Here is a 72,089-nt window from a genome sequence, read left to right as displayed (position 1 = left end):
AATAGCTAATATTTATTCAGCCATTACTTTCTCACAGCATTTCAATGCGGTACATACAATTATAATCCCTGTTTTACAAATAGAGATACTGTGTCACAGAAAGATTGAGTACCTAGTAAGTGGTAGAGCTGGGATTCAAACACATGGAGTCTGGCGCAAGATCCCAAGTCCTCAACTGCTCTGCTACAGGGCAATACAGAGTCCAATATATCAAGATCTGATATATTGAGTCTTGGGATGGGCAGTACCTGTATTGAGAACACATTTCTTTCTCTCTACTTTTCTATGTTTCAGTGGCTGGCTACTGTCTCTTTGACTAAGATATTATTTTTTTAGACATGATAATGGATTTAATCAAGTTTCAGTAAAGTTTGTCAGGTAGTTTTAATCTCCTTAAACCATTATTATGGATCTCCTCAATCCATTATTGTTCATTTATAGGGTGATCTCAATCTGGAACACTGTGGGTGGTGTCTGCATTCAGAAATATTATATTTGGCTTTAGCATCTTAAAAAATTTAATTTATTATGTGTTTAATATGGCAAGATTTCACATTAAAAAAAATCAAAATTTCATGGATTCTCTTGAAAAAAAATCATAAAATTTAGAATTAATGGACCCACGTTTCACATAGTTCCAATCTGCTAGAGCAGTCCAGGCCACTGTATTCATTAGCATCACCTGTTAACAACTTCAGGCATTTTCCTTAGCAATCTTTAATATGTAGGTTAACTTGAAGGAAAATAATTTCTGATATCATTTCATCAAATTGTATATAGCTCTAACATTACTTTTAATAGAGTTGTCTATAAATGGAGTGATTATATTTCTTCTTTGTTTAAATTTAATTTTTATTTTATACTGGAGTATAGTTGATTTACAATGTTGTGTTAGTTTCAGGTGTATAGCAAAGTGATTCAGTTATACATATATCCATTCTTTTTCCCACAGAGGTTATTACATAACTTTTTTTTATAAATTTATTTTATTTTTATTTATTTTTGGCTGCGTTGGGTCTTTGTTGCTGCACACAGGCTTTCTCTAGTTGCGGGGAGTCGGGTCTACTCTTCGTTGTAGTGCACGGGCTGCTCACTGTGGTGGCTTCTCTTGTTGCGGAGCACGGGCTCTAGCTGTGTGGGCTTCAGTAGTTGTGGTGTGCGGGCTCAGTAGTTATGGCTCGCGGGTTCTAGAGCACAGATTCCGTAGTTGTGGCACACGGGCTTAGTTGCTCGCGGCATGGGGAATCTTCCCAGACTAGGGCTCAAACCCTTGTCCCCTGCACTGGAAGGCAGATTCTTAACCACTGCACCACCAAGGAAGCCCTATTACAGAATATTAAGTAGAGTTATCTGTGCTATACAGTAAGTCCTTGTTGATTATCTATCTTATATATAGTAGTGTCTATATGTCAATCCCAAACTCCTAATTTATTTAATTATTCTCTTATTAAAATGTATCCAAAAGATTTCTTTTTATGAGAGACAGTCTACTGTAATTGATAAGAGCACAGCTTTGAATCTCTCCTCTGCTGCTTAGTAGCTTTGTGACCTCAAGGAATTTATTTCACTTCTGCACATTCCAGTTTCCCTTATTGGTAAAACAATGATTAAAAAATGAGCTTATCTCACAGACTCTTAAAAGGAGTAAGGAAAGTGCTAACATATCATAAGTGATTGTTACACAATTTATTTTTCACTATTACACACATGATATGAAAGTGCACCCTTTTGGACGTTTACAACTACTCCTTCAGGTTAGATTTTTAGAAGCAGAACCACTGAATCAAAGATACGTGCGCTTTAAATTTTCATAGATAGTACATTGGAAAATTATTCCCCAAACAGAGCATTTTGATTAAATACCCATAAAAAGTGTATGCCCTGGAAAATACTGGGAATTATTATTTTAAAAATTTGGCCAGTCTAATGTTTAAGAAGGTACTTGACTTTGTTGTTTTATTCAGCATTTCTCTGGTATCTAGTAAGTCTGATTATAATAATTGTTTAACTCTGTGTAATAGTGTGAGTTATAATAAGAAATATATATTTGGCCTTTGTCCCCATTTCTGGCTCAGAGGTCCTAAAACCCTTGAATTTACTAAATGAGAATGGTAAAGATGTCTGTCTTTTTTTTTTTTTTTTTTTTGTGCGGTACGCGGGCCTCTCACTGTTGTGGCTTCTCCAGTTGCGGAGCACAGGCTCCGGACACGCAGGCTCAGCGGCCATGGCTCACGGACCCAGCCGCTCGGTAGCATGTGGGATCTTCCCGGACCGGGGCACGAACCCGTGTCCCCTGCATCGGCAGGTGGACTCTCAACCACTGTACCACCAGGGAAGCCCGATGTCTGTCCTTTTTAACATAAACGAGGTGAATTTTGGACCCCACTGAAGGATGGGGGGCTGGTTGCCAGGATAACCAACCATTTGTTTTAAGGGTTGGACCTTTCAGTCTCCTGGCCTCCACCACCTCCAGGGAGGGAAGAGGGGCTGGAGATTGAGTTCAATCACCATGAATCATTCATGCCTATGTAAGAAAGCCTCCAGAAAAGCTTTAAAGGATGAGGTTCAGAGAGCATCTGCATTGGTGGACACTTGGCAATGTGGGGAGGGTTGGCAACTCTGAGAGCACATGGAAACTGCGCCCTTTCCCCATACTTTTCCCTACACTCTCTTCTACCTGGCTGATCCTGAGTTACATCCTTTTATAGTAAAATTTAGTAAGTAAAATTGTTTCTCTGAGCACTCTAAAAAATTAATCAAACCCAAGAAGGGGGCTGTGGGAACCTCTGAGTTACAGGCTGTTCATCAAAAGGATAGGTGACTGGCTTCCTTGGTGGCATAGTGGTTGAGAGTACGCCTGCCGATGCAGGGGACACGGGTTCGTGCCCCAGTCCGGGAAGATCCCACATGCCACGGAGCGGCTGGGCCCTTGAGCCATGGCCGCTGGGCCTGCATGTCCGGAGCCTGTGCTCCACGATGGGAGAGGCCTCAACAATGAGAGGCCCGCGTACCGCTAAAAAAAAAAAAAAAAAAAAAAGGATAGGTTTCACCTTGGGTTTGTATCTGGAGGCTGAAGTGAGGGGTCAGTGGAGTCTCATAGGACTAAACCCTTAACCTGTGGAATCCAATGCTACCTCTGGGTAGATGTGTCAGAACTGAGTTAAAATGTTAGGACACCCAGCCGGCATCTGCCTGGAGCATTGCTTGGTGGTGTGTGGGCAACTTCCCCTCCCCCATATGTTGGAACTGTGATCAGTAGACACGTACTCTGTTTAAGAATTTACCCCAAAACTTAGCAGCTAAAAACCTTTATTAACTCGGACAGTTTTAAGAGTCAAGAATCTGAAAGCAGCTTTGCTGGGTGGTTGTGTCTCAAGATCTCTCATAAGATTTCAGTCAAGCTATTGGCCAGGACTGTAATCTCTGAAGGGGGTGGGTGTCATCTGCTTCTGAGCTCACCCATGTGGCCACTAGCTGAAGCCTTCAATTTATCATCATGTGGGCCTCTCTAGAGGGCTGCTCACAACATGACTTACCCCAGAGCAAGACAGAAGATACAGCCTTTTTATAACCTAATGTTGCAAATGACATGCCATCACTTCTGCCATTATTTGTTAGAAGGAAGTCACTAAGTTGAACCTACTGCTCTTCGTTAAAAGAGTGTCATCAGACCTGTCTACACACAAGGGGGAAGTGGGACTAAGCTTTCACCTATTGAAAGGAGGAGCATCAAAGAATCTGTGGACGTATTTTTAACACTTCAACACTGAGCTTCTTTAATCTTTCTGTGAATTGCCTGTTTATAAGAATGACAATTTTTTTTGAATTGTATTCTTAAGGCTCTGTTACATGTGAAAAATCTACAAGCTCTAAGCCACTAGATCGGAGTAGCAATAGAGTCACATTTTTAAATATATTTCTCCCATCCATCACTTGAGTCAATGCCTGTATTTACCAGGAAATCTAATACCACCTCTCCCTCTTTCCTTTCCTTCCTTCCTTCTTTGTAAAAACAAAGCAGTCCTGCTTACAGAGAATACTGGGAAGGAAATTTTGCAAATGTGAACAGCTTACTTGCAGTTCTGGTTTTTTAGCTACCCTTGTTTTACTGCTCTCACAAGGTTCCAATCTCAAAAACTGGAACCAGGGCTTCCCTGGTGGCGCAGTGGTTGGGAGTCCGCCTGCCGATGCAGGGGACACGGGTTCGTGCCCCGGTCCGGGAAGATCCCACATGCCACAGAGCGGCTGAGTCCGTGAGCCATGGCCGCTGAGCCTGCGCGTCTGGAGCCTGTGCTCTGCAACGGGAGAGGCCACAACAGTGAGAGGCCCACGTACTGAAAAAAAAAAACAACAAAAAAAACTGGAACCACAAAGTCGGATCTGTGCCCACTGCCCTAACAAGCAAGTGCAGAAAAGGCGACTTGAAGGTCACACATTTCTTCCTAACCTACGCTAACAAACATAGCTAGAATTTGAAAATCTATGGTGGCCGTGTTTTGAAAGTTTTCCAGAATAAGTCCTCCTTCACAGGCTACAGGTTTTTCTGTAGAACCCTAGTGAGAAACATGCAACCTGCAAACTTCCTCCCAGTGGGACTCGAATCACCTTTGGCAACCCTGGTATCCTTTCAGTCCAAGAGGGCACTTTTATTCACTGAGAAATTCTATAACATTAAATCTCAAGGGGAAGATGTGCACTGAGACCCCTGAGCTTCCCAGGAGGTTCCCAGATCCAGGTGCAAACTCACCCACCTCTACTACCAGAACACAGTGGATATTAAAGGAGGTGGCTTTTTTCCAAGCGAAAAAAGGTACTGGTTTGTTCTTCCCCAAGGAAAATTAGTCCAAGTTCATCTGCTTCGTATTATGGGTGTCTGAGTCTACTTGGACTGTCATAACAAAATACCGTAGACTGGGCCACTTAAGCAACAGAAATTCATTTTCTCAGAGTCCTGGAAGCTAGAAGTTCAAAATCAAAGTGTTGGTAAATTCTGTTTCTGGTGAGGACACTCATCCTGACTCGTAAACAGCTACCTTCTCTCTGTGTCCTGATGACCTTTCCTCTCTGTGCCTGCAGAGTGAGAGAGCGCTGGTGTCTCTTCCTCTTCTTATAAGGACACCAGCCCTATGGGATTAGGGCCCTACTCTTATTACCTAATTTAACCTCATTTGTATGATTCCCTAAATGCCCTGTTTGAATACAGTCACATTGGGGGTTAGAGCTTCAATTTATTAATTTGGGGAAGACACCATTCAGTCCATAACAATTGGTACTGGTGCTTTGATACATATGAGGCTAATACGTTCTCCACATCATAAAGAAAGATGGCTGATAGTGGTGAATTAAAATTACATTCGCAAAGTCTTTACTAAGTTTAAAAAGGAAACATTCCCAAATCTACTTAATAAAATATCTATTAAGTATCAATTAAGGAAAATTTTTCCAAAGATTATGTAAGTGATTGTATTATAATTCTAAGCCATTATTGTTGCTAACATTCATAAAATGGCAATAATAATACCTAGTTCTCAGAGTTATTATGATTTTCCTCAGCTTGCCTTAATAGATTTTTTTTTTTTTTTTTGGTACGCGGGCCTCTCACTGTTGTGGCCTCTCCCGTTGTGGAGCACAGGCTCCGGAAGCACAGGCTCAGCGGCCATGGCTCACGGGTCTAGCCACTCCACAGCATGTGGCATCTTCCCGGACCGGGGCACGAACCCGCGTCCCCTGCATGGGCAGGCAGACTCTCAACCACTGCGCCACCAGGGAAGCCCTAAAGTCATCTTTGATTCCAGTTTGTTCTTTGTTTTGAGTAGGAGTTAAATCATCACATGGCTCTACACCTCAGTTTTCTTATTCATAAAGCTAAAATAATATTTTCTCTTCTGCTGACCATAGGGGAATCAGATGAGATATCAGACATGAAAATGCTTTGCATAAAGCACCAAAACACATTATAACTCTATTAGTTCATATAGCAGGTGAATGTGTATTTGAGGGTGTTTATATATTCATATGCACACATTTTATTTTATTAAAGTATCTGTGTTTCACAACACTTTCTTTGAAGTTGAGCAATTTTTTTTTTAATTTTTAATTTTTGGCTGCTTTGGGTCCTCATTGCTGATCATGGGCTTTCTTTGTTGCAGTGTGCGGGCTTCTCATTGCGGTGGCTTCTCTTGTTGCAGAGCACGAGCTCTAGGCACACAGGCTCAGTAGTTGCAGCATGTGGGCTCAGTAGTTGTGGTGCACAGGCTTAGTTGCTCTGTGGCTTGTGGGATCTTCCCGGACCAGGGATCGAACTCATGTCCCCTGCATTGGCAGGCAGATTCTTAACCACTGTGCCACCAGGGAAGTCCCATGAAGTTGAGCAATTACTAGTAGCAGCCTTCCTTATATGGATTTGTCACTTTATTTCATTTAGAGTTAATAATAGCTATGGCTACCAAGTGAAGAAATTTGGCCTTTTATTTAGGACACAGGTATCTGGCCAACACCCAACCAGCCAGCTATTCAAATACTGTTTAATTAATTAAAAGCTTGGAGCCACCTATTAGCTGGATGACTAATTAGACATGATTACGTAAATTCTACAAAAGCTAAGACAGCCATTCTAAACTTTTTTTTGGAGAATCAAAAGAGTACTGCCAGTAATAGAATCCTAGAGCTGAAATGGGATCTCTGCTCCTGAGCTTTTCCTAAACCATTCAAAATTGTTATCTCTTCCTTGCTCAAAACTTTTAGAGAGGTTATTTCATAACCCATGACACCTACATTCATTATTTAAAAGATCCTGTGAGAAAAAAATACATCTGTTCCACTCTTTAGACACGTTTTCTATTTCCATGAGCAACCTTAAGATAGGAAAGAACTTTAGAAGATAGACACTCATTGGAATAATGATAATAGCTCTGGAATTCAGTTTAACCGTATTCTCCAACTTTTTTGAGATTTTCTACCTTTTGCTATAAACAGCTGTGTTCTACATGGTGCCCTTTTGCCACATCTTGATTGTCCAAAGATTCTCATTCTAGTTTGGATTCCACTCTTCTGGCCAGTTTTAATTATTTCTGAGTTATTTGTTGTCCAAACAAAACAGGTTCTCTCTTACTCTTTTCCTTTTAATTGAAAATGGGGTTTTCAGTAAATCAGATAAACTGATTGATTATAACAAGCTGTGTAGTATGTTATTTCCTCACAGATTACCATATGAGTGGTGATAAACTGGCTCAGAGTCAAGTACCTGTGTGTAATCCAAGATCTAGAACCTCAGCTCTGCTATTTTTTTCATGCAGGCCCTGGGGAAAACTGGCTCTTACCAGCACAGACGTGTATGATAATTACACCAGTAAGACAATTTAATCATTAAAGTGTGAAAAGTAGGGCTTCCCTGGTGGCGCAGTGGTTGGGAGACCGCCTGCCGATGCAGGGGACACGGGTTCATGCCCCAGTCCAGGAAGATCCCACATGCCACGGAGCGGCTGGGCCCGTGAGCCATGGCCGCTGAGCCTGCGCGTCCGGAGCCTGTGCTCCGCAACGGGAGAGGCCACAACAATGAGAGGCTCACGTACTACACACACACACACACACACAAATGTGAAGAGTAAATTTCTAGTAATAAGAATACAACACATCTGTACAAGACAGTATTTTTTTAAAAAGTTAAAATTCTCCTAAACTTATGTCTAATGAAAAATGAGAATGCATTATTATTATCAGAAATCTGAGGCTCAGACACATTAAGTAATTTATCCAAGATCTTTACTAGGAAGTGGCTAGGATCTTTACTATGACGTAGATCTCCGTGGCTACAAAACTCATGCTCTTAACCCCTATACTTATATCTGCTACCCTTTTAGTGAAGTCATATGTGCTAAAGCTAAAAGTCAGAAAAGTTCATATAATAAAATGTCTTGAGCGTGGTCACTAGAAGTCAGGATGGGGTTGGGGGGAGGGGGAATTGGAGGTAGGCGGTACAAACTTCCAGTTACAAGATAAATAAGTACTAGGGACGTAATGAACAGCATGATGACTATAGTTAACACAGGTATATAATGTATATTAACGTTAAGAGAGTAAATCCTGACTTCTCATCACAGGAAAAAAATTTATTTTTTCTTTTTTGCTTTCTCTTTTTATTGTGTCTATGAGATGATGGATGCTGGCTAAACCTATTGCAACAATCATTTCCCAATACATGTAAGTCATTATGCTGTACACCTTAAACTTATACAGTGATGTATGTCAATTATATCTCAATAACACTGGAAAAATTCGATTTAAAAAAGATTTCCTAGGGAATTCCCTGGCGGTCCAGTGGTTAGGACTCCATGTGCTTCCACTGCAGGGAGTATGGGTTTGATATCTGGTCGGGGAAATAAAATCCCACATGCTGCGTGGTGCAGAAAAAAAAAAACAAACCACAACTTCCTAATATGAAGAGAGGCTATGAATGAACTACACAAAAAATTGATACATTTGTCTCTTATACCTCCTTCAAAAACAGGGCTTTCTATCAGAATACATGTTTTAACACTGTTTAGCTTCTGATAACACCTCAACCACAGATTAAATAATGTTCATTTGATTGAGGAGAATATTCATTCTTTTATTATCAAGTATAATGTACCATCTTCCCTGTTGATTTTTCATGTTAATTTAAATATGTAAGGAAATATACTTTTTCTATTTATTTTGGCTGAGCTGTATACTTAGAGATGATTGAAAGAACATTCTATTTTCTGCCATCAAAACACATTTTACACATAGGGAAGGATAGGGATTGTATAGATAAGTAACCATCTTTCTTCTATGAAGATTTCTTATTGGTTCAGAAAAGGACAGATGCATGCTCAGAGTTTTTCAAAGTATAATTTTCAAAACACTGCAGTTATGAATCTCATACAAATATAAGGTGGGCAAGTGTCAAAGACTGACTTATTAATGAGGAATTCAGCAGAATTGTAAAACTGGCCCAAAAGAGGATAGGGAAGACTGCTATATATAGTTAGTGAATTAAAGACAGAAGGCTGAAATAAAACTAAGTTAGATGTAAAATTGGTTGATGTCCTATAGTGCAATAAAACTATAACCTTTTGAGTTATCTTTCTACTTGCATCTTTCCTTTCTTTTAAAACACAACTTAAACCTTAATTTCACAGAGTCTGGGCCTAATCAGTAGTAAATAGTAAGTTTAAAAAATTGCATTCTGCCAGGGGACTGGATTATCTTTGGGAAGAACTATTAGACAAGGCTCCATTATATCACTGAAAGGACATGCAGCCATTAGTTTGCCTTATGTTCACTTTGAGATAATTTTTTATCTACTTTCTACCCTGTAAAGAAAAATAGCCAGTTCCTTGTCTAATACTATGTGTCAACACTACTCTGACCATCATACTGACAGAGCTGAGAATCATCATTTTAAAAATCAGGGAATTTGGTAGATGCAAAATAAAATCTCATTTCAATTTACCTATGCAGTATCTGGTTACTTGTTTGTTTTAAAACATGGTTTTGTTATTTTCTTTTCAAATTGTTATTTGCTTACTTTTCTATTTAGATATTAGTGCCCATGTTTTTGATTCCTTTCAGCTTTTAATATCTGAGAGATATTTAATTTGCACACATCAAAGAGCTTGTCATAAATAGTATTAATAGAATATTTTATGTGAGGAATAATAACATCCTAAATGAGGTTCATTTGTGCTAACCTGAAACTCAGCATAAGATTATGCTAGTAAAGAAGTAATGTTGTTTCCCCTTGTTCCATTAAACTCCTCTATTAAAAATTGTTTTATATGAAAACTACATATACAAATAATGTTAATAAGGGTGGAGAACCCAAACTACAGGAAATGCAGGGATATTTGTAAATGCAACATTCTTTGCAAATTGGCTGCAGCCATCATATTGATAAGCAAGCAGTGTAGCTTTAGGGGATTCTATTTTGAACAACTTAGAATAACTGGGCAAGTTTCCATGATAGTTTAAATCACTTTTTGTGATGTGCTTGTAAAATAAAGTCAAGAACTGAAACTGAAGTACACCCAATATGGTTTTATTTACGCTGCATGTAAAGTGTGTATGTGTATATGTGAGATATATATATATATATATATATATATACACACACACATACATGTATATATGTATATATATATATATAAACATATAAAACAAAATATGTCATTACTACTTACGACTTTCAGTATTTTAAAGGTTTTCTCTGGTACCACTACCACAGATCCATTTAAAAGATGACTGTATTTTAAAAAAAAATTATCCTATCTTCCAGGAGTAGAAAAAAGGTAACTGAATTAAAGCACTGGCTATTGTAATAAATTGGCTAATTTATAACAGGGATATATATATATATATATATATATATATATATATATATATGGCTTATATATAACATTTATGTACAATTACAAACAATAAACAACAAATTTTAGATAATAATGTTATATAAAATACATATATGTGTATACAGTATAGAGGACTAGAGAAGAATTATGCTAGTAAATTTTGGAAAAATGATTTTTTTGAGCTCTGTATAATTCTGCATAAATCAGGACATATAAAAAGTATAGAAACCTTTGAGATCACTTTTTTTGCTTGCTTTTGTTGAGGGTGGGGGGTGTGCTCCCAAAGAAAGTCTGAGCCTTTCGTGTTTCTAGTGGTCCAGAGATCCCCTAGCCTGAAGTAGTATTCAGAGTGAAGCCACAGTTTCTCTTCCCTCCCTCCCTCTGCTACGGAAGCCCAAGATTAGAAGCGCAGCAGGGCCTGGGGAGGGCAGGAGTTGGGGCGAGCGGGCGGGGGCAGACGAGAGGGGAGTCGGAGGAGGGGGGCGGAAACGGAATCCTAGAAAAAATGTCTTGGGAAGTTTCTGCAGGGCCTCGCCCCTGGACGGCGCTTTCCCACGGCGTCGCGGGGCAGGGGAGCTCCTCCCGCGCTGCTCGCTGCCGCTCGCACCCGCGTGCGCTCGCCCAGCTCTACCGGGGCTGCCGTGGGCCAGGGTTCGAGATCACGTGAGACTAGGTGATGTCAGCCAGCCCCTCGGCCTGCACCGCACACTTCAGTTCCCTGAAGTCCTCGCGGCGCGTCCTTTCTCAATTTACTACTCGAGGGGCGAGAGCCAACAGTTGGCTCTTCGTTCAAACTCTCGTGGTCTAAAAGGGCCAGTAAGTGCCTAAGATGGGGCGGGGTCGGGACCCCAAACCCTGGCTGGTTCCTGTGCCAGTGCTGTGATCATTCAGCCCTGGAGCCCTTTGGTCCTTCAGGTCCTCCAGCTTTTGGAAGATGACCTTGAAGAGTAGAGGGACGGAGCTGGGGGAAACTCGGGGGCTCAGATTCCTCAGGAGTCTGGGAGTCCCCCTCGACCCAGCCTCCAGCTTCTCTCCTCGATGTATGTTACAGCACTGACACCCCGGGCGGGGGATTTTTGTGTCGAATCGCTGGGCAAAGACTTCTTGGCCCTCACTCCTGCTTGCCTCCGTCAGATTACTTTTCACAGACTGGAGCTGGATGGGAGGTGGAGGTATTTACTTTTAAATCTTTCATGTGTGTTCACTTCACCCTCTGTGGTTGGGCGTGGAGAGCGGAAGAGGGGGGTTTCCAAAGCGAGTGAAATTCCCATTCCGTGGGTATTACCATGCCTGTGGGGTGGCAGCTCTTTTAGCAAGTCTGCAAATAACTATAGAACACAATAGAGTCCTCCTCCCTTCCTCTCGTTCTCTCTCTTTTTTTTTTTCTTTTCCTTTTCCTGCCTCCAAACGCCTCCTTCGAGGCTGAAGCTGGGCAGGTCTCCAAAGGTGCAGCAGCCACAGCAATCCCGCAGTTCAAAGTTAAGCAACAATTGCACACAAATTCCAGCAGCTCCCTTTCAGGCGGATACTGATGAGCTGAAAGCCAGGGGCATCTGAGGAGGTGAAGAGGAAGCTCCCAGGTCTCTTCCCTTCACCCTAGAAATCCAGATATTCCCCCCCCCATCCCCAGAGAACTTTGAGATACTGTCCTTGCTGTTCGCTGGCCTGGCGGACCATGGCTCCCTTTGGAAGGAACTTGCTAAAGACTCGGCATAAAAACAGGTAAAGTCCAGCGTCTGTGTATTCGGGAGCTTCTGTTGTGAAAGTATGTGTTTTGTTGCAGTTAGATTCTGATGAAAATTGCTCCTGGGGAACAAAGCTCTAGGGAGTTAGGGCCAGTATGTACACTCAACTGGTGAGGATATTGTTCCAGTAACATTGATTGCAGTGACCAGTTCAAGGATCTCTGAAAATAAAGGATGATTATTTTGACTCCTTTTTTCTCCCTTTGGCCACTTCTGGTTTCCACCACTACCATCACCCTCTTCTTGTTTGTTGCCTTGCCTATTTGAGAGTAGTGGGATGGCAAGTTTTATTTTGCTTTAGACAGAATTTTAGTATATTATAGGAAGAGTTAACATTTTGTTGAAGATATAACTAGAATTTATTAGCCACTAATTAGAACAGAAAAACAGAGCTGCTGATACAATTCGGAAACAATGCTTTGGCTCCCTTTTTGAGTGGGGCATTCCTAAAACCTGGAAAGTTCCCAAAGTGAAATACTCTGTAGAGAAACTTTTTGTGAACTAATTCTTTCAAAAATCTTTGAGAAATTTAGGTGATTTTAGGCACTAAAAAAAGGATTCAAACAGCTGTCCTTCTTAATCCTTATTATTACTATTTTACTTTGATTTGATTTGCTGTTTTCAAGCCGGCAATGCCCATTGTGTAAATAAACATATTTCACACACACACACAGATTTTTCTTGAGTCAGTATGTGTGTATCAGTCCTATTAAATATTTTATTAACTCAAGTGCTACATTTTTATGCTTAAAAAATGTGAGGATAATTGTAGACACAGGCTTTACTTTTTAAACATATTTATTTTGGCATAAGGGCTTTTCCACAACTCTTATCTCAGTCACACCTGTTTGTACTTGTCATAATTTACTTAGTGTCAATTTAAAAGCATACAATTACATGGTAGGAAATGATACAATTATTTTAGAGGGTCTGCATGACAATATAGTGGTACAACTTTAAAGTAAATCTCCAGACTTTATTTTGGGCGTAAATGTCTACTTGAAAAATTCTGTTATTACCTCATTCCAATGTCTTTATGATTTAGTTGACTAGCTTAAGAAACGAAAGCAGCAATAATCAATACTTTCAAACTTTCTGAACCTGTTTTATTTGCTAATAATCTGATATGTCACAAATACGGTATTTATGATAATTAATGAAACTGTGTATGCTAAAATAAAGAAAGATGTCTGGGTAGTATTAAAAAATATGGTAGTAATAGTTATCAAAAATAGGCTTGTATTTTCGTAGTGTCGATGCATTAAAAAATATTTCAAACAACTTCCCTTACCAAAAGAAAATCCTTCCTACTTTTTAAAGGATTTTTCAGTAGCATCATTTTTGAAGTGTGTTTGTTTAAATGCTGTAAAAATATATAAAAAATTACTTCAGGAAAGTTCATGGTATTACAAAACAAGTTATGTTTTTGGCATAGTGATCTTTCTGAATACTATCCCTGTAGTTCAGAGTTGTTGTGTATTTGTGTGTGTGTGTGTGTGTGTGTGTGTGTTAACTAATTCAAGAATTCTGTCATTGGTACGCCAAATAGCAGTGCAATAAAACTGCATGCACCCCTGTGAGTTTCCCTCACATGGCCATTTTTGTTGCCTTAATTTGCCACTGCAAAATCCACTCTACCCATAAAATTAGCTTTCGTTCAGGGAGGTGAGTATACAAACACTTTAAAAATATTTCTTCTATGCAAAGTTATGAAAAAGTGGAAGGAGACAATAAAAGATGGGGAACTTAATAGTATTTTAAGTTGCTCTGACAAAATGGAATGGTGCTTCCTGAAGGTGATGCTTTTTTATGAACATGTGTTTTGGCAAAAGTGGTAATAGTGAGGCTGTGCATGAGTTGCTGTAATAACTGAGTGCTTCCCTTTAAAGATTTGTATTTTTCCAATCCTTAAGGTTGCTTAAACCACAGGGGTAGCTAGGGACATAAAAATATGGGTATTTCAAATGAAGCAGTAAATAAGCCACATGGTGTGTTGAAATAGAAGTAATGTATATTTGTTTTTTTCAAGGTTTAGTTTTGATATAGATGAGATTTTTTTTGTCTGTTTTGTTTTTTCACCTTCACAAAGGTGAAACTACAGATGAAACTTAGTTACATGATTAAGTTTATCAGTTTCATTTCCTGGGCTCCATAATGATTTAAATAATTCCACTCCAAAATATAGAAACCAAATAACTTTCCTTAAATGACAAGTGGTTCATCGTTTGATAGATTCATTCTTCGATTGATGATAAAACAGTTATCTGATAACAGCCAACGCATTCTTCAAATATATAGTATAAAATTCCTTGTAGAATGTAAAGGAAAAATTTGAGCAATATATTTGTATACATTGTGATATAACATTTATACAGTTAAAGGAACAACTTGAACATAATTGTATCTTTGTCAGCAGGAAAAAATAAGGATTTTTCGAGGGAATATTAGGATTTTGAGATCATAAAATTTTGAGAAAGTTTATTAAACTTTTCTGCATCCTGTTCTGTCTTTTCAGTTTTGTTCACTCTTAGAATATTTATCACCCAAGACTGAACCTCCTAAGGTAGCTCTGTAAATAGTCTCATAATACATGGATATTTGAGAGTTTTAGAGACAGATGGAAAACAAATGAAACTTCAAAGTATGAGGCATAAAAAACTTTTAGAAAACACACACTGTAAAGGTTAAGGAGGGCAGGGCCATATCTGTCTAGTCCCCATTGTGTTCTAATTCCCAGGACAGTGCCTGGTATGTGATGGACGTATATAATACAGTTGTCTATATAATTTTATAAACAAAAATTATAATTTGTATTCAAATCAAAAACACAGTAATCATTTTATTCTCTAGCATCATCTGAGATCAGCTGGTATTATATAAGAGTGAATACTTTATAAAGGATTGGTTGATATTTGGTAAAATCCAAAAACCAGGGAGATGGACAAATAATTATATGGATTTGGACACCAAGCTAATCCTACCCTACCAGAAAATATTTTCTAAATGTTAAGAATCATTCAATTTAAAAATCTGGAAAACAGTCTTCAGGAAATCTGAAAATAATACTTGGTCACAAAATGATTTTATTTGGACACACAAACATTTTATGCTTTTCATTTCTTTATTATTATTATTATTATTGGGTATAGTTGTTTTAGAATGTTGTGTTAGTTTCTACTGTACGGCGAAGTGGAGTTCCCTGTGCTATACAGCAGGTTCTTATTAGTTATCTGTTTTATACATATTAGTGTATATATGTCAATCCCAATCTCCCAATTCATCCCACCCACCCCCACCCTGATGCTTTTTGTTTCTAACTTTCATGCAAATAAAAGAAATGGAGCCAATCTAAAATCTTTATGCTTACAATCAGAATTATTTTTTTTAAGTTTTCTAATTGTCATAACATTTAATAGGAAGAGTACAATTTTCAGAAGACCTTTTGGTCTCAGGAGATGGATTGTTTACTTTGGTTCCATAATAATAAAATGTTCTGTGACTGAATCCCGAAGATTGATAACTACCTTCTTAAGCAACTTTCTGTTCACATGAAGAATAAAAACGTCGGAGAGTCTAGCTATTTTCTTTTCAATAAGTTATTCAAGTTTCTGAAAATATTTTCTAAAAGTCACTGGGTGGCTTTTGTTTCTCATAGAAAACCCAAAGAAGGAAATAATGAAGCATGAATTTACTTGACATTCATATGGTCATTCAACAATTGAATTTAGATTATTAACATATTCAAGCATTCACATACGTTCCAGCTGTAGGTTCTATTTTCAAAACAATGATTGCTTTAAAAGCTAATGCTCCTAAATGGCAATCAGCAACATTTTTTTTTATAAGTTCATGAAAGTGGAATGTCACTTTAAAGATTTGGGAGATACTTGGTTGTGAGTTATGATACCTGGGTGGTTTTTTTGTTTGTTTGTTTGTTTTTGCGGTACGCGGGCCTCTCACTGTTGTGGCCTCTCCCGTTGCGGAGCACAGGCTCCGGACGCGCAGGCTCAGCGGCCATGGCTCACGGGGCCAGCCGCTCCGCGGAATGTGGGATCTTCCCGAACTGGGGCACAAACCCGTGTCCCCTGCATCAGCAGGAGGACTCTCAACCACTGCGCCACCAGGTAAGCCCTCTTTGGTGTTTTAATTAATAAAGTTTGAGGGCAGAAAATTGGTTGGACTTTTTTACCAAACCTTGCTAGGGGCAAAAAATTGCCAGACTAAAGCATTATTTCATGTTTGTTGGGTATATAAAATCAGAATTGTTCTTTCAGGTGATTCATTGATAATAACAATGAATACGAAAGGATCTAATTTAGTGAATAAGGCCTTATAATTATTGTTAGGTACCATTCAGTCAGCTCTTGGCTTTCTTTTGGCTTTTCCTATACCTGTATCACAGGTGATAACAAGCATTGTCCTAATATCAACTTGAAATCAAAAGTCTCCAAAAAATATATTTGTAATAAAATTATTAGAAGTAAATAACACAGCTCTATTGTTGTATAACTGACACATAAAATCTGCATTAAAATTTGCTTTTGAATGAATTAGAACATATCTAACCAAGTTTTTTAAAACCAGGTGCCTCATATTGCTCTCTTAAGCACCTCATGCCGCAGTTACTTCATCAGAAGGAAGAACTGAGTTTTGCGGTCATGGTAGAAGTTGCCGGCAAGCTGGATGTTTTCTCTTTGTAATTAGAAGTATGGTAATTTATGAATTCTGCAGAACAGGAAATTATCTTGTACTGTTTTGTCTAACCTGCAATAAATATTTGAAAGGGCCCTGAAATTGGCTTGAGAAATGCTGGATATTTGAGTACAGACATCTTTTTAGTTCCCAGGTGTTCCTGAAAGAGATTTCCCCTGATAATACCTGGTAACTTAAGTAGTTATTACTTGACAGCAGACAGCGCATTAGGAACAATGATTGGAATGCTCTATCCCTGGCAAAAATATCCTGAGAGCAGTGGCAGCGGTGAAATTGAGCTCTAGGTTAGATCTTGAATTGTTACTCAAAAAAACTATAACCCAACTGAAAATCCACTACATAAGATGTTTTATTATGTACCGTATCAATTCGTGAAGCATGTCAAGGTGAAAATCTTAAGGATTTTTAAAAAGTTTTTAAAAGTTTGTAGCTGGTTAACAATTTTATTTACATAGCCTCTTTATTAGCTGGACTGTATAACTTAGAAAGTTTTGATGTTATTTGATTGGTATGTAGTTTGGGAGATCTGATAATGGCTCTAGGTAATGCACAGAAGTATGGCTCTCTTCTTTTGATTTTAGTTCTAAAAATGAAAGAAAGTTGAAGTAGGAGTATGAGTTTACCTCTTCCAGGTGAATGTGTATTCCAGTCCTTGACAAGAAATCTCTTTGTCCCTAGCATATTGGCTTTCTAAAATAAGGCAACATGCCATCTGCACCAAGTACATGTGAAAGTAAAAAGTTCAGCATGCTTCTGTGTGCTAATGTTCTTTCATGTATACTTGCTTAGGAGTTTTAAAAGGCATCCCTTTGGCAAAACACACATAACACATACAACACTGATTTCTTAAGAGTCAATTATTTGGTTTTTTAAAATAGATTGTGATTCAATTATTGTGGAGCCTGTTGTAAGGCTACACCTTCTAGAGAAAATTTGCATATCTGTTGATAGTAATTTAAAGCGATTAGTAATGTGAATGGTCACCCAACGGCAAAGTAATTACTTATATGAATGGAATAGAACCTTGGGGAGACATTTAGCATTGGCAGTGATAAGAAAAATATTTCAAGAATAAAAATGAGCAATGGGTATTAAATATGCTGACAAACAAGGCAAATTATTCTCAAAGGTTTATATCTGCAGGCTAGAATGCCCTCTGTTTTTATAAGTAAAGTGACTTAAGATATCTATAAAAAAATTGAGTATACACTCAGTGAGATCAGGGACCTCATCTATCTTGTTTCTTTCTAGATAAACAGTGAGTAGGTGCTCAATAAATATTTGTTGATTGAACAAATGAATTCAACATATACTCTCCAAATACAGCTGGTCCCCATAAAGCATTTGTGTAAGAGTAGTAAATCAGTACATTTGTAGTGAATGGATTCATGGGTAAGTTAAAGAATGAATCCATAAATTCAAGGTTGATCTCTCATCATCCCTGCTTCTAGGCTTAACTCCTTGCTTTCAAATGGTTAAGGGTCATAGTTGAGAAATAGATGCTGTAAGAGAGTTTACTGGACTTCTGGTAGAGAACAAACCAAGGTGCAGGGTAACTCATTCTTCTCTAGGGATGCTCTCACTTCTTTCATGCTCCTTGAATGCAACCATGTATGTATGTGAGTGAGGTTTCGGTGGATGATGGTAGTTGGATACTATAGACCCCACTCACTGTTGAATGTGGAACATTTCCTCCTTCTTTGGAGGTAAGAGGGAAATACAGTTGGGGAAATACGTATTTTCTCACATGAAAGGAGGATTTGTGCTCTTTCTATAAGATAATTACAGTTATAAGACAAAGGGAAAATGCTAGAAACAGGCAGAAAATTATCTTAGTTAAGAACTCCAGCTCTTTAGTCACCTAGACTTTCGGTCATATCTCACATTTGCCATTACTAGTTGTATGCACTGGGGCAAATATTTCATCTTTCTAATACGACGATAACAATAATAACAACAAGCAAAGCAAATTTAAGTTTGACAATTGAAGGGGTTGCTCTTTTTTTTTTGCGGTACGCGGGCCTCATCACTGTTGTGGCCTCTCCCGTTGCGGAGCACAGGCTCCGGACGCGCAGGCTCAGCGGCCATGGCTCACGGGCCCAGCCGCTCCGCGGCATGTGGGATCTTCCCGGACCGGGGACCGGGGCACGAACTCGTGTTCCCTGAATCGGCAGGTGGACTCTCAACCACTGCGCCACCAGGGAAGCCCCGAAGCCCCGAAGGTGTTGCTCTTTAAGTTGCTCTTTAAAGTTCTGATTAATAATATCACTAAGGTCGTTATGGGGCCTCGGAATGTGACTGTGCAAATGAGGAAGCCCTTATGCTTAAACTTCATTAGCTTCAGGGTAAATCCACCTCTGCTAATACTTCTTATAACACCTACTATGTGCACTGGTCTAAGTAATTTACACAATACTTAAAATTACACTGTGAAGAAGGTACGACTATTTCCCCTATTTCACATGTAAGCCCATTAAGACCCAGAGCAGTGCAACAGTTAATAAGTGCCAGAGACAGAATTCGAATCCATGCTCTTAACCATTACTCTGTATGGTCTATTTAGTATTTAGTTTTCTAATCTCTAAAATAGAGTTAATCCTAAACCATCAAGAATTTGGATTAAATCTGATTATATATAAAAATTTAGCATGGTGCTAGGACATAATAAAAGCTCAGTAAATATTCACTCCTTGTTCAGGCCTCTTGGATTAAATATGTTTTGAAGTATATCTAAGTTTTTAACACCCAAACATGATATTTATGGCTTCAAAATCTCAACCTTGACTCACTAGAACTTCTGTTCTGTTTTCCTGATCATCACTGGTCTCTTTTCTTCCCTAGATACAAAGAGATACATTATAAATTACTGAATATAATTAGAAATGAGTCTATAAATGTGCAATACTATCCTTGGATCTTGATGAAATATTTCAATTCTGACAGCTTTTATGTTTAATCCTCACACCGCATCTGAGCAAAATTATGAGACTATTAATGATTTTGCAATGCATAGCATAGTTTAAGAGACAGTTCCTTATGTGTCTTTGTGGACTTTTGATAAGAACAAAGGATACATAATTTGAATATTTTAGTGTTATCTTTGTCTAAAAATATGAGAGACTGAACTGGATACTTAAGGTCCCTTTCATCTCTAAGCTTCTGTGGTTTTAAAATTCCCTCTGCAGAGCAGAATTTAATTCTCTTGTCCTGCTTTTTTTCAAGAAAACTTTAAAAAATAGAATTGAAAGAAGGATTTTTTTGGTAATTTTATTTTACCTAAACATGATGCATTGCCACATAACCTCCACCAGGAAAGGTACCATTACGGTAAAAGACAAATGTGTTTATTTCCAATTGTAAAGAGATACAATTAGTTTATAAATTATAATATCTAAGAATTATTGAGTATTTGCTAAGCACAATTTTAAGTTTAGTAATACAAATATAAGAATGTTAGGAGTAGCTATCTTTTTATTTTATTTCTTTAGGACTGGTAAACTCTGTGTTTTGTATTATACCAAACATGCAAAGACACCACCTCATTCTTAAGGGATTAAACTCCTAATTGAGAAAAGAGCACTATAGTTTAGTATTTCATGCATGAACTTTATAAAAAAATCACTCTTCCATGGGAGACTATCATTGACAGGGTAAATAAAGTTATATTTATAATACAATTTATAAAATGAAAGTATAATCTCTTAGGAAGGCTGTTCCTCTGTAGAGTAGGTGCTCACTAAATGTTTTTGATTGACTCTAAGTAGAAGTATATAATAGAGTGAATGGAGATAAAGAAAAATAAATGGAGCATCATCACATTAGATAGTGTTTATGAAAATTCCACAGTTAGTTGACAGGCTTGGACAAGAGAAGGAACACAACAAGGTGTACAGAAAGATGTAGGAGGGGCTGAAGCACACAAAGCTAGGAATGATTCATGACAATCAAAAGAAGAGAATTCAGGAAGCAGGCAGTAATATGGTCAGTTTGGTGAGAATCCAGAACCTTGCTTGGTTGGTGAAAACAGTATTTTACAATTGAAAAAAATGTTAAGGATGTGTTTATATAACAGTAATAGATGTACAGTCAACTGTAATTGACTGCTATTTGTTCTAATAATCATATTAAACTAGTCAGTGTATCAGCTTATAGAATTAAGTTATTCTACTGTTTTGTGGATCTTTTAAATGGTAATTCCACTAATGCAGATAGTGGTCCAATTTCAACAAATTTTTATTCTTACTAATGATGGTATATAATCGGTAAGAATTTTGTGTCTGGGGTTTATTGATGTACTGCACAGTGTATGCTTGTTCTCAACCAATGACTAAGACATTTTACAGCCATCTCCAATATCTTTGGTTAATCTAATGCTCCTCATTTACTCTGACATTTGTCAATCCTTCAGGAATTCTCTGCAGTTATGGTTAACTGAGAGTACTTTAAGATCTAGCAGCAGCACATCAGTTTGGGGGAGACTCACAGTCCTCAATAGTAGAAACTGAATATACCTATTTTTAGCTCTGCATATAATTACATTTGTGTGGAACCTATGAGAAGTGCTTTTGAAAAACCATGGATGTCTTCATGGAGTAGACATATAATAACTACAGTCTCATATGAAGAAAAGAATTGTGCGCAATTAGAAAAAGCACTTATGAAGCTATACTGGACCTTTGAGATTTCATATTTTTTAAGAGCACAGGAAGTTAGGTACTTTACAGCAGTGGACCACAAAGTATTAGCTTTAATTTCTTGACTGCTTGTTCTTTTACTTTAGTAGTGAAAGTCAAAGAACATTTTCCTAGAATTATTAATAATCGGTATGAAACTTAGACTAAGTTATTTTTTTTTAATGATCATTTTTAGTGGTTCTACTTTTCGTTAAGAGACCTTGCTGTAATCACAGTTTAGAGAATTAAGTAAAGTGGCAGCTTGTGCTAATATAATGCTTTACATAGTCTGAGCATATTATAGTATTGCTTTCTTATCTACCTTAGTATCTAAAAACAAAACATTCTAAACTATCCCACTGTATCAGGTTGGGCATCTACTTGTATATATTTCCCTTTTGGGGACTCAAGATAATGGTTATTTGATGATTTTTAAAAATTCAGAAATATCAAATGAACCTCATACTTTGAAGGCATTATTAAGATTAAATGTGAATCAGATATGGACCATACTCTAAGGAACTTGTTGATTAGTAGACACGCAGATATATATAAATAATTAAAATACAAGGCAGGCATTTTAAAGTATCATAATAAAGTCCATGTATTCAACCAAAAATATTTGTTTAACTTATAATGTGTGCTACATGTTATTCTAGGTGCTGGGGATACAACAATGAGAAAGGCAGTCAAGGTCTCTATTCTCATTGAGCTTATAGTACAGTGGTGGACAGGCAGACAGTAAGCAAACAATAAATGAACAAGAAATTTCAGATAGAGATTACGGTTATAAGAGTCACCATAGAGGCGGAATTTATAGGAATTCAAAACTGAGTGTATGGGGACGATAGAAAATATCAGGATGGAAAAAAAGATTCAGTGATAACTACAATTTGGGGTCTGAGTAAATAGGAATATAGTTGCATTATCATAGAGAACAGAAAAAATGGCAAGGGTAACTCGGGGGAGGGAAGAACATCAGGGTGAAGAGTTAAAAAAATTCAAGGTGTCACTTGAATGTTTCTAAATATTCCACCTCCAAACACCTGGTGTTTGAACACACCGTGCTGTGAAAGCAGCCTTTCATCCAACCTACTGCCATCCATCCTGACATCCATATGGGACTGATTAATATGGAACACACTGCACCTGGAATGGGACTTTAAAGGCAAAACACACTGGTTTTCCAGCCAAGGCCTTCACGCTGACTAATCCTATGTTAAACCCACTCATTCTCCATGAAGCATTTCACAGCCATCCTCTTAGTGAGCCTTCAGTCATTGCCTTTGGTTGAAATTACTTCCAAACAAGGCCGTGACTTCCATGAGATCATACATTCTTCTGTTTAAAGACCACATTATTTTTACTTTCTTGTCCGCTAGAGAATAATACACAAAACTATTATATAGACATTGGAGTTCAAATAACATTTTAGTATTTAAATAAACAAAATCTAGATTTTTTTGTGCAGGTAAATCATCGAGGTCAGGAGTTGGCAAACTTTTTGTGTAAAAGGCCTCATAATAAATATTTAGGTTATTCCCGCCATAATGTCATTGTCTCAACCACTCAACTTTGTCAGTGTGGTGTGAAAACAGACACAGGCAGTACATAATTAAATGAGCATGACTTTACTTAAACAAAATTTTACTTACAAAAATTTATGGTGGGATAGTTGTAACCACCAGGCCCTAGTTGACTGAAAAATTCCCTTTATATACCTCCCCCCAACCCCCTTCCTCCTCTCATGCTCCAAAAAATAAAAGAACATTTAACATTTATTGTCTTAGGCTCTTAGGCTTCAAAGATGAAAGAGTCAGTCCAGGACCTGCCGGGCAAACTAGCAAAACACTAAGGTAGAAAATGCTACCACTCAATGTACAATGGGTTCTGTAGAAGCATCAAGAATGGGCATCCATTTCCATCTGGAGTGGTGGGAATGGGGTTATTCAGAGATGATAAGGGAATTTTCCTAGAGGAAGCAACATTTGAAACAGAGTAAGAGTTAGATGAAGAAAGTGGAAAAAAGGTGTTTCAAGCCAAGGAAATAGGTTATGGAAAAGCCCAGAGTGAAAAATAAAAGCATGGCAGATACAGTGCAATACAGTCTAGCAATTCATAGGGTGATAGATGTTACAGTGACAGCCAGTTGCCCTCACATTAGATCTGTCAGAGATCAGCAAGATGTTAGGAATAGCTAGCTCAAGGTGTCTATTACAGAGTGCTTGGCTATCAGTTGGAGGAATCAGATCATGGAAGGAATTCTAGGAACAGGCAGGAGAGAAACAGAGAACAGAAGAGAGAGTAAGAGAGAGACAGACAGAGAGGGGAGGGGTGACGAGGGAGAGGATGAAAGGTAAACAAATTGAAAATGCAGGACTTGGAAACCATTTAAAGATTTTAAACAAGGAAGGTACACAGCTAGATTTGCAGTTTAAAAAGGGAAGCCTGACAGTATTATGGAGCACAAATGTGAAGTGGGCAGGAGTTTATCATAATATAATATGTCCTAACTTACTACAGTAACTTATTGTAAAACTGGAAGTTGTCCGAATCGTAGTAGTGGTGATAGATAGGAGGGCGCATATTTGAGACATTTGGGAGGAAGAGTAAAACAGACATGGGTGGGGCTTCCCTGGTGGCACAGTGGTTGAGAATCTGCATGCCAATGCAGGGAACACGGGTTCGAGCCCTGGTCTGGGAGGATCCTACATGCCGCGGAGCAACTGGGCCCGTGAGCCACAACTACTGAGCCCGCGCGTCTGGAGCCTGTGCTCCACAATGGGAGAGGCCACAACAGTGAGAGGCCTGCGCACTGCGATGAAGAGTGGCCCTTGCTCGCCACAACTGGAGAAAGCCCTCGCACAGAAACAAGACCCAACACAGCCAAAAATAAATAAATTAATTTAAAAAACAAAAAAACAAAAAAACAACAGACATGGAGACTGGTTGTTGAAGGGGAATGAGATAGACAAAGGAATCTAGGAAGACTCACAGTTTTCAAACTTGAGAGAAAGGGTGGGGAGATAGTGATTACATTCAGTAGGATGGGAAATCAAGAGGTGGAATAGTTTGAGATATGAGAGGAGAGGATGGTGAATTAGTTTTGATGGGGCAAATTTGAGGTGGCTGTTAGTAACATAATGATCAAATAAACATGTCAAAACAAAGTTTGGAATATTGGTCTGGAGCTCAAGGGAAAAAATAAGTAAATTTGGGAACTATTATTATTCAATTGGTTGATAAAGTTGTGGGTGATATTACAGTCACCCATAAGGCGTTTATAATGAGACAAGAAATGAGTCATAGAAACCTGCGGGATGCCTATTGTATCAGTTATCACTTATTGGCAATAAGACATCATAAAAATTAGTGGCTGAAAACAACAATGTATTATTTGCTATGATTTTCTGAGTAAACTGGGGTGGTTGTTCTGAGTTTTACTTTGGCTATCTCACGAGCAGTGGGTTAGTCAAGGCTTAGGTTCCGATGGGACAACTGAGATGGTTGGGTCTCTCTCTCTCTTGATGTGGTCTTTCATCTCAAGCATTTTCATCAAACAGCAGTCTCAGGACAGCATTATAGGAGGAAGAAGGCAGAAGCTGCAAGGTTTCTTGAAGCCTGGACTCTAGAACTCACACACATGGTTTTTACCATATTCTATTGGCCATACTTAGTCCCAAGGTCTAGTCGAGCAAAAAGAAATAGACTCCATCTCTCAATGGAAGGAGCTACAAAGAATTTGTGGCCACCCCTGTATGACACCTACATTTACTGAATGTGCAGGGGAAGCAAGGCCCATGTCGGAACTGAGAAGAAGCTAGAAAGGGAAAGGAAGAGCCGCGGAGAGTGAAATCAAGAAGTCAAGGAATGGACTGCTGCAAGAATGGGAGGAAAAGGTCACAATGCGTAAACTTACAAAGAGGTCGAGGCAGATCAGTTCCAAAAATGGCATTTGGGTTTGGAGGTTAGATCTCTGATAAACCTAGGAAGAAATATTTCTGTTGTGGGTGTGTTGGGGGGTGGAAGTGACTTTATGGTGGTTGTTCCTGGAAAGAGGTAAACTAGAGAATGTGACTGTGGCTTATTATTTGAGTTTGTGAAGGGAAGATAGTTGAGGTGTGTATGTGGTCAAATGATGGTTGTTATAATGTGACCTGGTAGTAGGAAGGCCCAGAAGTAAAGGTAGAAGATAAAATGAGTTTAAGAAGGGATAAATTATGAATCAAAGTTCTAGAGGAGGTGAAAGCAGTGAAATTCAGAGCATATTAAAGAGTTAAAAACTTTGGGAAAGTAAATGGATGTAAGATACTTTTGATGTAGATGACTAGTATTTTTCTCTTATCAGTGATGTTTTCAAGTAGCTCCTTTTCCTTAACAAAATGGCATGATAGGCCCTGGTATATTCTTATTTCTAAAAGTTATTAATTTTTTGTTGCTCTTTAGGTAATTGATTTGTGACTAATGTGAAGAGCTGATTATTTTTGATGAAGCTTCCAACTGGAAGTCACAGTTTATTACTGTTTATTATAGAGTATGTTCAGAACATGGAAATCAGGGATAAAGGAGGTCATCTTGTATTTTCAGCTATCCTACTGGATAATTCAAATTCTTACATATTTCTAGTGCCATTCAAATCTGTCAACATATTTCAGAATACATTTAGAGAGGGAAGAGTAGGTGGCTGCAGGCAGATACAAGTGAAAGTCACCATCATTAGGAAATAGCTTCCACTAAGAAGGCAAAACCAATTACGGGCTTAGCTGCCAAAAGAAAAACTAATGTTAGTAGTTGACGTAACTACAGCTATCATTAAACTAAATATTCAGGCTAGGTAACTTTCCTTTAATAAATATGCTTTGTTATTATGAAATATTTCTTTGCAAAATATAAATCAATAAGGAAACTTTAGGTATTTGCCAGGCACAGGTAACACTTGGAAGTTAGCCCTAGAATTTCCAGTGAGATTAGATATTTTCTCAGCATTTCATCTAGTAAATACTACATGTTAAATATTTACATTTTGAGTATAATCAATTTCTGGAATTTGAACTATGAGCGTAGTTTACTTAACCCCCCCCCACAGTCCCCAATACACATTCTTTACATATTCCCTTCCCTTTTCTCTGTTTATGGGGATAATGTATAGTATTATAGCTACCCTGCAGGTATGGAATGTCTAGGGTTTTTCTTGTCCTACATGACTGGCTTATATTTTTACTCCCTAGAAAATTAAACTGGTGTTAGTAGAGCATAAAACTAATGATTTTTTTCTATGCGTATATATGTATAAAATTTTAATTTTCAAGGTAGTTTTAATTTTTGACTGCCCCAATTTTTCATAGAGTGATTAATTTTCTGAAGGACTCCAATTTTAAAACTGTTTTAATAAAATGTTAATAGTCTGTGTGTCATGAAAACTTTTTGATAGCATTATTTTCATGCTTCATCTATCAAAACAGTGATCCAGATTTTCATAGCGACCTAAGGAAAGACTTGTATCATTTGTGGCTGACACGCCCTGTGATTATCTTCCTGAGACTGCAGTACTGTGATCTCAAAAAAATGTTACTTCATGGGCTTCCCTGGTGGCGCAGTGGTTGAGAGTCCACCTGCCGATGCAGGGAAAATGGGTTCGTGCCCCGGTCCGGGAGGATCCCACATGCCGCGGAGCAGCTGGGCCCGTGAGCCATGGCCACTGAGCCTGCACGTCCGGAGCCTGTGCTCCGCAACGGGAGAGGCCACAACAGTGAGAGGCCCGTGTAACACACACACAAAATAATAATAATAATAAAAAATAACCTGCAAAAAAATGTTACTTCAGAGGGCATGTGCCATACTCTGTGTAAAATAACCAGAGCTGAGTTAGCTTGTGGGCCAGAGAGTTTCCTCACCATTTGCCTGCTTCATTAATTTTAATTTTGCTTAAACTTTATTTTGTGTGTGTCTCTGTGTGTGTACTTTACAGAAAGAATCAAAATTGTCACTTAATATTGTTTTTTTTTAAATTTTATGCACAGTGTAGAGGAATAAAAAGTTTTCCTTGATGCTCTTCAGGTCCCTGACTGGCTCTGAAAATTAAAACGACCAAAACAGACTAAGAGGAGAGAAGAATTCAAGTTGATTTAATGTAAGTTTTGCATGACACAGGAGCCTTCCTAAGGAAATGAAGACCTAAAAAAATGGTTAAACCTGTGTTGCTTTATGCTAGGTTTAGTGAAGAGTGGACATTCATGGAGAAGTGTGGTAGGTAGGTCAAAGAATATGAAGTAAGCATAGTAAACTGGGAGAAATTTAGCAGAGCCTGTTTGTTTGGATTCTTCTCATCCCTTTGTCTTCAGAAATAAGGACACTCCTTTCCTTCAGGTATAGGAAGGGTATCTCTCAAGTGAGGGTGTTAGGACCTGTTTCAGGGGAGGGGCTTGGGTGGAAAGTCCAGGTGAACTCCCTGTTTCTCCCATTTTCTAAAACAACTTCAGCTTACCATATTCAGTATAGCAAGGTACCATATTTTGGGATATCATGTCTTGAATCCTGTCAATAGTATATTTGGTTTACATCAAATGCCTTCAGGGTGCCTAAGGTGATCAATTTTTAAGTACAGAAAATAGCCAAAATAGGGGACTTCCCTGGTGGCACAGTGGTTAAGAATCCACCTGCCAGTGCAGGGGACATGGGTCCAAGCCCTAGTCCAGGAAAATCCCACATGCCACGGAGTAACTAAGGCCGTGCGCCACAACTACTGAGCCAGCTCTCTGGAGCCCGCGAGTTACAACTACTGAGCCCATGTGCCACAACTACTGAAGCCTGCGCGCCTAGAGCCTGTGCTCCGCAACAAGAAAAGCCACCACAATGAGAAGCCTGCTCACCACAACCAAGAGTAGCCTGCACTCGCCACAACCAGAGAAAAGCCTGTGCGCAACAACGAAGACCAAACGCAGCCAAAAATAAATAAATAAAATAAATTTAAAAATAAATAAATAAAATAAATAAAATAGCCAAAACAAACTTAAAATAGTGTTGGTTTTTTTTTTTGCGGTATGCGGGCCTGTCACTGTTGTGGCCCCTCCTGTTGCGGAGCACAGGCGCCGGACGCGCAGGCTTAGTGGCCATGGCTCACGGGCCCAGCCGCTCCGCGGCATGTGGGATCTTCCTGGACCGGGGCTCGAACCCGTGTGCCCTGCATTGGCAGGCGGACTCTCAACCACTGCACCACCAGGGAAACCCGATTACTACATTTGAATCAGATTTGGTATCTTGTTTTCAGAGATAAAACTGAATGAAATATGTTGATTATTGTATTAGGCAATAGGGAGTTCCTCAGTGTGGATTCAATTCTAACTCATTTATCCAAATTATTCTTATTTTCCTTAGTTCCACATTATCCTTATTTTCCCCCACTTATTAGCTGAGGGTGGTATTGAACAAGTCCTTAATCTCTTGTGTCTCAGCTTTTTAATCTGTGAAATGGATTTTACTATAGGACCTATCTGATAGGTGACAAAAAATTTATGAGTTAATATGTATAAAGCACTTAGAACAATGTCTGGCACATATTAAGCATTCAATAAATGTGAGCTATTATTATCTAATGTCTCCTTTTACACACATCCCATTGTTCTTCTCCCTAGTCACCTTACTATTTTTTCCAAGTATCTTTTCCTCAACTACCAGGCCCAGACATAATCATGTTAAGTAAAAATCTGAAAGGGTCTTCCTTACAGACAAGCTCCAAATCAGCATCCTGTCCCAAATGAAATCTCATGAGGCTCTTTTACCTAATCTGACTTTCTTCAAAGGGTTATGGGAATTGAGAATGAACTGAAGACACTGAGGTCAACTTCTATGTTGTTTATTAAATATTACTAAACAATTTAATAAACAATATTATTAAATATTATTCAACTTTGATTATTGTTATTATTCTTTAAATTTTGTGGCATATTTATACAGAATGTATCTCATGATTTCCAATAACGTTTAAGATGGTCTTGAATTTTTAAAATCTCTTTCTCTCTAAACATATCTTTTCTCCTTCCTATGTATGACACATTTCTGAACGTAAAGATCATCTTCTTTTTTGTTTTTAAATTTACTCCCTTAGTATTTATTCGTTCTTTTTTAATACATTTTATGTGTAATATGTGATGTGTATATAAGTGTTTTTACACAGAAATGATATAATTTTTACATACTTTTTAATTTTTCAAAATGAATAGTTTTACAGTGTATGAATGTAGATCTTGTTGGATTGTTAATAACAAACAATGCTGGATGAACAGTTTTATAAATGAATTTTGATGCACTTTTTTTTTCTTATTAGTTATCCATTTTATACATATTAGTGTATAGATGTCAACCCCAATCTCCCAATTCATCACACACACACCCCGCTCCTGCCACTTTCCCCCCTTGAGGTCATCTTATTTTCTGTAGCATTTTACCCTCAGCATTTGTTTACATTTACTAAAACTGCAGTTCTGTTAAGAAATGAATGTTGAATCCAGTTATAAAAAGTTGTATACCATAATTCAAAAGGACAGTTTATCTGGGGGATAACTAACTTAGAATGGATTCAGTTGATTTACGTAGAACTCTTTTATCAATCGTTTATTTAAACTTTTATCTTTACTAAATTCTGTCTTGAAATTTCCGTGTTTGGGTCATTCCTTTTCTCTCATTAAAAGCCAGTTATAGTACACAAAATATAAATTTTTCTCTTACATAATAATAGTGAAGCTAAGTAATTTATTACCTAAACTCACTGTAGTTGTACTGTGATAATTTTGATTATTGGGAAGAGATGCTATTAAATTTGGAAGTTTGATCTTTTAATTCGAAAATAGCCGTGACATGTAAGTTAAACCTTCACCATCCAAACTATCTGTGGCATCCTCAGTATATATATATATATATTTTGCGGTAGGCGGGCCTCTCACTGTTGTGGCCTCTCCCGTTGTGGAGCACAGGCTCCGGACGCGCAGGCTCAGCGGCCATGGCTCACGGGCCCAGCCGCTCCGCGGCACGTGGGATCTTCCTGGACCGGGGCACGAACCCGTGTCCCCTGCATTGGCAGGCAGACTCTCAACCACTGCGCCACCAGGGAAGCCCCATCCTCTGTATTTTAAACTTCATAATTGGTATAGAGCTGGGTTTGTAAATTCAAATACCAGTTTATAACATTTGGTATGGAACGTGATTTAGCAAACTTGCTTTTTATCGTCACCCATCTTTATTCTTTAATTAATTATATGCTTTTATTCAAAGCAATGTGAATTTCTACAAGTTATTGTTAGATTTGAGCCTGCAATAAATATACTGAAATCAAATTTCTTTTGTTACTGTATTATTGCTCCCATTCCTAATCATCATTTCTGAACCTTGCATTGTTGAGTTAGTCTATTCCAAGTGTTATTTACTGACATGTTTTTAATATGAGTGCCACATATAGTGGGTTATACACTGAAGAGTTATATAGACTGGATCTCATTCCCTGTAATAACTTATTTGGGTAAGATGTCTTGAGAACAGACTGCCTAAGAACGGTTTTTATAATGTCACAGACATCTATGTTTTCCATGAAAAATCTGACTATTAGAAGGCATTAAAATCTGTTCCCCACTGGATCAGAATCTCTATGCAGGATGTATTTTTTTCTCTGTATTGTAATTTTTTATTACGTTTATCAGAATACAGGATACATAAATGAATAACATATATTGTATTAATTCTGGTTGTGTTCCTTGCTATGGCTTTGAATTGCATGATGATATCAGGTAAAATAAATGTATGTCTTTTGAGGAGTATAAACATGTTTTGAGGTTTAATCAAAATTTCAAAGGGAGTTAATTGTATTACATGTTAAGAAAATATTAAAGAGACAATTCTCACTTCCCTATGGAATGAGAAGTTTGACTGAAAAGCATTAATTTAATTTCAACTGCATGGGAAAAACATACTAAGACAATATCTTAGTTTGGCCGAAAGTCTGATAAAATATAGAATAATAGAAACTTGTTTTGTATTCAGCTATCAGAAAGCACAAATAACCAGACTTTTTAAATACAGTGTTGCATGCCAGTTCATTTAATAATGGTGACTTCAAGACAACATTATATTCCAGAGTGTCTTCTGAATAACCAAAGCAAGAAAATGTTATATTCAATGTAGTTTTATTGCTAAGGTATTTTAAAGGCTGTTTCCGACTTATCTAGGCATATCTTACATGCTTGCACTACCCCCAGCCTTAACTAGGTGATAGGGTTTTTTTTTTTTTTTTTTCCTCATTTCCCAAGGTTATCTCTGGGAATTTTCCTTTGGTCCTCTAAAGACTGCAGGTATTATCTTGACCTACTTGTCCCCTAAACTCAAGGTGTCTCAGAATCTTCATTCCTAATTCTGGTCTTTGTCCCTTCTGTCCAGGGCAGAATAGACTGCAAAGAAGCAGTAAGGGAGAAATATAATGAAACCCTTTCTGCTGACTTCCAACCCTCACTATGCCCTGGCACTGCACTGGTCGCCTTGGCCATTTCTATCATGTCATTGCATTCACACATCTTTTCACCCCACTGTCCATTCCCCATATCTAGTGGCCAGACAGTCAAATACTATTCTTAATGAAGAAGGAAGATTTACTATTTCTTAATGAAGTCTGTGAATGCAAGTTTTTTCCTGAACTAAAATTAACCCTATTTTGAATATTTGTGTTTCTATAGCATCTTAATGCAAATATTAGTATTCCTTAGGACCAGCTCTGGGATTAACAGAGGGAAGTCCAGTTAGGCAGATTAATAATAATAAGCATAAAGATTGGCTATGGGGTGAAAGGAGAAGAAGTTCCATTTGCATTCCATTAAGTAGAATACCAACTTACATTGTTAATTTTAGTCTACTTGAGATTGGAAATGTCTCCCTTATTTGTTATTTTTATTTTCATGTATTTTACTCATAGATTCTCCAGAAGATGTAAGAAGAAAAGGCTATAGGTAAAGCTGTGATGAAAGTATATTTTGTTGTAAATATGGACCAGGACAGCACAACTGTTGACATTTTGTCTAGATCATTCTTTGCTCTGACCATGCTAGTAGCACCCCCAGACCCTAGTGTGAAAAGAAATGTCCCTATACATTGCCAAATGTCTCTTGGGGGGCAAAATCACCCCTAGTAGAGAACAACTGGTTTATAAGGAGAGTATTCAGTTTAACTAATAAGTAATGGTAATAAAAAGGAAACAGAGAACTGTCCTCGGGCATTGGGCCCACATTCAGATATGCCCCCAATATGCCCCCAAAGCTTCATAGGTCTTTATCCTTTAATCTGTTGGAGACTTGTGCATCACTATTTGCAGACACACATGCCACCAATAGCTTGGAACTGAAAAAGTTGTAACTCTTGATTTCCAAGCATGGAACATGATTCTGCAGAGAGCCAAGCAATAAGAGCATTTCAGAATCACTCCTATATATGGCAGCTAGATTGTGTTAGTATCATACTTACCAGGCTGGCTTAGGAAACAAAGAATTATAACATAGGTTCTATGGAAAGATGCACTCAGAAATCCAAATATTTTCTATAAGTACCTATACATTGCTAGTTTTCATATACTGAGTTTTAGAAGCATATCATAATGTAATTATTCTTAATTAATAATTTATTATTTTGATGATTCTTATTTTTTTGAAAGTAGGGGCAATATGAAATATTTGTCCTGATAAGTTTTATACATCAAATTTCAATTAAACTTTAATGTCTGAGATACTAGGAAGAAATGTTGTTCTTTGAGTTATTCTCCTGGGCCCCAACTTCAATGCCTTTTATTCTTTCTGGACAACTGAATAAAGAAAACCAAATATTATCCATTTACCTTTATTTTTCTCTGTCTTCACACAATCTTTTTTCTGTAAATACTTATTTTGTGGGATCTTCAATTTGACATCGAAATATCCTATTTAATACTTTATCTTAAGACTTCCAGATTTAAATAGTTGATCTATTCCCTAGTGCTTTGTGCACCATACTCAGTGAAAGTTTGTTGAAGAAATATTTAATTGTATGAATGTTACATTTGTATTTCCTAGCCAACTCATCTTAATTCTGTGTTTTTGTGGTATTAAAACTAATTATCACTGGAGAAATATTTTTAAGTTCCTGATTGATAATAGAGTAAATGCAAAAATTCTGACAAAAATTCTCTTATATTTCACTCTATTTCACAATAAATATGGAAAAGTGCTTGTAAGTAAGGCTGACACACGTTGTTGAAGAGCTTCATTTGGCATATAAATTTTCTTAATTGTCTGATGAAGATACTCTAAAATGGCAAAAACTGAATAATGAAGTAGTCGTAGAAGAATAATCAGATGAATATATAAATATATGTATATATTTATTTTCAGTGTAATATGCTTCATTAACACACTCAGTCAAAATCAGAGAGCTATACATCAGAGAAAGATTAAAAGCATTCTCAGCTCATCTGTGATCCAAAGATTATATTAATGATCTTTTTAAACATCTCTTATTAGCTAAACAGTTGTGTTATATTGGAAGTGTACATGCAAAAATATTGACTAGTCAAAGCAGGTGAAAAAATATCGTGGGATAGGTTGGAAAATATTTATAAAATAATATTGTTAACTACTGTAGCAAGCTCAGTAAAGTTACTGAATAACAATACTAAAAACACTATACCCTTCTCTGCATTAAGTAATAATAACAGTAATTTTACCATTAGAGTTAATAACCTATATTTAGCCAGTACATTTCTCAATATTTTCAAAGCACTCTTTTCCTTTCACTTATCTGATATTTGAAGCAATCTTGTGAGAAATGTGAGTCGGATATATATATATACTGCAGTATTACAGTGAAGGGTACAGGGGACTAGAAAAAAAATGATTTATCAGAATTAAAAATGAATTAGTGATAGTTAAGATGAAATCATATTTTAAAATATCAGATTGTTCCCACCATATCTATTTTGAAAATCTTCACAAATAAATCTTGTTAATGTTTCAGAGGGAAAAAAAAGAATTTAAAGCATTAGATAAAAATAGATACTGTAGCATTATGAAGGTTTTTTATTTTCTTCTGTATATGTAAATAATTTTCAAACATATTTTGTGATTATAGACTATTTTAAAATAAAGTAAACAGAGCATGCTAAGCAACAAAACAATTCTTCCATGAGAATCTTAGGATATGTTAATATCAATTTTAAAAAAGTGTTTAAATACATACACAATTTTTAAAAGTATGTGCATGAGAAATGTCATAATGTATACTACATAATCATAGATGTAGTATAATATATATTTAGAATGTGTAGTAAAACCTGTTGAACAGTGTTTCAAATTACTTTTAATTCAGTTTCCAATGAATAAAGTGTAGTTAAAGATGATTGGGTACAACAGTTATGTGTTGGTGGGAGTCACAGTTTAGATATCAAGAGCATTTTCTCTTATGAACTATTCTTGAAATAAACAAACTAGTTCAAATCAAGACAAAACACAGCCATAATCTTATTCAATTGTTAATACTATTTCATTGTAAAATTTCTTAAGCTTTATTGGTTGTTGTGTGTTTTGATCATAAGCAAAATTTGAGGTACCCTACGTAACATTATGAAAGGCATTTTAAAACATTTTGTCTCCTTTGTTTCTGCCTCCCTGAAGTGGATGTTAAAGAAAATATCCTTGCTATATGAAACCATGACCTGATTAAATTCTGGCTTATCAACTTTCATATCTACTTTCTAATTGTATACATGAACATTTAGCAAATTAACCTAAAAATTTAAACTGGTGTGAATTAAATGTCAGTGTGGTAGTTACTTTATTTTGATTAACGTAGTATTTTTAGGTAAATGCTTTTACCCTATAATGTGACATAGAAGTTATAAATTTTGAATCCTCTAATCCAAGCAGTTCCCAATTTATAGCCAGTTGCACTATAAGTAACCTATACTTGTGAACAGCTACCATATTCCTATATAGCCTCCTATCTCGATGTCCACCTGCTGTTACTTTCTCCAGTAGTATCTAGAGAGAACCACTCCTGCAATCTCCATCCATGTTAACCTTACATCTGTTGAGAATCTCTTTGTCTGTACTCCTTTAATATTACAGAATCAGATACATGGGACTCTCTCAATACTTGCCTTTATACTGGATGTTCAAAGAAAAGAGTGATAGAGTTGAAGGAACCAAATTTATACTTTACCTAAAAGCATTCAAAACGGGGATTTCATTGATTATATAAGGTGGAATTTTAATTTTATAGGAAAAATGCACGGAGTTTCAAGTAATTAAAAAAATCACATTTGAAATGTAATCAGTTCACAAATTGGGAAATATTTGTGAGTGGGTAGTCATAATGGCTATTGTAATTTATTTTCAGGGATTGGTTGTAGGTTAACGTCTAAAGCCAGAGTTGGAAGGAACATTTCTACTTTCTAGCTTTGTGACTTTAGGCAAGTTACTCACCCTGTCTTTATCTCAGTTGCCTTATCTGTAAAATGGGGATGATATTAGTAACTACCATGTACGTAAGTAAAATAAAAAATGCTGCAAGCCAAGAAATTTCTAAAATAAAAGAAACTTTGTTGGATTGGAAATAGTAATTATCAACAAACGTATTCCAATATATAGAAAAAAAAATTTAATTTGTACCATTAAGTAACATTGAGTGAGCAAAGGTAAAATATGAAAAGAAAAAAATAATATTAATCAGATCAACAATGAAGTTATTTATAAATGGAACTAAAACACTGGGATAAAAATAGAAAAAAGAAGTAAATTATTGGAATATGTGATTATATGAATTAAAGCTTTATGACTTTTCAGTCTTTATGTGGTTAGAGTATGTTCTCTGGGAAGTTTAAGATCCAGTAAAAATCTTTATCCCTTACTTCCAATAAACATACACAGAAGCAAAGTAGAGCAAATCAAAACAAACACTAAGTCATGCAATGGATGTGTTTATTTTTATTTTGTTGCATTAGATTTGGAGGTTATATGTCTCAACTGCTAAATTTGAATCATTAGGTAAGAAGTTTGTTACATTATATTACATAACAAACCAAATTATCTAGTGTAAGTTTGTAGTTTTAACCTTTGTTATATATGTGTTTGGGGATGTCATTACTTATACTAGATAGTAAATTTCCAAAGGTTGGGAAGGGAGCATTTTATTTAGTCCCAGCTCTAGAATTAAATTCCTTACTTATATCAGATGACTAGGTTTACATGGATCTGGGACCAAATGAAAACAATTATTTTGAAAAAATAATGATTCTATAAGATTCCTAAATTGGTTTATTTTTAATATTTATTCTGCATCTTTTATATATTTCTAATTTTTTTTAATGAAATAATACCAGGGGTCATCAGTCTAACATTTGGGAACTGCTAATGTAATAAGAAACTTAGCACTAGAACTGACAGGTAAGTGTTTCCTTCCCAACCCAAGCAGTGTTTCCCACAATAAGCCAGGGATACTGTCTAATAAATCATACAAGTCTTTCTGTGATCCACATTTCTATGACAATGTCAAACACAGAGGAGGTGCTTGGCAAATATTTGTCAAATGAATGAATGAATAGAAATTCAATTGGAGGCATACTATAAAATAAACACAGTTTTCAAAATCCTAAGCCTACTACGAAGTAGAATTAAACATAATGGAGTTTATACTAGGTATGGAAGATTTATTGCCTACATTCACTAAAGAATGGTCATTACTTTTAAACATGCTCAGTCAAGTGGCAGAAGTTTTTGAAAATTATCTGGTTTGAATGATGGTTGTAAAAATTCCTCAAAATATTTAGAAAATAACTGACTCAAGAAAATACAATGACGTTTAGAACAGACTTTTTAAAAAAAGGAGTTTGGAACCAGTTGGACTGTGAGGCTATTAATAAAGGCACTAATTTTCTCATATGTCATATGGAAATAATAATATCTTTCTTGATTGTGCATAATGACTGTCAGTGTTCCATAATCCACATGAGCTGAAAACTAGCAGATCTCTGGTGGAAGCTGTAATATATAAGAACTTGCTCCTTCCAAAACAAGAGAATCCCAATTAGAGCAGGGATCCTGGAAGTACTGGGGAATTGTCATGTATGTCCTTATTATTATTCTAGTATACATAAGGACCCCCTGATCCCTGCTTCCCAGTCTTCACAGCTGCAGTGTAGAGCTGAAGCATTTATAACTCATGTGTCCTCCTTAGCTACAGACACAGAACTGATGTTTCCCAAGCCAGAAAGTGGAACAGGACGTAGGAATTACTCTAGGGAGATAGCAGTAGGGCTTTTATATATATGAGAGTTTTGTCAGCTAAGGGAGGCATCCAGGCCAGTCAAAATCCTTTATTACTGCATCGAAGTAGGAACAAGTTTAATAAGAAAAAGGCACAGAAGGTAATGCATTTCCACATACTTTTCTCCATGGCCGACCATTGGGAAAACTCCTTCCTTGACCAGTTGGGTGCTCTAATGAGGTGCTATGGTTCCATTGCTATGAAAAGCGAATTTATGTTATAAAGTTCCTCTTTAAGAAGGAGTTAATTATTTTTTTCCAATTTAATCCTCACGTCTATACCATCAAACTTGTAAACTTGTTTTTATAGCGTATCTGTTAGAAGTATACTCTGGAGCCAGCTTTCTTCCTTGGGTTGAATCTTCACTTGTGTCACTGCTAACTGTGTGAATTTATGTTCCTATTCAAACGTCACCTTCTTAGAGAAGTCTCTCCTAAGCTCTTTAAATAAAGTAGACCTCTCCTTAAGTAATTCTCTATCCCTTCATTCAGTTTAACTTTCTTCCTAGCATTTGCCACTATCTGATATTATATTAATTACACATTTATGTCTGTGTCCTTGTCTCCCTTGCTTATTGCTGTATGTTTAGCATCTTCTGATATGTCTGGCACATGGTTGGCATACAATAAATACTCATAGAATTAAATAATCACTAATTTCAGTAATGGACTGTTTTCAACTCTGTGACTTTAATAACATCCTACTTATGCTTCCATGGTTATTCCCCAGTCCTAAGGCTCCAGGCAAAATAGTCTTATTCTACTTCTTATTAATCTCCACTTTGATTATTGTCTTAAGTCTGCCAGTTCTAAGTGTAGTTATCTCGTGGCTGACTTCTAAAGATAAAATAGCCTCCGTTGTCTTTGATGACAGTTTGCTCTTTCCAGAGCCCACTAGGAATTAAAAAGGAAATTAAGATATCTTTCATGGTCTTAACTTTTTTTTCTTGCCATAAAACTTCTGATTCTTATGTAGTCTCAACCTCAAAATGCATCTCTCATTAAGGGTAAAATCTAGAAAGGGTATTAAAGTTAAATCATCTTTCTGAGTTTACACAGGTGATGACTGTAATATAATGTACTTTGTTTTTCTTTCAGATCTCCAACTAAAGACATGGATTCAGAAGAGAAGGAAATTGTGGTTTGGGTTTGCCAAGAAGAGAAGATTGTCTGTGGGCTGACCAAACGCACCACCTCTGCTGACATCATCCAGGCTTTGCTTGAGGAACATGAGACTACATTTGGAGAGAAACGATTTCTTCTGGGGAAGCCCAGTGATTACTGCATCATAGAAAAGTGGAGGGGCTCTGAACGGGTTCTTCCCCCACTAACAAGAATCCTGAAGCTTTGGAAAGCATGGGGAGATGAGCAGCCTAATATGCAGTTTGTTTTGGTTAAAGCAGATGCTTTTCTTCCAGTTCCCTTGTGGCGGACAGCTGAAGCCAAATTAATGCAAAACACAGAAAAACTGTGGGAGCTCAGCCCAGCAAATTACATGAAGATGTTACCACCAGATAAGCAAAAGAGAATAGTCAGAAAAACTTTCCGGAAACTGGCTAAAATTAAGCAGGACACAGTCTCCCAAGAGCGAGATAGTATGGAGACATTAGTTCATCTGATTATTTCCCAGGATCATACTATTCATCAACAAGTCAAGAGAATGAAAGAGCTGGATCTGGAAATTGAAAAGTGTGAAGCTAAATTCCACCTCAACCGGGTAGAAAATGATGGAGAAAATTATGTCCAGGATGCATATTTGATGCCCAGTTTCAGTGAAGTTGAGCAAAAACTAGGCTTGGAGTATGATGAAAACCAGATTCTGGAGGACCTGAGAGAAAGTGATGGAATTGTACAGCTGGAGGAGCGACTAACATATTATAGAAAGCTCATTGACAAGCTCTCTGCCGAAATAGAAAAAGAGGTCAAAAGTATTTGCACAGAGATAAATGAAGATGAAGAAAGGGCAGCTTCAAGTGAACTTGAAGGCTCTAACTTAGAAAGTGTTAAGTGTGATTTGGAGAAAAGCATGAAAGCTGGTTTGAAAATCCACTCTTACTTGAGTGGCATCCAGAAAGAGATTAAATACAGTGACTCATTGCTTCAGATGAAAGCTAAAGAATATGAGCTCCTGGCCAAGGAGTTCAGTTCCCTTCATATTAGCAACAAAGATGAATGCCAGCTAAAGGAAAACAGAGGAAAGGAATCTGAGGTCCCTACCAGCAGTGGGGAGGTTCCTCCTCTTACTCAAAGAGTATTTAACATGTATTCAAATGACACAGACTCAGACACTGGTATCAGCTCTAACCACAGTCAGGACTCAGAAATAACTGTAGGAGATATGGTGCTGTTGTCAACATAATTTGAATGGCTTCTTTCTGGCCTACTTTAATGTTGTTCGTGTTTGTTTACTTTAGTAGGAAACGTTAAATATTCCATTCTGCAAAAAAATGTAAATCATGTTAAAGTGTTTGGTAGTTAATAAAAACTAGAGAATTTTGTAAGTTTGTTTTTGAAGAGTTCCAATGTGACCTAATTATTGCAAGTTCAAACAATGAACTCTATTAAGAATGCAGCACAAATAGCTTGCAGGTATATAACAGAGAAATAATTTGATGGGAATTATCATCTCATAGCTTCTGTGAGAAATGAGTTATTCAAACTGCAAAGTAATTCTTGATATTAGTCAATATATTGAAACTATACACATGAACAAGTAAAATTAAAATGTACTGTTATATATTTTTCAACAATGTATCATTGGAATTTTATAATCTGTAAAGTACATGGCAGCTACTATATTGTAACTGTATTGATTCAAATCTGGATTCTTTTCATTGATATTTAGAATGTGTATCATCTCTGTTACTTCCTGAACCCCTCTACCTGTTAGGCCTAGATGACAGGAAGTGGGAAGGGTTGCTACTGGGACATGTACAAATACCAGCAGTGGATCAGAGAGGAGTATAGATGAGGAAGGCCAAGTGCTGCAGACAACAGCAACTTTTCTAAAGAAGCCTAAAATTATTAAGGGATATGTATGTGCTTTCTCTCTCTGATATGCAAAACTTTGGTCAGACCAATGGTCTGTGCAGTTTCATGCCTTGAATGAGATATGGCGTGGGTTACAGAGAAAATCACAGGGTCCTAGTCCTGTTAGATTATAACATCTACAAAAGTTGAAGGGATGCAACTTGGGGTCCTTCATGTGGGTAAAATAGAGTTCTATGTGCCATAAGTATTAATATTAGCATTTTGTCTCTGAACATCTAGATAGGACCTAATATGGACAAAAATCTTTTATTCTGCTACACTATAATTCAGATTGTCTTTGTAGTACTTCATCTAAGGTGCAAACTGAAAAAAAACGTGCTAGATCTACTCTCTACCCCACCCTCAAGCGTGATAGTAAATATTCAACACATTGAATAGCTTATTTAGATCCTATCTTGACTGACAGTCATTACAGTGCCAGAAGAGGCTTGGTTTTGCTTCATTTTTAGTTAGGAAGTTCCTTTCTCCTTCTCTCTCTCCTCTCCTGCTCCTTTCCCTTCTTTATTTCTTGCTATTGAACATACATCATACTGAAAACAGTTTGTTTTATTTTCCTGTTCAGTGAATGCAGCTGCAGTTTATTTTTTCTTTAGCTAACACCTTTCCCATATGTCAGTGCACATGTAAGTAGAAATGTTATTTTACCCAGTTTTAATATGTGGATATTGGTTAAGATTCCCAGTATTTCTCATTTCTTCCCTTTTATCCTTATGTTTACTGTAGGGTATGTTTTAACTCAGTTTCCTAATCTATTTTAAAATTTCTCCATCCCCCAGATTTCACCTGTCTTTGGGAAGATATTTAGAACTTTCGTAATATTTCACTTTTGGAGAACATCTAATGTTATTATTTTTCATGCCAAGATATTGCTGAAGGCCTCATTTGAAGTTGGATGGTAAGAAAAGTAGGAATTCCCATTCTAGGGAAACTAAGGGGATAAACAGTAAGTAATAACACTAACATGGGTTTAATTTAAAAGAAATAAGAAGGGAATTGAATAGTCATCTGAGAAAGGGAATTTTATTTGCCTAATATCCCATTAAATCATTCAGCACTATGGTAAGCTATTGAGATATTTATTGTTCACTACTGGGGATTAAACTCAGATCATCATCAAAGATAAACCAATTGTAATGTTTTTCTAAAGTGAAAGTAATTTCTTTGTATTACTCTTTAGTGAGAAAATAATGAAAAGAACATTGTTATCTGCTATATAATTTGATTAATTATCTGAATTCAAAAGAGGTTCTGATAAGAAACAGGACTACACAGATAATTTCATTTTAGAAACTGCATTAATGTCTGCCTTTATACAGTTAAGCACAGTGATGCATTCTAAGGGCCAATTCTATATTTTTAGAGTAGATAACATAAAAACTCTTGTCAGAAAGCAAGACCATCAAGTATTCAATTCACATTAGAATTTCTATTTGTTCTTTAGTTATATACAAGTGTATTTGTGCTTTTGATTCATTACAATATTAAATCATCAGTTAACATGGTGAATCTCTAATTTAGAGGAGTAATACAAATAAAAATACTAAAATACGATGCACTCATCTCTGGATACTGAGCTATTCTTTATCAAATTAAGTGAGAATTTATATTATGAATTTATAACTTGATAGAAACCTTAATGTTTTAATTATTTATAGAGGCTTTAAAATAAAATGTTTATCAATTCTTGAGTAACCTGACAGGTTACTATGAAATTGCTATATGCAGCTAGAAGTAGCAAACCAAAGCTGACTAATCTTTCCTATAACAAGACAGATTTTCATTGACTGTGCCTTGTTCATCCTCCCACTTGCAATGTCTTTTTCCTCCATCTGCTATACACTGAAATCCCACCCATTTCAGGTTTTTAACATGTTATCTCTTCTATAAAACATATATTGTTCCATTCAACCTGTTGTAATATCTTATCTCTGAACCCACAAATATTTTAGTGTATTTTTCATAGAGGAACATTTATATTCTAGCTTAGCTTATGTTTATTTATGTACTTATCTAACTTCCCTCCCCCAATGTATTTTTCATTGTATTACTTTGTCTTCTATCTTGTTGACCTTATTCCCTACAACAACCTCTTTGCCCCTACTCAGTTTTGGAATTGAATTGCTAAATTTTAGAAGATTGTAACCTTTTAAAAAAATTATTTCCATACATGGTAAATGATGCTTGTGCATTTTATACAGAAATATGCATTTTAGCAGACAAAATATTAACAGTAACTCTACTTATATATTCTGTTGGGAAAGCATTAATCTTAGGGTTATTATGAAAAAATTTTAATGTAGTATCAATTTTCTATTTTACTTTTAATTCACAGAGTTACTGATTTAAAACTATGGAAATACTGTCTTTTTTTAAAGCCCCTCAATGGTTAAATTATGGTATTTTCCTCTACATCCCTTGCATGTAAGAAAAATTATATTTTATAGAACTAGATTTTAAGTGGTAGACACACAAAATAACTTCAAAATCTCTTAACAATATCTATTTTATTTTCTCTTTTTAATTAAAAACATAAATGGCCTCTCAGCGTGCAGAAGCTATCCTAATCCATTGAAATTTTATTTTTATATTTATTTAAACATCTACTGTACGTGACAAAATATATTTCTGTGGCTGCATTTCATAATTTTTCTAAGTAGGATTATTGTTTTATTTAAAATATTTTTCTAGTGACAAAAGAATACCTTTTAACATAGATTTCTTTTAAATATTAAGCTATTTCATTTCATACTACCTGATTGGTTTAATAACCTGATATGACAAATATAAAGTACAAATAATTTCTTCAAGTGTAACTGATCCAGAATAATAAAAGGAATGTTGTATTCTTTCATGTGATATTGTTTGTTTTTCTGGGTGTGTTACTTGGCTATATTAAAAATAAATTTTGTATCAGTTGAAATTATATAATTGCTGAGCTAACTCACACAAGTTAAGATCAGATATTGTTTCATGACAATATATATAACAAAAAAGATCTAACAAAACTTTTTGTTATGTTTCATACATATTTGTTTCAATTTGTCATGAAAGTATGTCCTCACTTTTACACTGGACAGCTGGTTTTATGGCCTGGTATGTTGCTTTCTAGAATGAAATCCATTTTAATGTAAAAATACTCAAGTGTAAATCTTACTTGCTATTATTCAGTTTGTCACTACCCTTATTTCTCAAAATAGGCCTTTAATTTTGACTGTCTTTAATAACTAAATCATTTGAAAATTAAGGAAACTCATTTGCTCCTTCTATAAATGACCATGAAATTACTCTATTAAAAAACTGTATATAATGTTCAGTAATGACACACAGAAATATGTTAACACTATCTTCTTAGCCAGTGTATCTCAATAGTGAGAGAAAACATACAATAGTCATCTTGTTAATCTAGCATTAATTTGTATTTTCAACAACTGTTGGAATTGAGAATCACAATTTGTAGGTTTCATAATTAATAATTCCGTATCAGGAAGTGAAAAACTAAATGATTACCTTCATATTTAAAAAAAAAGCAACTTAAATATTATATTTTTCCTAAATAGAAATATCAGACACATTTTTACAAAAGACTCCTAAGTCTCTCACATTTCATATGTATATATAATGCATGTGTAATACCATTGAATTTATTTTCAAGTAAAATAGACATATGATATTCAAATTATTATTACCATAACTCAAACTACTCAAAAAATGTGCACCATGAAAAGTAAGTCTCCCTTCTATCCCATGGCCTAATTACCCAGATATCCTCCTCAGAAATATCACTGTTATTTATTGTTCTAGAGATCATCTATGCATATACAGATCTATACATATATATTCCTACATTATTCATGTAGAGATTCCTTATTCTGTTTGATGGCAGCAGGGAATTCCACTATATCAATTATCATAATTTTATTTCACCAGTCCTCTTTTGATGGGCATTTCTGTGTCTCCCAATCATTTACTATTATAAAAAATCATTTATTATTATCCCATCAATGCATTTCTGTGAGGCCAGATTACTAGATGTAGAAATGTGTCAAAGAGTGACAAATGGATTTTTTTAAATTTAATAAACATTGCTGGTTATTCTTTATGGAAATTAACTCTTTAAGAACTGAGTTGGAAATGTACTCCTCCCTCCCACGCTGTGTGCTGTTTGTCTTTTTTATTTTATTTGAATGCAAAAATTTTTTTGAATTTTTTGAATTTGAATTTATGGATTTTTCTCATTAATAACACATGAGGGTTTTTTTCTTGTTTTTGGTTATTCTTAAAAAGACCTTTCCATTGCGTGATAAGTAATTTAAAAAATAAGTTTCTATCATGTCTTTTTTATACTATGTTTTATGTTTTACTTTTAAACATTTGAACTATCTGAAAACAAACTATCAGTTTGTTACAATGTTCAGAAGTAGAGTTTTTTTTGATAGTTACCATTTATCCCACATCACTTACCAAATAAATTTGTCCCACCTTTCTTTGGTGAACCAATCTCTGGTATGTATTTGGGGTCTATTTCTGGACTTCCTATACCATTCCATTGATTTGGCTGTGTATTTTATTAGAATTTGTGCTATTATCATGTACGGGCCCCACCACTCAGATTACTGAAGAACTTCTCACTTTGGAAGTAGAATACAGTTGACTCTTGACCAACACTGGTTTGAACTGCACAGGTCCACTACACTTATATGCAGATTTTTTTCAATAAATATGTACAGTACTACATGGTCCACGGTTGGTTGAATCTGAGGATATGGAACTGTGGATAGCAGAGAGCAGACTGTGAAGTTATACACAGATTTTTCAAATTTTGGGGGTCCGTGCTCCTGACCCACGTGTTGTACAAGGGTCAACTGTAAATGAAATGGCCTGCTAGTCACCTAGATTTGCTTAAGGCAATTGCTATAACTAACATTGGAAAGTAACTTGCACATATTGGTATCTATCAGCAACTCTCAATTATTCACAGTTTTCAGTCGGTACTCCTGTTGTTCATAATAAATGGCAAGAAAGTATTCCAAAAGTTATGAAAACATATATGCATTTAGGTTTTATAGTTTTATGAATAATAGCAAATTAAAAGCCCAATAATAGACAAATTATTAGGTAAATTCTGGGGTAATATTTGTGTGAGAAATTTATAAATATTAATTCTGATGTTTATAAGACCATACAACAGTGAAATTCTAGTTTAAAAGAAAGGAATTAAAATTGTATATAGACCAACTCTGTTTAAAAAAACCCCATGCATACCAGAAAGCAAATCATATAAAAATGGAGATGCATAATTTTTGCTGGGTTTTTATATTAAAGTGATAATTTGGGGCACAATATTCTTCATATATATATATGTGTGTGTATATATAATACATATATATAATCTTTATAATTTAAACACATTAAAATGTTTTTTGTATAAAATAGAATATCCCTCTGACTCATTTCTTTGCTGAGGCTTTCCAGAGACCTTCATGAACACCAAACAGCTAGAGAGTGATGAGTAATGACAAGGTTAACCAACTGGGAACAGAAAGCCTGAGTGCTGTAAGCAAACCATTTGAATCCCAGGATGTCAGATACCTACCTATAAAATAATTTTAAAAATATATATTCCAAAGTTTGTGAAAAAACATATGCAAAGTTTTGTGAAAACATACACAAACTATGATATTTATCATAGTTTTAGGGCTAATAACAAATTAAAAGCTTTAAGAAAAAGAAAAGTTAAAAAATAAATTAGATAATCCTTAAGGTCTTTTTTTTTTAAGCTAGCTTAAATTATGTAAGGTAATGTATTCAATGGATTTGGTACATGTACAACACATGTTAGATATACATTTACTGTTCTTGGCTCTATTCTCTTTTTTATCTCTGGCAGAGTCTACACAAGGTTAAATTAAAGTAGCCCACTAACTGACAAAAGAGGAGTTAAAACTCAAAACTCTGCCTCTCCCAACATTTTCACTCTTTTATCTCATTTCTTTCCAAATTAGTTAGGGCAGGGCTGTAGGGCTGTTAGTACCAGTCTTGATAGACAAAAAAGCCATGGTTACATTAACTAAACAATATATGGCCAGGAAAAAAGAACATCATTTGTGTTTCCAGAACAGAAAAACTATGCTGGAAATAGAGATGGAGAGGAAAAGAGCCTGTATTATTTATTTTTATATTGCTCTAGTGTCTAACAGAGATTAGCACCTAGTATTCACCAAAAAAAAGTGTTAGTAAAATCAGATTCATAACTCAAAGGGCTAGCACAGTTCCTTGAACATAAAAGTTGCTCTGTAAATGTTAACTATTATTGTAAGTAATGAAAAAAATTAAACTTCTATCCTTGAGTAAAATACGCTTACATACTATATTCAAAATGAACACTACCTCTTTCCCTTTCTGTAAATTAATTATTTCCATTTTATAATTTAAGTATCTTGGAAAGATTATATCATAACTGTCTATCACTCAGCACAAATACACTGGCACTTATACAGATGCATATTCAAGGTAAGGTTTTTCCATTCTGAATCCTAATTTTAAAGTTTATTTTTCACTCTAAGTAGCATTCGTCATACCCCACACAAGACAGTGGAGAAAGTTTTATACCATTTCAGAACTGAAACTAAGATTTTGAAAAGCTTCTTAGCATTACGTTTTATGTATATGAGTTTCATGAATCACTCCTCTAGTAAGTGCAGCTGTTTGACACAGTGATTACCAATAATTTTTCTGCTTTTCGAGTATTGACAGAAAAGATAAATTACCTTAAGGGGAAAGAGCTCAAAGATGGACAGGAAGGCTATATATCCCCTTTAAAGCATTCACCCACACCACTCGCTCCTGAGGTCATCTTCCAAAGGATTATAACATGGCAAATGTCAAATATTGAGAGGAACAGCAATTTCCCTGGGATGAAGTGTGGTAATGCTAACCGGGATTTATAATTCAAAAGTAGGTCCAACTAGGGAGGAACATGCCCCGGGTTGGAAATTTAACTTTTTTGGCCATTCTGAGCCATGAAGCTTTCTGCAGTAATTCCCAAAGCTGTCTCCACAACAGAATCACAAAGAGTGCTTGTTAAAAATAGAGATTCCTAAACTTCACCCTGGAGAATTTGACTGAGGAGGTCTAGATGGCAACTTTTGTGCTTTTAAATAGCTACCTGAATGTTTCCAAAGCAATGACATTCAATTGCAGTTTATTTATTTATTTTATTTTTTTCTTTTTGCGGTATGCGGGCCTCTCACTGTTGTGGCCTCTCCCGTTGCGGAGCACAGGCTCCGGATGCGCAGGCTCAGCGGCCATGGCTCACGGGCCCAGCCGCTCCGCGGCATATGGGATCCTCCCAGACCGGGGCACGAACCCGTATCCCCTGCATCGGCAGGCGGACCCTCAACCACTGCGCCACCAGGGAGGCCCCCAATTGCAGTTTATTAATTCTAACAGAGCTGGTGAGTAACTGAAGGCTTTACCAAGCAAAAATGAAAGGATGTGAAGTGCAAGAATTCTCAAAATGACCAAGAGAGGTCATTAGCTTGGGAAAGACAGAAACAGTTCTAGGGTCAGAAGACAAAGGAAATCTGGAAACAGACACTTGTTAAAAGTTAGCTCCAGAGATGGCAGGTGCCCAAGGACAGAAGCCTTATTGTCTCATTTTTTAAATAGTGCTTATTCTCCGGCAAAAATGATAGAAGAAATTAAACTATTGGTGGACTACTGTTGCCATATAAGTACTGCAGATATTTTTGATGTGTCTTACACTTTTTTCCTCAAACAGGCCAGTAAGTAGGCTTGCATATTAAGAATAATAAACTATCCAAAGTGTTGTGTTTTATGGGCTCAAATTAAATATGATTTCTTCTACAAAATAGCTAAGACACTTTTTATTCAAGAAGCCAGATCTATTCAGTTCAATTTGGATTCCAGCCTTTTTTCCTACATGATTTTAGTCAAATTATTCAAACATTTCATGCCTGAATTTCCTCAACTAGAAAACTGAGAAAATAGTATCTGACTTTTTGTAATAATTTAAGGATAAGTAATGCAGCATGAAAAATACCTAACATGCATTGTAAAGTCACCATACTCCAATAAAAATTAATTAAAAAAAATACCTAGCATGGCACTTGGCATAAGTAGGCTTTTATTATTATAACAAGTATTATTAGAACAATATATTCTTGATCTTATTACTTTTTAATATGCTAAGGATAATAAAAGGAGTATGCATCATTTTACTTATGTCAAAAAATTTAAGTGCCCACGAGGTTGAAGAGTAGGTTATGCTGTAGTTTTTGCTGTGAGTTTTTGGGGATTATTTACAGTGTCTATCTATTCATCCCATTGTCATTTCAGCTATATATTTATTTATACAGTTTGTGCTACATCATAAAAATTCACTTTACATACTTGACTACAATCCAGATGAAAATTAAAAATTTGTGTGTGGAAGAAAAAGGACAGAAATAGAGCAATGAAATGAAATATAGTAACTACATGTTTATACTGAATTTGAAGCAACAACCAAAATTTTAATAAAAATAAGATAAAGTTGCACCATATTTGGTCATTGAGACAAATTATGAAGGGATTGTCTATTCACAGAACAGACAGTTAAAGGCAGCAAGAATGTCCAAGAGTCTTAGAATAGACCATGGAATTTTCAAAGTTAAGAGATGTTGGTGTGAGGAACTTATGTGTCGTGAAGACTATCTCTCAGACACCAAATGATGATTTGTCAAAAACATCTGACTGATTTTCAGGAAAAATTAATTTCCAGTAATATTTAATTGTTAAGGAATCAAGTTATTACAAAAGAAAGGTGCAGAATGTTTACATTCTCTGTTTTTTCTCAAGATAGAGATCAAGTTCATAAATATTTTTTATGAAAACCGGCATTTTATATACATAAGAAGGAGTCATAATTTCTAATGCTTCGTGACTTAGAACAATTTAGGAGCTCTTAACAGGAAGACAGACCTACACTCCTGTTATAACAGAATAAGAAAGTGATATAATTTTTGGCTAAAAATGCTATCACATGAAGTGTTTCTTTTATTTCTCAAAAAACATTATTGAGCAAATATGCACTATTCTATGTATAGTACATTTTACCTTACAACTATTATTTCACAACAGACAACATCAAGAGAGACATAATCAAGATCCCAATTTCCAGAGGAAGCAGGGGATTGCTGACCATCTTCCTCTAATGTTACTTCACTTTAGCCGAGCTAGAGAGAAGGCAATTTGTAACTTTGGCACATGGGGAATTAGATGATGGTTATGATACAACTGGAAAGAGAATAGCTCTGACCTCTATCTCAATGTTACAGTTTTAGAAAAGATTTTTTTAGCAATTAATATTTTGGAGATACAAGTGATAAAAATACTATAGGAAAAAAATTACATGGCTATTACATTATAACCAAAATATCAATGATAATGATTCAGGATAAAGAATTCCAAAATACTATAAAAAGATAAAATGATCTACTTATTTTGAACTAAACTCTTTCAGCTTTTCACATATACACACATAAATAAGTGAGCAACTTTCTGTATATAATGCAGTTGGAGGGTGTAATGCGAGTTAAATACTTTAAAGGCTTGATGCAGTGCTGTGTCATTACAAATAGACTTTTACAAGCACTCTGTGTAGGCCTCAGTCACCATGGAAGCTTGGCTGAAACTGGCTCTGTAAGTCTCTGTCTCTACCTTATTGTACTTAATACCACCATTATCTGGGATCATGGGTGGTCACTATTTTATGCTTTACTCCACTGTCTGAAAATAATAATTAGAGCCCATGCTGAGCATTCATCATTCCTTGTAGATACAAATTAAATGAGGCTTGAAGAGTGTATGCTTACTCCATGCTAAGTGAGTAATGAGTTTTTATGCATATGCCAGTGGAATTTTTCTAGATGGATAGAACAAGAACACACAAGTCAGGGAGAGGAAAAAAAAAGATTGATTATAGTTTTCTTAGGCAATCAGTGCTCAATTGTCAAATATATGAATCATCCTGGCTGCTGCTTTCTCCTCAGTTCGCTTGTATTTTGAAGGAGTTAAGAGTTAACTAACTGCTCTAAAACTTTTACCCAGACATAGGTTATCCCAATTGGAATCCTCAGAATCTCCTTAAACTCTTCACTCTACCAAATCCTCATATTCCATGTCCCATTGCTTTTTGTCATCCATGTAGTTCTCAAAAATCCCATCTTTCTTTTATTATGGTCTTGTTGCAGTTAGAGTCTGAGACAACTTTAAGAGTCCATGTAGTCCAAACATCTCATATTACAGAGTTCCAGACAGCTGAAGTTTTATAGATAGTTAATGGTGGAATTATAACTGAGATTCAGACTTTTGAATTCCCAATAGAGTTCTCTTTCTACATGTTGCCTTTAGGAAAGTGGATTATTCGCAGTCTGTGTTAATGTAACACTTACTGTCTCAATTATAATAGTCTAAGAATATTTATCTTAGTGTCATTTCCTTCTTTGGAAAAAAAAAAACAAAACAGAACTGATAGAAAAGTGTCATGTAGCCTTGGAAGAGTTAGAGCCTGGGATCAAATCCCTCTGCAACTCATACCAACATACCCACAGAAGCAACAAACGGACAGGTGAAGTATCTTGTTTACCCTTTCATCCTTAGTAACTAGAAAATGCCTAGAACTGACAAGTATTTCATGAATATTGGTTGAATTCAAATGAAGCAATCATTCGACAACTGGTTGTACAATTAGAAAGCGTGCATCTTCTCCCCGTCTCAATAAACAGTTTACAATTTTCAGTGTATCTACTAAAGAAAATCAACAGCAGTTTCCAAAGGAACAGAAGAAATATTGTTTTGTTTTGTTTTTTCATAAATTTATTTATTTATTTATGTTTTTGGTTGTGCTGGGTCCTCGCTGCTGCGTGCAGGCCCTCTCTAGTTGCGGCAAGCGGGGGGTTACTCTTCGCTGAGGTGCATGGGCCTTTCATTGCGGTGGCCTCTCTTGCTGTGGAGCACAGGCTCTAGGCGTGCAGGCTTCAGTAGTCGCGGCATGCAGGCTCAGTAGTTGTGGCTCGTGGGCTCTAGAGCACAGGATCAGTAGTTGTGGTGCTCGGGCTCAGTTGCTCCACGGCATGTGGGATCTTCCCAGACCAGGGCTTGAACCCATGTCCCCTGGCAGGCAGACTCTTAACCACCGTGCCACCAGGGAAGTCCCAGAAATACTGTTTCGGAATGTCATAAATATTGTACAATCTTTAAAGAAGTAATATTCCATATTTAGCATTGATTTAAAAATATTTCATTATTTGTTGCCTTGTTGCAGTGAATATATTTTACAGAACATATGACAGAAATGTCTCTCATGGAAGTCTAGCTTCCTTAGATAAGAGTTTGCATTACCACAGTCTTTCTTCGGAGAATGCATTTATTTACTCCAAACTCAGAATGGAAGTAAAAGAGGAGACCTCTCCCCTGCTGGAGCCACACCAAGTCAATCCTCTCACTCACTCGTTTGCTCAACAAATGTTTGTTGCTAGAGGCTCTCAGCTTTGTCAGTCTTCTCATCCTCGAGGGTGGAATGACACAGGGACATTCCAGAAGTTATATGTTGAGCCACCCTCTGGAGCTCCAGTCATTGTGAGGAGTCAGCCTGCCTGTTCTTCTCACCCTACCCTTTCTGCCACTCCCAGGGGACACCCTGGGAGAGTTTACTCAAAGTGCCAAATCTCCAAACGAATCTGTTTATATAGGCTCTCCCAGTAACCCACTATCATAGATAATTGAGAGCTTACTGTACTCTAACTATAAAAAAAACATCTTGAGCTTTAGTCTGACACTTAATGCACACAACCTTTAGGGATGGGTGAAACAGCTGAACTTGGAGACGCCTGAACTTCAGGGAGCACATTCATCAAGAGAGTCAGGGAAGGAAGAGTACATCATATCAGGTATAATGAATGCCATGTAAATATGAAATCATGACTAATAAGAAGTTATAAGAATAAATTAATATAATATAATATAATATATATAATACATATAACATATATTATAATATATAATATATATTATAATATATTATATAATATATATATTATATAATATATATTATAATATATAATATATATAATATAATATAATTTATAAATCTGTGAGAAACACATCTATACAATATTTACAGTATACACAATGATGATCTCACTTTATATATAGCAGTTCTTTGAAACTTTCCGAAAGTCTCAAAACATTTCCACATATGATATTGTCCTACCATCATAACTCACATGGAAGAGAGTTAAAAGTGAATTTACCGGCATTTTAGAGTTGCTGAAACTAAGGTACATCAAAGTATTTTCCTCCAAGCATTACCATACTGTTAATGTTTTAGGCAGAGAATAAAACTCGTTTTCTAGCTCTTTCATATCAGTTTCTCATCTTAAACTGTATATATATTTTGTTTTTCAAAAACCAGATTTTAATTGTTCTTCTCTTTCTCCCTTCCTCCCTTCCTTCCTTCCTCCCTTTTGTGTTTTCTTTTTAAATACCAAAAGTTAGATGCTTTTTTTTTTTTTTTTTGTCATCTACAGATTAGGAGCTCACATGAAATCCTTCACAATTTAAATTTTCAAGATTTTAGTTTGTACTTCAATAGAAAATTTTATAACTTATATAGCAAAATCCATTCAGCTAATATTTGATGATCCTAACAATGAATATAATACATGCTATATACTGTGGTGGAGACAAAAGAAGTATGATTCAAGATGGGTGCAGTCTCTAAGAGCTTACTGAAGAAGCAAGACATACAGTCATGAAAGAGTGGAAGTGATAATTATAATAAAAAGTAACATGACAGAATTTTAAAGAAAGCCTATATGGAAGCGAAAATCAGTTAAGAAAGGAACCGAACATTTTTGAGGATCTATATTTAACAAGGGATTTTGCAATCATTATCTCATTTCAACTGCACAGGGCTGAGATAGATATTATCACCTCAACCATACAGATTAAAAAAACAAAACAAAACTGAGGCTAAAAGAGGATAAGCAAATTTCCCATGATAATATAGTCAGATTTGAAACTAAGTGCATGATGTCAAAGATCTTATTTTGGACGCTGAAGGACTTAGAAAGCTGTAGGTGGAGAGAAAAAGCATAAGCAAAGGAATACAAAGATTAACAAATGAGCAAGAGATCTGAGCCAGTCTAGCCTGGCTAAAGGAAATAGACTTGGCAAAAGTGATATATAAATGTTGCATTTGCTTGTATTTAATTTAAATAGTCAATAAATTGGCAATAACATGATCAAAACCTTTTTGAGACTATTATTCTGCAAGGACACACGGAATAGATGCTATTGCAAAAGTGTAGTTAGGAGAGAATGAGGTACTAAACAGTGGTTGCTCTTGGGATTACAAAGGGAAAGACGGGAGAGATATTCAGCAGTATTAACTGTAGGAAAGTGTTTGAAACTCTGGGCTATTGTTGAGGAAGGAGACAAAAGATATATAAAATTGTAAATTGATTGGGACTTAGTAGAACCAAGAGTAGATAAAAAAATAAAGGTGCTGATTTTGAGATATTGTTAGAATTGAAAAATTAGTTTCTATAACTAAGAGAAAATTCACAGAGCAGTGGCCTTAAGCCTTGGCTATCCCTAAAAATGACTTTAAGAAGAGCTGTGACTGGTTATATTGATAAAACCAAAGAGGAAGAAAGAAGGAAGAGGTGCATTGAAATACCGATGTCTAGTAATTGAGAATTTGTTCGGTCAAGTAAAGAAGTGAAAGAAGAAGAATAGAGGAGGTGATAAAAGAAAAATATTTCAGAGTTTAAGATTAAGTTGTGGAAATTAAAATCCAAATACTTTGGGGACTAAAGAGTCAGAAGGGTAAAGATCACTGAATTTAAAGAGTTTAAAGGCATGTAAGGCTATCAAGTTAGAAAATTTTCACAAGCCTTCTAATCTAGTTTACATAGACCACTAAATAGAAGCTACTAAAAGAAACAACATTCTAAAGATTCAAGGAAAATCATTTCTGATATTTGTACACAAGCATTTGTCAGGAATTGTTCATTGAAACCCTTGTCAGTTTTTTTAAATAAAAGAAGTGGAGGAGTTCCATAGCCCAAAATTTTGGGAAATATTGTATCCTACTTTCTATTATTGGATATTTGCAATGTATATTAGCGTATTAAAAGATCTGAGAATATCAGTGCTAAGAACAAACAAAAATACACAATAACAAACAACAACAACAGCAACAAATAACCTGCTTCACTTAAGATAACTGAATATGTCCAAAATTATCTGGTTTCTGAACTCCGTTTTTTTGATTACACCTAAAAAAGATCCACTAAAGTAACATTTTATGAAGCATTTTGGGAAACCCTGGCTTGCTTAGTCCAAATTAAATTGTAGTCTTAACAATTGGGTTTTTTTTCACATTCATTGAGAAGTAATTAAATTATTCGGGAATTTTTTACTTTTTCTACTTTTACTTTATTTATTGAATTAAGTAGCCAGCTAATTTCTATTTTGTCTTTAACTTAGTAGACAAAGATTCATTTCTATTATGTTTGATTTTACATGAGTCAAAGCACACCTTTGTGTACTTGTGTTATAGGAATTTACAGATACTCATGTTTCTAAAATAATGTGAGAGAATAGGTGAGTGTTTGCCTCAAAATGTCCATAGATGCAGAGGACTAGAGGATACTACAGTAATAAGAATTCATAAAGAGAACATGTTAACAGGTCCACCAACCATTTTTTTTTCTATGCAATTGTATAACACACATGCACGTACACAAAATATATGATACAAGTGCATATGCTGATTTATGTAAATATAATATAGGGGAAGAAAAACTAGAAGAGCATACAGCAGAATAGTAACCTAGGTATTCTATGTAGAAATTGGTTTTCATTTTTTCCATTTGGTCCAATTATATATACTAAGTTTTTTACAGTGAGCATATTCTATATCTGTAATAAAAAAAAATCAGCTTGACCAAATATTTCACTGATCACAAGATAAATTCAATCCTGTCTTTAAAAGGCTGATTCATGTTCTCATAGAAAATTACAGACAACTGAAACACAAATGTAAACCTACACCAGCACAGGTCCACACCTGGGTCAAGAGGTAATCTAGTTGGGGTTATATATAATATTGTGTTGTCTCAAGTCTGGAATATGTTGAAAAGTATGATTATAAATGAGTTTGGAAAAGATAAAATCTCATATGCAAAGGTGTTCAATGGATTTTGCAAACAATGTGGGAAACAAATAACTCCTTTCAAGTGAATAATAACCCAAACGTAGGTTGACATTTCTTAAAAGAATAATTGACAATCAGGTATCCTGCTAGGTTAAGCAATATAAAGTTACTGCTATTAAACCATTTTTCACTTAAGAAATCTACAATTTCATTTGGCTCAAACTAACACTTGAACATGCATGTCATCAGGATGTTAATAATTTACAATAGAATGCATCTACTGAATTGAGAGCTAGTTCCTGTGCAGAAAATAACTTGGAAAACGAAAGTAAGTAGGATGTTTGTTGTTGTTTAGGACTGAAAAGTCATTCTGCTGTTTTCCTTTTCTTATTTCCTTATATCTGATGGCAAGGACTTCCAAGGACAAATAATTAATAATTTGATTTGCATTATACTTAAGACATAATTAAGCTCCAGGGTGTAGTTATACACAGAAACACATATTACTAAGTGATGGGCAGGGGATGGGGAGGATACAGTAGTTTTCTTTTAGGAATCTAATGAGATGAAGGGTTTAATTATATACAGATGCAGTGTAACTCACCAATAGGAGAAAAGGGCACAGTAATTGCTTTCTTTCTAGGATGAAACTATCTTAAATTAATAAGATTCTCTCTGTTTTCAATCTTCACCTGTTGAAAACTGAGCATATTTTATTTGATCCCATGATTCTCTTCCTAGTCAAGATATTGACCACCTACTTCTTTCATGAAGGTTTAGAGACAGAAATTCTAGGTTAATGATGCTGGTTTTGTGACTTCTAAATTCTATTAACTTTAGCTACATTCAATTATTTTTTCCTTTAAAAAAGCTGTTCTTGAGTTTCTTGTTTTTACAAATGATCTGCTATTGTGTTGTAACACAAATGTGCTGAGGTGATTTTGTTGAAGTATAATAGTATCCCCTAAAGCCTTGGTAGTCTTTGTGGCATTTTTGTTTGTTTGTTTGTTTTAGTTGTAGTTTGTTTTGCTTTGTCTTGTTTGAATACAAGTTCTTAATTACATAAAGTAAAAGAAGAAATGCTAATATATCACTGTGAGGGGAAAAACATCCAGTAAATCAAAAGAAACCAGTAGTGACTCACAAAGAAAAAAAGTGGTCATAAGACTAGGTGAGAGATTATGTAGGCAAAGAATAATCTCAGAATGTGCCAAAAACAAAAACAGAATAAACAATCAAAAAGGCTCTACAAGAGATAGGAAATGGAAAGTTCCACAGATAAGCAACTTCTCTTAGAAACAATAGAATATGTGGAAAACAAACTGAGGACAATAAATAAATCAGAACATATTTAACCTTTACATATAATATATGATGGAATAATTTCTTTAACATCTCCTTTATACTAAAAAAATGAAAAAATTTTCAAGAACTTTTTATTATTCTTAGATCTGGGTGATGATGCCTGGGTGATGAAGAAACTATACTTTGCTAATGATAAATTGCTGCACTGCCAAAAGAAGAAAATATGTCTTTAGAAAATACCAGAAAAACTTATATTTCAAGTTCTATGCACAGATAAATTCATGCAAAATTACCTAATCTGATTATTTATCTATTGGTACATAACAAATTATCTCAAAGCTTAGCAGCCTAGAAATAACACAAACTTATTATTTCACAGTTTCCTAGAAATAGCTGAGCTGGGTCCTCTCGTTCAAAAGCTCTCAGAAGACTGTAATCAAGGTGGTCTTATCTGAAGGCTCAAATTAGGAAGGATATGTCCTCAAGCACTAACCTGGAAGAAATACGTCATTTTTACCTTAAAGTCATGAATCTAACTCCAACTGTAGAATTTGTCCAAATTATTTAGAATAAACCCCACAAACTTTGAAATGAAAATGATAGAAGTAATGACAATAGTTAGAAACAATTAAAACTTTCTTAAATGCCTCACTATAGATTTTACTTATTTATTTATTTATTATTTATTTTATTTTGTTTATTTTTGGCTGTGTTGGGTCTTCGTTGCTGCGTGTGGGCTTTCTCTAGTTGAAGCAAGTGGACGCTACTCTTCGTTGTGGTGCTCGGGCTTCTCATTGTGGTGGCTTCTCTTGTTGTGGAGCACGGGCTCTAGGTGTGCGGGCTTCAGTAGTTGTGGCTCGTGGGCTCTAGAGCGTAGGCTCAGTAGTTGTGGCACATGGGCTTAGTTGCTCTGCAGCATGTGGGATCTTCCCGAACCAGGGCTTGAACCCATGTCCCCTGCATCGGCAGGCGGATTCCTAACCACTGTGCCACCAGGGAAGCCCCTCCCTGTAGATTTTAGATGCTGCTATTCCATTCATTCATTCATTCTTTATTTATCTATTCTTTCATCCTGTAAATATTTTTGAACCCTTCCTTGTTTCTGAGGATATGTCAATGAACAAAACAGTGTCCCTGCTCTCATTCAGCTTGTACTGTAGTTAATGGAGATAGAAACATATTCAACATTTAGCTAGTGTAACTTGCTATGAGAAAGCAAGGCATGTTACAGAAGTGCGGCTAATTTTATGTACAATGGTCAATCCAGGTCTCCCTGAACGGTTGAAATTTGTGCAGATGCTTGAAGAAGGAAATAAGCAAGATGTATAAATAACAGGGTGCAGAACACTTCAGAGGGAAGAGAGAGTGCATAAACTGCACTGTGGGCATGCATGATGTGTTCGCAGAACACAAAGGAAGAGAGGATGCTTGGAAGCATGGCAAGGAGGATTCAGTAATGGGGAGTCAGAGAGGAAACTGCTAGACTGTGTCAGCCTGGTAGGCCGTCATAAAGGTTACCATTTCTCTGGGTAAACTGGGAAGACATAGGAGGGACAAAATCAAAGCAATGTTTTAATAGGATCCCTATGGATATTGTATGTAAAAGAGAACACTGGAGGTGGGGTATAAAGGACAGTAAAAATCCACTGAAATAATTCAGGTGGGAAATGGTGTCTTGAACGAAGGTGACAGCAGTGGAGATGGTGAGAAGTGACCACATCTGGGGTATACTTTGATGTGTGGTGAATGTTTTACTGAAAAATTAGATGTGGTGTATAAGTAAAACAAAGTAGTTTTTTTTTTTTTTGCGGATACTAAATTAAACAGATAAAATTAATCCCTAATTTTACGGATGAAATTTTCATACAAACAGCTTAAACTAGTTTTCTTAGAGGAAATAATAGTTTTTACTGAAAAAAAAATGAATTTTGCCCTTTTAAATTTCACACGCTCTTTATCTGATTTGGAATTCTTTTCAACTTTAAAACATTCACAAATATTTCTGAAATATTTCATTTCTTACTAAGTACTCTGTGAGAAGCCTACCTCAGAGAAAATTTTGTAAGACTGATTCACATCAACTTTCACTGTTTATTTCTAATAAAGAAAAAAAGTCTTTAAGAAGTCTTGATGGATGATGCTCAGTATATACTTAGGGCAAATGTCAAAAGCTTAAGAATCAATTACATATCGTGGAGTGTCATATTGACAGAATCACTCTCTTCTTTACTATTGATTTACTCTCTGTTGGACAAACATAAACACATAAAAAAGAAAGAAATCTATTTTTTATAGTGACTAGAATTTTAATTCCTGGGAAATTTGTTGTTAAAAGCAGAAACAATAAATATAAATAAAGGAAGCTTTAAGTAAATGAAAGCAATGACACTGATAATGATGACTAAGTAATTTTATCTAATTTAAGTCACTGAATTACTTTTGCTTGGATATTCCAAGCAAATACTATAATGTTTTTTTTTTTTTTTTTTTTTGCCTCTTGTCTGGATAAGGTTGAGAAGATTGCCACGTATCAACACTGTGATCTTGGTCAAGTTTCATCACTCTGGGGACTATATCTTTCATCTGCAAAATGGTAACATTGGGCTATAAGACTACTGTGGTCAAATATTATAAGTTTATTTTGAGAAAAAAATTTAAATTGATTTATAAATATTTATTATTTCAAAATCCATAATTATATATAAAGAGTTTAAATTTGCTTTATTTTCAAAGCTTTGTTAAATTAGTGATCTGTTAACATATTTATTCAACAATTATGTATTATTTACTGTGTTAATATTTGCAGAATCATGTATGAAGCACCACCCTTTCCCCTCCTCCATTAAATTTTCAGTCTTATTTGAGGAATAAAATACACAAACATAAATCAATAGAAAATGAGAGTGCTCAGATAGCATGTGGTCCAGGTTGTATATTTTTATAGTTAGGACTCTGTGGTTGTAAGTGACAGAAACCCCATTAAGTTGCTTATACAAAAAACTAGATATGTTGTAAAGATAATGAAGATTCTGTGACAATTAAAGGAAGATCATTTGCAATCTTGGCATCTCTGAAAACTTCAGGGTTTAGAAGAGGAATTCAACTCTGCCAGTACTACTTTTCTACGTATCTTTCCTCTCCACTTAGCATCATTTGTTATCTTACAGACAGGCTTTTTCATGTGATGGGGAACATGCCATTAGCTGACCCAAGACCCCATGTTTCCTGTTCCATGTGTCCAGGACAATAGAGTTTCTTGTTAGTACCATAAGAAAAACATCGGAAAGAGACTCTGATTGGACAGGCTAAATCTGTTCTAGACCAACAACTATTGCCAGTGGAGTGAGGCTATTGTGACTAGCCAAGCTGGGGCCATCTGTCCTCCTACTTTTGTGAGAGGTAAGGAAAGGAGTCTAAGCAGAAAACAACAACAGCAAAACAATAATTTTCCCAGTGTTTAACCCAGAATATGGAAATTCAGAGCAGGAAATACTTCATACTCATCTTAAGGAGTGAAGAGGAGGAGGAAGGTGTTGGGTCTTATTACATAGGGACTTTATATTTAATACTAAGGTTTAGACATTCTCTGACTTTGATGGAATATTATTGAGAAAGGAGGTCAAGAGACAGTCCAGGCAAAACTGCTAAGAGCTGGAAGTGAGGTAGAGATGTGGAAGGAAAGGAGCTAGAGAGGAGATGAAGAGGGATTTTGAAGTATAATAACTGGGCTTTTTGCAAAGAAGTAGGGGCAAGAGAAGGTAAAGTCTGGGATGAATCACCAGATTGCCACTCACATTGACAGAATGGTACCATTAACACTGAAGAGAGAATATCAGAGGAGCAAACAAAACTGACGTAGGAAAACACACTTTTGATTACTTCAGAATATGAAATTCTCTTAGGCATTTGGGTTACAAGTCTTTTTTTGTGATTTCAACTTGGACAGCAAGGTCTGTTCTAATGCTAAAATCTTTCATTTTTCTATAACTCACCTATTTCATTTTTTTTTAACTGAATTTACCCTTGATTGGTTTGATATAGTGAGATTCCAAATGGAAGTATTTCAATCTGTGACTAGTTGATTCCAATATGGGATTAACTGTTGTGATTACTTGTGTGACATAAGAAAGATCAAGCAATCATTTTTTTTTTTTTTTTTTTTTTTGGTACACGGGCCTCTCACTGCTGCGGCCTCTCCCGTTGCGGAGCACAGGCTCTGGACGCACCTGCCCAGCGGCCATGGCCCACGGGCCCAGCCGCTCCGCGGCATGTGGGATCCTCCCGGACCAGGACATGAACCCGCGTCCCCTGCATCGGCAGGCGGACCCCCAACCACTGCGCCACCAGGGAAGCCCCCAAGCAATCATTTTTAAATTGAGTTATTTTATCTGTAAAATGATAACTAGAATTACTTTCAAAATTTGAACACTTTCTGAGTATTTTCTTGGAGACAGATTGAGAACTAATACCGTAAACCAAAACTACATTGAAAGTGGACCTATAGTATCCTATTCTAAGAATAGCCTAGGAAACAGAAAAAAGAGCAAGAATATAAAAGTCTGACCTTTCATTGTTGTCTCTGTCCATGATCCTGAAGGTTGATTTTTTTTTTTTGTGGTATGCGGGCCTCTCACTGTTGTGGCCTCTCCCGTTGCGGAGCACAGGCTCCGGACGTGCAGGTTCAGCGGCCATGGCTCACGGGCCCAGCCGCTCCGCGGCATGTGGGATCTTCCCAGACTGGGGCACGAACCCATGTTCCCTGCATCGGCAGGCGGACTCCCAACCACTGCGCCACCAGGGAAGCCCTGAAGGTTGAATTTTGATGGGAATTATCACACTACTTTTTGAGTCCGCTTCCCTAGGATCTTCAAATTAGCCTTTAGTCACCCAAATTCTATGTCTCTGCCCAGGTTTATGCCTTTAAACTTTATTTAAGGGTTTTCCCCAGTAGAAAGACATCCTGGGCATCTAGAACAGGGATGGGGATAAACAATAATATGAACTCACATTTACACAGTTCACACTATGAACCAGGCACCGTTTTAAAGGGCTTTGCACTTACCCAACAATTTAACTATCACTGCAATGCTGTGAGGTAGGATTTTTATTTCTTATTTCTGTTATTTTAAAAGTAAGCACACTAAGGTAGATATTTTCAGTGATTTGTCCAGTGTCCTAAAGGCAGTGAGTGGGAAAGCCAAGGTTTGAACCCAAGTAGCTATCTCTAGAATCTCTACGTTTAACCACTATGGAATTCTACCTTTCAGGCAGGCAAGAGAGCTTAATGTCACTGGGCTTCTGCAGGAGAGAAGGCTGTGGACTGAGGGGTACAGCAGCTTTGATACACTTTAAACTTTATTTTGTCGTGAGGCAATGTCACTCACCTGGTGCATTTATTTCTGGGAGGATCTCAATCAGGAGAGAAGATACATTTAAATTTACTCTTATAAGAAATTGACTCTGGTCTCAAGCTTCTTACTTCAGATAATTTTGGCTACATATTTTCAATTTAATCCAATGGTAGGCAGTTGTGTTTGAGTAATCTTAATTATTAGAACTATAGAAATGGCTTCCTATGCATTATAGGTACAATGACACTATGTACTATATTAATATTTGCTTAAAACATGTATTGACAATGAAATATTGACAAGGTGAAACATTTGTGCTTCCAAGATTACTGCAATGTTGTGGGAGATGTGAAGCAACTTATATATTTTAATTTTTTGTTCTTGTCAAAACAGAAAGATTCTCTGTTGGGGTGACTGCATTTATTATTTATACAAACACTCTGTTTTCAAAACCAGTCTGATCCAAAGATACAGTGAGTCCAATGAACACACTGTGCATAGACAGGTACCTCTTGGTTTCTTTACTTTTCCCTCCATGTTGTTTTGTGGTGATGAGTGGGAACCTTTAAATGTTGGTTAAACTTGTTTTGTCACCATGTTAATATGTTTAAATACCCAACAGATTAGACATATTTTAATTATATTGTTCAATAAAGCAATCGGTTGTTTCAAATTAGGCTGATATATTGAATTATTAACTATGTATGACCCTGATAACTATTACAAAAGAAGGTCCATTGTAAATCAGGTGAGCATATTATAAGTTGGACAGGGCTACACTGATATGTTATTAGAAAATGAATTTCCATAATGAATATTATTCAGCACTCATACATTTTCAGGGCCCCTGTTATATGGTTTCCAGTGAACAGAATTATTGATGCTATTTTCCAAGTTAATATATTTAAGGTAACAGATTTCAAATGATTTAGCTTACATTAAGATATATTAATTCATCCTTTTAACTATTGTATTAAATTATATATAATATTATATTCATGTATTAAGCAAGCCCTACATACTTCTTACTGTCCAATTATAGATGATGCTAGAATGCAGATCAAAGCTATCAGGGGAATATTTTAAAAAATATTTAGTGACAATGAGTGAAAGAGGGTTTTTTTAGTTTTTTTTTTTTGTGTGTGTGTGTGTTACGCAGGCCTCTCACTGTTGTGGCCTCTCCCGTTGCAGAGCACAGGCCCCGGACACGCAGGCTCCGCGACCATGGCTCGCGGGCTCAGCGGCCATGGCCCACGGGCCCAGCCGCTCCACGGCATGCGGGATCCTCCCGGACCGGGGCACGAACCCGCATCCCCTGCATCAGCAGGCAGACCCTCAACCAGTGCGCCACCAGGGAAGCCCTTTAGGTTTGTTTTGGTTAAATTTTGGGGTTTGATTAAGTTAAGTACAAATAACTTATTTTAAAAAGGAATTCAAAAATCTAGATCTTCTTGTAAATAAATAATGAGACGCATTAACAGAGTTCTATTTATATGCAGTCCAGACAGACAATGTAACCCAAACATAAATGAAGGGAGATGAGTCTATACTACATAGACTAGAATAGAATTGTAAGAGAGCTTGAAAGACTGACAGTTTCTACTGAGGCAGGTCCTTGTCTCCCACAGCTGTTTCTCCCACCCTACTGACACATGACCTTAGTCCCTAACTCTTCCTCCTCATACTTCTTGAGAAATTCGAATTGACTAACAAATAACTACTAATCTGCAGAACAATTTCTCCATCTTCTCAGAACTGATTTTGACCAACTATTTCCAAAATTAGCTCAATTTTGTATAACTCCTCTTGCTAAAGCTCAGCTAAAATTTTCCTTCCTTCTTCGTGACAATGGTCATTGTGAACATTCCTGTTTGCAGCATTTTTGAATAAAGTCTTAGGCTAATGGTGCTCTGATTTTCTTCCACAAAATGAACAGAAAATTGAGCAATATGTTCACCTAACAGTGTTGTTGTAAGAACCAAGGTGACTTTCTATTCCTATTGATTCAAATTAGCAATTTAATCAAGAACAAGGAAGTCTTACAGTGCAAATGGAGTCACTGTTTCTCATTCACCAAAAAGTAATTTATAAATGGTCATTGAGATGAAAGCAACACTTGGATTCTTACTGGCTTTGGGATATAGTTGCCCTCAAAAGGCAGGCTAATGATAGTACAGAAATTTAAACAATAAGATGATAAAAGCTTCAATAGCTGGACATGCCTTCTTTTCAGTTTCATTCAAAATTTAAAAACAAAAACAAAAAAAGAGAAACATGAATTGGAGTCTGAAATTCTGAAATAGAATCTTTATTCACCTTGGGTACTTGAAAAACATCACTAAATCTCAGTTTTCTCATTTGGAATAATTATAATTATAACGAATTAGATTGAATATGGAAAACCAAGTCCAATAGGCCTTGTGAATTAGGCTTCTCAGCAACAAAGGACAAAAACCTACTCAAACTACCTGAAGCAAATACGATGACATCTGTGAAGAAACACTTTGTAAGCTGGAAATTGTTATATATGTTCATCAGCTATTCCTGTGTGAACTGGAAAATAAAAGCTCTTAAAATTCTGCTAACTTTTGTGAGAAAGCTAAAAAGTACTGAAAATAAATCATATCAATCTCAACTATTCCCAGATTTAGGAGAAGGTATATGGCTTAGCTTCTCATCTAGGCCTTTTGACCAACTCATTGTCCTCTCCACAGTGACTGCTTTCAAAGATAAACACATAATTTAGACTAAACTGGACATTCTTTCTTTGTTAGGAGGCTTAAAAGTAACTCTCTTGCTTCTGGATTCACAGTGCAGAAAGTATAATTAAGTGCTAGCCTTGCCCGTTTTCCCCACCACATGGAGGAAACCTGATTGTATTAATAGAGAATGTGGCGAAAACTCAGAGAGAAGCAGGGTGAGTAGGTAGAAAGAGTTCTAAGGACAATGTGAGCCCTAGATTCACCCTTATGCCTCTGTCACCTCCACACCTGTCCTCAGTTATTGTGAAATTGGTCTATTTTATTTTTTAATTTTATTATTATTATTTTTTGCAGTAGGTGGGCCTCTCACTGTTGTGGCCTCTCCCGTTCCGGAGCACAGGCTCCGGACACGCAGGCTCAGCGGCCATGGCTCACGGGCCTAGCTGCTCCGCGGCATGTGGGATCTTCCCAGACCGGGGCATGAACCCATGTCCCCTGCATCGGCAGGCGGACTCTCAACCACTGTGCCACCACGGAAGCCCAATTGGCCTATTTTAAAACTTTCTCTACTTTGAGTTAGGTTTTTACCAAGTGAATATTTAATACACATGAGATTGAGTGGAGTTAATCACTTTTAGTTCAATAGTTTGGTATACAATTTTTGAGAACACTTGATAATATTAATAATATTAATATCAATTAGAAAAATGTCTTTCATGGTGTATATAGGTAAAAGTGAATGGAACCAGATGGATACTGTAACAGATTTAAATAAAAATTAGAAGCAAAGTAAGATCATTTAAAATGTATGTATACACAGCTAATAGAGTCTTATGACTGCCTTGTCTGTTCATAAAATACTTATTTCAGAATTTCTGTTATTTTAAACTGTAATGTTGGATTCTTTTGGAAGGGATGGTGACTGCATTCTTTACAATGACTCTTGGTATATCTGTCTTCCCAAAGTTCATATCCTTGGTTGAGATCATTTTTCAAGTCTATTACCTGATGTGCCAGACTTATATAGACTGACTTGCAAAATACAAACTTAACCAGAGTGCATGTATTGCACGTCATTAATAAATGACCTATGTGGGACTGTTGTTTTTGGAGTACTAACTTCATCCCATTTCAAAGTATGCAGTTTGCCTTGAGGATTCCATAGAACTGCCACAACAAAAGCAATTACAAAATTATTTCTTCACTATTATCATACTGTGTTGATTTAAGGATAGCTGGCTCTGTGCATCAGTCAAGGGCATCTTGCAAAAACAGGTAGTGTGGAGGCCGCCTAACAATGCAGCTTGTCTTGCTAGAATTTTATAGGACATCATTCTGTAGTGTTCTTTGAGAGCTGAATCAGTTCTGACTTTCTACTTTCTTATAAGCAAATCAGTACCTTCCATTGTGATGATCTCAGCAGCCCATAATCTGTATCCTACAGAACACAGTAAATCATTTATATGACTTTGTTCTAGAGCTATTCCATACCTTTCTTCCTATCCTGTCCTTCAAAAATGCCTAGATCCTTCATCTGGAGATGGATGAGTAAAACAAATTTAATGTAACCAAGGATTTTTTAGTAGAAACTAGTATGGTATTGAAAAAAATGTTTTAAATTTAATTCTATTAAGAAGAATTCTATTTCTGATCCTCAGACTCTAATTCATTTTTTAAAAAAAATACGGAATGAAATCGAGAACAAGGCAGGCCCAGATTTTGACTGATATCACCAAATCTCTCTCTGTCTCTTTCTTCCTTCCTTCATTCCTTTCTCCCACTTTCCTTCCTTCCTTCTTCTTTTCTTTCTTCCTTCAGCCCTACCTCTTAGCTATGTAAAACAAAACTCAAATTTCTGAGGGGTTGAAGCTGAGGAAAGTCAGGTAAATTTATAAGCAGTAATGTTCTAGTAAAAACAAAGCAAAAACTTAATTTGTAGCATTTGCCAATTTCTGTGGTGTAAAATATACCCACGAAGGCCAATTTCAAACTACCAAGCTGACATCACTGAGCATGGAGCTGGAAATAGGTGTTGACACTTGCCTCTAATTAGCTGGCACAAGCCTGCTCTAGCTCATCACTGAATATAAGCAAGGAGGGTGGAACTGCTTAGTAACTTACAGCTACTAAGCTCCTTTGCTTCTTTTAAGGTAGACCACATTCTAGTCAATGGAAGGCTATGAAAGATATTTGCTAAAATCAGTACCAGAATCAAAGGGAAGAGATAGAGAAGGAGTCTTCTTACACCAGCAGTTCTGAGGACTTGATGCTTGCATACTCTCAATCTTGAAAAAGGCTCAATATGTTGCCATCTTTAAATATGTCTCAAACTTTACCTTAAGTAATGGATCTAGTGTTTATTCCCAAAAGCATATAACAGTTTCCAGACTGGTTATGTTTCAAGAATCAGGACTTCCCTGGTGGTGAAGTGGTTAAGAATCCGGCAGGGGGCACTGGTTCGAGCCCTGGTCTAGGAAGATCCCACATGCCACGGAGAAACTAAGCCTGTGCACCACAACTACTGAGCCCGTGTGCCACAACAACTGAAGCCCGCACGCCTAGAGCCCGTGCTCCGCAACAAGAGAAGCCACTGCAATGAGAAGTGCTGCACAGCAATGAAGACCCAATGCAGCCAAAAATAAATAAATAAATGTGTTTAGAAAAAAAGAATCAATGAAGATAGAAAAATAATTATTAAGTTCACTTAATCATTATTATTATTAGAAATGACTAGGCTTGCAATAACAGATAGTCTCATATATAGAAATAAAAAGATGGAAAATATTAGAAGTAAAAGAATAAAATTACAAGAAGATGAAGCAAAAAGTTCAAATAAATTAAAACACCAATTATCTTTGAACTCAACTAATCGTAATGGAAAGGATCTTCAATGAACTTTTCTAGAATTTACTAGCATTTCTCAAAGAATGGTCTGTGAACCATCTGTATCAGAATTAACTGAGATGACTCTCCCCTACAGAATGAGTCTCTCCTTTTGAGGACTTGAAATCTACCTCTCATAAACATTCTAGTTGAATCTTAAGCATTCTAATTTTGAAAAGTTCTGCAGTCATTATAGTGTTGTAACCTATTTCTGTCAAAAAGAGATGCAACAGCAAATATATTATTTTCTTACTAAGACAGCCCTTCTTTTAGCCTGTAATTTCTTTTTTGGTGGTGTCTTTGGTTTTGGTATCAGGGTGATGGTAGCTTCATTGAATGTCCTTGGGAGTGTTCCCTCCGCTTCAATTTTTTGGAAGTTTGGGAAAGACTGGTATAAATTCTTCTTTGTATGTTTGGTAGAATTCACCTATGAAGTCATCTGGTCCTGGACTTTTGTTTGTAGGGAGTTTTTAAATTATAGATTCTATTTCAGTTCTAGCGATAGGTCTGTTCAAATTATCTGTTTCTTCTTGATTCAATTTTGCTGGGCTATATGTTTCTAGAAACTTGTCCATCTCTTCTAGATTGTCGAATTTGTTGGCATATAATTAGTCATAGTATTTATTCCCTTATGGTTTTTTGTATTTCTGCATATCAGTTGTTATGTTTCCTTTTTCATTTCTTATTGTGTTTGTGTTCTCTCTCTTTTCTTCTTGGTGGGCTTGGCCAGAGGTTTGTCAATCTTGTTTATCCTTTCAAAGAAACAGCTCTTGGTTTTATTGACTTTTCTATTGTTTTTTTAATCTCTACATTATTTATTTCCTTTCTGATCTTTATTATTTCCTTCCTTCTACTGACTTTAGGTTTTGTTTATTCTTCTTTTTCTAATTAGGTGGTTTGTTTGAGATTTTTCTTGTTTTTTTGAGGAAGGCCTAAGAGAGCCCCACTTTTATTTGGTTAAAACACATGTTTAAAAATAATTGAAAGGGGTCTGGGGTTGCTGTGTTCCAGCCAAGGTTATAAGTAGAGGTCTCTTTGTAGGACAGACTGAGTTGCCCTGCCTTTTGCCCTTCTTTTCTGCCTGAAATAAGATCAAATTCCCTGGAAGTGGAGCAGTGTCCAAAATTATATGCTAAGGATGGTAGATCAGGAAGCCAGGATGAGTGTTGGTCCTTGATGATTTCGTTAAGCAGCTGCACTGACCTCAATTGCCTATTTCCTGACTCTTGTTACTTGAAAAAAAAAATTCCTTTTTGTTTTAGCCACTGTGGATAGGTCTGATACATAAACAAACAAAATCCTAAATGCTACTAGCACTAATGTAATATCAAAACAATAGAGGCAATCATTGCAAAGCACTGAGTTTGGTGAAAAATAAAGGAACATCATTTTATATCAACATATGTATGTGGAATAAGAGTTGATAATCTAATTTTACATATTTTTCTTTTGGTTCATTTAATTATTCATAATTTAATTGCTATTTATTTTATCTTCATTATCTCCTTTGTAGGACTTACATTTTATAGTGCAAAAGTGGTAAGTGTCTGATCATTTCTATTTGTCTATGAACATTTTCAATGACTTACAGTAAAATGTAATGTTAATCTTCTTGTCTAATATGATAATTTCCATTGGTATGATGTCATTCCAAACCACAGAAAGCAAATTATATTATTAAAAATAAAGAGAAGTTTACAAAGAAGGCAACCAACTTTTGGAAAAATTTAAAAGACTGTGTGAAAAAAATAGTCATAAATTATGAAGCTGATAAAAGACTAATTGTAGCACAATGTGGCAGGAGAAAATGTTGCAGGCTTCTGATATAATCTCTTGAATTATTAACAGCCTAGGTAATTTAATTTATTAAAGACTTCTGAATAAAATGCCATATAGTGAAGCTAAAAAAATAATCAGTGTAGGGCTTCCCTGGTGACGCAGTGGTTGGGAGTCCGCCTACTGATGCGGGGGACGTGGGTTCGTGCCCCGGTCCGGGAGGATCCCACATGCCGCAAAGCGGCTGGGCCCGTGAGCCATGGCCGCTGAGCCTGCACATCAGGAGCCTGTGCTCCGCAACGGGAGAGGCCACAACAGTGAGAGGCCCGTGTACTGCAAAAAAAAAAAAAAAAAAAAAAAAAAAAAATCAGTGTAGAACACTGGGTTGAAATCCAATAGACTTATTTTTCAAAATCTCTTCACCATGTTTTTTGTATTGAAAAGATATTCTCTTTAATTTTCCTGATACAATTTAAAGTGAACAGAGCTGCTGAGAGGGCTGCTGAAGGAACTAAAAAAAAAAAAAAAAAAGGATAAATACCTCCAACATAGTGGGATGTCCCCACCCAAAACTATAGGTAGGAAGAGATCTCTGTCAGCAAAAACACTACCTGGGGGTCTCAATCAAAACTTCAGAACCAAAAACCATAATTACAGGATAGGGAGTAGACTTAACCCTTTTTCTGGTGAGGGGAGATTTGGCAGATGTAAATACAAGCCACCTAACTATACCCTGGAAGTTTGGAAGGACAGGAAATCCCCAGCCCAGCTCCCTCCGAGGCTGGCCCTCATTTATCTGCTTATACCCCACTTTCCCCTCTCTTGAGTTGAGGAAAAGTTATCAGCTTTTTCCAGATTTTATGCTTGGAAAGTAATGAAGAAAAGGGAAAAATCCTATTCTACTATCAGAATGAAAAAACTATAAGATTAGCAATTCTCTTACTAATACTAACCTTTTCTTTGGCATACTCTAGTGAATTATTAGGGCAGGGTAGCAAGACGTAGCCTCTTACTCATCAAAATCCTAACTGCCTTGGTCTGTTCTTAGCCCTAGTGTGGAAGATGGCAAGCACCCTAAGCTGGCTGGAACAAGCAAGGCCCAGAAAGGGAGGAATCTTTGTTCTAGTACAGAGAGGAGAGGGAGAGTGAAAGCTTTTATAAAAGGAACCCAGGGCTTCCCTGGTGGCGCAGTGGTTGAGAGTCCGCCTGCCGATGCAGGGGACACGGGTTCGTGCCCCGGGCTGGGAAGATCCCACATGCCGCGGAGTGGCTGGGCCCATGAGCCATGGCCGCTGAGCCTGCGTGTCCGGAGCCTGTGCTCCGCAACGGGAGAGGCCACAACAGCGAGAGGCCCACGTACCGCAAAAGAAAAAAAAAAAAAAAAGAAAAGGAACCCAGAGAAATGAGCACTTCCTCATTATCTTTGGCAGTAACTCATGGAAGAAGGAGCAGAGAGACTACAAACCTTGTGTTCTGTTAGATAGGGGAGGTTGCTTTATCCTCAATTCTCATGGTTCAATGTGGAGGGACTTCCCTGGAGTTGTACTCTTTGCCTTTCAATCCTACTCCGTGGAAGAAGAGTGACGAATTTGATTGGAGAGCCTGAAAGGAGCTGAGCCTGAGACCCTACACCTGATCTTTGGGTGAGCCTGCCTGACCTGCTCTTTTCCTTTTGGGGAGGCCTGTGTTTGAGTGAATAAACCTGGTTTCCGACCTCCATAGACGTCAGCTGAAATGACTTTATTTGCCTCTACTTTTAAGAGCCCCAACCTAGACACAAGGGAAAATATTGATAATGTACAGTGGTTTTATAGGCACTCCTGCTGGATTCTTACTTTGCATTTGCACTAGAGTTTCTTATTAACTAATCCCTGTACATGAACCTGTTTTTCTGATAACTATTTTAATAGTCCGTATTGCCTAAGCCTATTTTTGACTGAGTTTTCTATCTCTTACCCAAGTTCATTCATTA

The 72,089-nt window shown here is 36.3% G+C and overlaps 1 protein-coding gene across 1 annotated transcript; it reads left to right on the top strand.

Moving 5' to 3' along the window:
* Positions 1-12,005: 12,005 nt before the first annotated feature.
* Positions 12,006-40,182, top strand: RASSF9 (Ras association domain family member 9; the record flags this gene model as incomplete). Its single annotated transcript, XM_082636105.1, has 2 exons — positions 12,006-12,092; positions 38,922-40,182. Exons 1-2 carry the CDS (start codon positions 12,046-12,048, stop codon positions 40,180-40,182), a joined length of 1,308 nt encoding a protein of 435 aa, XP_082492231.1. The 5' UTR covers positions 12,006-12,045.
* Positions 40,183-72,089: the final 31,907 nt, after the last annotated feature.

This window comes from Mesoplodon mirus (genome assembly GCF_964341445.2).
Source record: "Mesoplodon mirus genome assembly, chromosome: 11".
In the NCBI taxonomy this organism is placed as follows: domain Eukaryota; kingdom Metazoa; phylum Chordata; class Mammalia; order Artiodactyla; family Ziphiidae; genus Mesoplodon; species Mesoplodon mirus.
Note: the sequence above shows the minus strand (reverse complement) of the source record. Positions and strands in the feature narration are given on the sequence as shown.